At 39.7% G+C, this 72,089-nt stretch overlaps 2 long non-coding RNA genes and 1 other non-coding gene across 3 annotated transcripts; 1 reads left to right on the top strand and 2 right to left on the bottom strand.

Annotated features, from left to right (window-relative positions):
• Window positions 1-10,456: 10,456 nt before the first annotated feature.
• On the bottom strand, window positions 10,457-10,588 carry LOC125175863 (small nucleolar RNA SNORA71). Its single transcript, XR_007156026.1, has one exon. It is a non-coding gene; the product is annotated as a small nucleolar RNA SNORA71 (small nucleolar RNA).
• A 5,996-nt stretch (window positions 10,589-16,584) lies between these two features.
• Window positions 16,585-59,136, bottom strand: LOC125175772 (uncharacterized). The gene is made up of 3 exons (XR_007155958.1): window positions 58,896-59,136; window positions 18,691-18,818; window positions 16,585-16,708 (listed from the first exon to the last, which is right to left on the bottom strand). It is a non-coding gene; the product is annotated as an uncharacterized LOC125175772 (long non-coding RNA).
• LOC125175773 (uncharacterized) lies at window positions 41,781-58,881 on the top strand. Its single transcript, XR_007155959.1, has 3 exons — window positions 41,781-41,886; window positions 42,580-42,671; window positions 58,040-58,881. It is a non-coding gene; the product is annotated as an uncharacterized LOC125175773 (long non-coding RNA).
• Window positions 59,137-72,089: the final 12,953 nt, after the last annotated feature.

The raw sequence follows: 72,089 nt of genomic DNA, 5'->3' as shown, positions 1-72,089 counted from the left end.
TCCAATCAGAACAGGCTAGAGAACCGAAGCGGAAATAGAAGCTCGCGGAGGGGCAGGTGGAGAAGCAGGAGAGGGGAAGAAGATGAGCACCCCCTTTCCCTAAAGGCAGTAGTGGGCTGCTTGGGGTGCTCAGAAACCTCACCTTTGAGGGAAGCTTTGTTTTGTTAAAATGTGACTTGATATCCTACATTTGAATCTCTGAGCTAAGATTCTTGGTGACTTAATCGGACTGCAGGACTTTGTGCTAACTAAGATTGGACAGAAAAGTCACAGGCTGCCTTACTTTGCGTCCAGAGGTGGAAAAGGACAGTTCCCACGGAGCAAGACTGAGAGAGACTAAAAACCAAGTTTTCGAAATATAAACCATGAGTGCCACAAGTTCAGCCTGCTAGCTAAACAGGTAAATGTGAAACAGGGAGGGATTCCGAGGGTCCTGTTTGCTGGCCTCCCACCCACTCAGCTGTCTCCCAGCCCCCAGGAGCTTCCTGGGAAAGCGGGGGGTTTCAGTACATAGTTTGCCAACCGCCGCAGGGCATCTACCCCTCCCTCAATTTGGAGATTCTGAAGAAAACAACCTCAAACTTCCTAAACGTGTGATGACACCAATTAACTACTTCCTGGCATTACCTTGGGATGTGCCACAAACTGATATAAGAGCATATCCTGACATGATGCTGTGTTTCAGGGGTCAGCAAACTTTTCCTCTAAAGGGCCAGGTAGTAAATATTTTTGGTTTGCCAACCGTACGGTATCTGGGGCAGCTGCTCAGCCCTGCTATTCTAGCTTAAAAGCAGCATAGACAATACCTAAACGCAGGTGTATGGCTGTGTTCCAATAAAAGTCTGTTTAAACACACAGGCAGTTAGTTGGCTTGTGGACCCGAGTTTGCGGATCCCTGCTACACAGTGTTAAAGCATTCATTCCCTGCTTTTCCGAAAGAGCCAGAACCATCCCTCCCACCAGCTCTGTTCTCCATCCACGTGGTTGGGCAGGTTTCGGGCCTTACTTTTGATCCAGGGGTGTTCATGGGACCCAGGTCTGGCCAAACATCATGCATAGCCTGTGCCCACTATGATTGACTTAGGGGTGAGTACCTGAGTCAAGTCAGTCAAAGTCAAATCAAATCGAATTAAGGGACTTTTGCTTGGACAGCTGTGGATTTCAGGTGAGAAAGATGTATGCCCAGAATGTTTGGACCAGCGTGTACAAAGATTCCTCCTGTCTTTGGCAGGATTCCCCTAATACAAGGATTCTGTTTCTAGGATAAACCTGAGGGGAAGGATGGAAGTCGGATGGGGAAGGTTGGGCAGCCAAGCAAAGTACAGAATCAGGCAAAGTTCTGTGGCTCTGGCTAAGTTCTGCGGGAGGTGAGGTGGCTCTGGAGACAAGGTCAACTGCAAAGTCTTTCCCCTCACGGGGGAGGGAGTTGGGGTATTTATATCTCTGCTCCCGTGAGCCACGGTTAGGGTCTGCCCCTGGGAAGTTTACAATCCCAGGAATGTCTGGCTCTTAGGGCAGCAGCCGGCAATGCTAGCTTCAAAGCCAGGTGACAAGGAAGCACTGGAAGGAAGCAAAAGGGCACCAGGTGAGGGTGTATGAGAGCCGTGTGTAGGAAGCCAACAGTTTCTGCTACATTTGCTGGAGACAGAAGTGGACACAGAAAGAAGCAAAGGGAAGAGATGGGGAAAACATGACGTCTAAGGATAGTTTTTGAACCTGTGTCCAGTATTCCTAAAACTCTAAATTACCCCTGGATTTTGCACTTATATGGTGGAGGTTGAGGAACGCTTTCAGTTTTCTATTACCTCCAAGCAAAGTGTCTGAATTGATGGAGACCAACAATTCATTAGCTTTCGCCATAACCCAGAAGGGAAAGGAAAGAAACCTTAACAGAAGGTATCCTGGCCTTTGGATCTCCAGTCTTGGAAATACCTTCTCTCAGCTGAGCTTTTGTGTCTCCATTTCCGTTCTTAAGAACAGGCTGATTGTAGAATTGCAGGGGTAGGAGTCTTTCACACCCTTATAAAAATCTAGCTCCTGAGAATGAGGGAGGGTCTGAAGAGTCTGACCCCAGCTGGGGATGAACCCCAGGTACACTCAAGACCTTAATAAATAATGGAGCACAAGTAGAAAGAGAAGCAAGAAATGTGGGAAATGTGATATCTCAGTTCTGGGGCCCGGTGGACCAACTTGGCAGTCTTGGATAGAAACAGATTAAGTGTGAGAAATCACTCATCCCTAATACATAGTCGTTTCTTAGACTTTGCTATCGTGAGAGGCATTCAGCCTCAGTAAGTCACAGACAACAAAATGTGCATTTTTTCACTTCAGAGGATTTAGCCAGTTGATTAACTATAAAAAGAGGGAGGCTGGTAGGTAAAAGACTAAGCGTTCACTTCAGGGAATTCTGGTTGAGCCCTCCAAGAAACGGAGTTCACATGTCGCTCTGGAACTCTCCTGGATAATAGCTCACATCAGAAAACCACCGTAAAGGATTTGGCAAGCAGGGACTAGGGCCGGGGGTATGGTGGGCAGGGAATTATGGGAAGTCTCTCCTCCCATCCTCACGGTTAGGGAAATTCTTAAAGACATGGCGGAAAACGTGAAAATCCAGCATCGGGTCTGATCTGAAGTCACCTCATCTTTTTGGGGAAACGACAAACGTGTAGCGCCTACAAAGAAAGATGACGGTCACGGAAATATACTTCCTCGCTAACCCACTATGTTCATTCTCCTTTTTCTTACTTTTAAGTGACTCTGCTTGTCACCAGGGTAGGTAATCAGGAAGGCATTCCGAGATTTACAAATGTCAGTGTCAATCCGGGCTGGATTTACCAACAGGCAGTGGATTGGATTACGTGTAACCTGGTTACATAGCTGGTGTGAATGCTGCAGGTCGTTGTGTTTCTAATGTTACTATTCCAATAAAAGACCTCAACTTTACCACTCCGTAGCCGTGGGACTTAGGTAAGTGCGTCCTTCGACCTTTAAGCCCTTTAGAGCTTTACTCCCATCTATCATAAAATAATAAAAGAATATATCCCAGAGGGCTCATTTTGAGAATTAAATGAGATAATCCTTGTAAGGTATCTTCACATGCTAAGCACCAAGTAAATGTTGGTTAGGATAATACAAATGATTATAGTTATTATTGTTATAGCATTGTTACAAAAGCAGGTATGAAACTGAAAAATGTGAAGCCTATTTTCCATTTTCAGTCAGCCTTCCAAGTTCACCTTTCTGAGCATTCGCCCTCAACATTGGCAGCAAGGAGAGAACCTGAACCTGAAGTTAAAGATCTGGGATGCGGCCTCTGCATGGCCACTTCTCAGCTGTGTGAGCCTACACAGGTTACTTGAAGGTCTCTGAGCCTTCATTTCCTTATCTGTAAAGGTAGGAACGCCCATGTGATGGCTGGAAGTAGAGACTGAGCCCAAAACATCCACCACTGTGCCTGGTGAAACAGCAGGGGCAGATTAACATCCTGCGTCATGACTGCAACTTCCTGGGTGTTTAATGACTCCATCTTTTTGGAAGGGCCTAAGCCTCCCCCTCCCCGAGTCAAAACCTCAGTTCTCCAGATTCCAGTTTGTTTTCTTTTGAAATTTTAAAAATATTTTATTTTATAAGGTTTTTAAAAAAATATTTATTTATTTTGAGAGAGAGAGAGCATGAGCAAGGGAGGGGCAGAGATAGAGAGAGAGAGAGAGAGAGAGAGAGAGAGAGAGACAGAGACAGAGAAACAGAGAGAGAGAAACAGAGAGACAGAAAGAGAGAGAATCCCAAACAGGCTCTGCACTATCAGCCGAAACCTGACATAGGGCTCAATCCCACAAATAGCAAGATCATGACCTGAACCAAAATCAAGAGCCAGAAGCTCAACTCCCTGAGCTGCCCAGGCACTCCTATTTTATGTTTGTTTGTTTGTTTGCTTGTTTGTTTTAAGTAAGCTCTAGGCCCAATGTGGGGCTTGAACTCATGACCCTGAGATCAAGAGTCACATGCTCTACTGAGCCAGCCAGGTGACCCTCCAGATTCTGTTCATCTCCTTCTCAATTTGATGGAGCAAAGCAGTAGAGGCACTAATATCACTCATTCATTCATTCATTCATTCATTCAAGAATCATTTTTGATCACCTACGAGGTGCCAGGCACTGGGGGTACAGCAGAGAATAAAACAGATGAATGTCTCTGCCCTCTGAGAACAGATTTTGACCTGATTTGTCTGTCACCATCAGAAAGTTAAGTAAATAGAATGCACAGCATGTGAGATGGGGGTGATTCTTAAGGGTAAAAAATAAAAGGGAGAAGAGGGATAGGAAATCTGTGTGTGTATGTGTAGGGGTGTGTGTGTGTGTGTGTGTGTGTGTGTGTGTGTGAATTTTAAAGAGAATGCTCAGGAAGGGCTGACTGAGAATTGAACTTGGAGTGCACACTTGAAGAAAGACACGGGTAAACCATGGAGGAGACAGGTGGAGAGAGGTAGGTGCCCTCCAATTCTACAATCCTTTTATATAACAGGTAACCTATGTGACAGGATTTTTATAGCAAATTCAGCATTACTACCTTTTACTCTTAAATCAAAGTTTATTCACCTTCGGCCATACTTCTAACACTACAGATGGGATTCAAAACTGCTACTGGGGAAACCAAGCTAATACCTGCTTCTAACACAATAGTGCTGGCAGAAATCTCCACTTCCCCACTTTGCTCTAGCTGAAAGCATCCTGATTTTCAATGCTTTCCTTTGTCCTCCAACCTGCAGTCAAAAATTTTCCCCCTCGGAATGATTAGGTGGCTCAGTCAGTTAAACATCTGACTCTTGACTTTGGCTCAGGCCATGATTTCATGGTCATGAGACTGAGCCCCACATAGGCTCAATGTGGAGCCTGCTTAAGATTCTCTCTCTCTCTCTCTCTCTCTCTCTCTCTCTCTCTCTCTCTCTCCACCCCCTCCGCCCCTTTTCCCTGCTCTCTCTCTCAAAATAAACATTAAAAAAAAAAATCTTTCCTCTCAAAAATGTCCTTAGTTGTATCCAACCCAGTTTGATACTCTGAAAGACTATGGTCCATTACAACCAGTACTTAGAACTCCTTAATGATAGTTGCCAACACTTACACAATACTTAGAATGCTCCAGGCTCTTTAAGTGCTCTATATTGCTACTTTGTCTTATCCTCTCCACAACACTGAGGTAGGTTCCTTTACTATCATCCTTTTGCAGACGAGGAAACAGAGCAACAGAAAGATGAAGTAAATTGCCCAAAGTCGTGCACCTTGAAAAGTCATAGAGATGGGATTTTGAATCCAGTAATAGGTTTAACCAATCAGTGATTGTCAAGCTCCAATATGCAGTCGAGTCACCTGAAAAGTGTGTTAAACTCAAATTGCTGGGCTCCACCCCGGGAGATTCTGATTCAGTAGGTCTGGGATGGGACCTGATAATTTGCATTTCTGACACGTTCCCAAGTGGTCCACCACTTGAGAATCACTGTGCTACACCAATATCACTTCCAGTTGGAGGGGATCTAACTTTTCAGGAGCTACGGAAAAAGAAAGAAAAGTGCCGTCCTTAAAAAAAAACAAAACACCTTCCTTCTGTGTATTGATTACAAACTGGGGAACCAGAGTGCTTACATTAAATTCATTTGAATTGGTACTTAGCCCCTTTTAGTAGCTCCCAACTCAGTTTATGTATAAGACAATGGCATCAATAATTTTAAAGGAAAGCAGGGTCTGATCAGATGAATCAGAGTTTTGAAGGTCCACAGAAATAGATACATAGAAAGTAGTTAAAATAATAGTCCCCAATAAGTCACGCCTCTCTGTGTCTGTCCCTTTGGGATGTGATACTCCACTCCTTCCAGTAAGAAGTGGAATCTATTTTCCTTCCCCATCGAACTTGAGCTAGTCTATTGCTTTGATAAATGGGATGTGGCAGATATAATGTTCAATTCTGGGGCCTAGGTTTTAAAAAGTCTTGAAGCTTTTGCTCTTAACCATCCTGGACACTAAGCTATGTAGAAATCACTAGGCTATGTAGAAGCCCGGTCTAGTTTACTGGAGGAGGCGAGGCTACATGGTGTATTGAGATGCCCCAGCCCAGAGGCAGGAGGAGGAGCCAGGAGAAGTGATTGAGGATGTTTCCTGGATTTTCTTTCCCTTTGCTGCCCCTGCTTGCTCCGGCCCCACTCGCCAGCAACTACTGAGATATTTCAGTTACAGATTCCGAACTCAACCGTTTACCTGTCATTGGCATGCCCCATCTTTACCTGCAGGTGGTTCTGGTATCAGGCTATATCTAAGTCTGAGAGTTGTGTTTCCCGGTGTGTACGAATAGCCATGAATTTAGGGTCATGACCTCGGCTATCAGTATCACATAGAGTTACTCCTTTTTTTTAGGTCTGCTGTGTCCCTTCAGGTAAGGTCAAGAATAATTACACTTGCTAAGTGAGCTTTCGATTAGCACGAAGAGTTCTTTAGACAAAGAACTTTGCCAGCCAACTTACCTAACTAGGATTTAAAAGCATTGTTTTGCTTTCTGTGGTTTTTTACGGGGTGTGCGTGCGTATGTGCACGCCACCTATTTATATGTAATGGTCCTGCTTTTCCATTTGTGTTTGTCATATAGAATTTTATTTTCAAGTAAACGGAATAATTTCAAAACCATATTCAGTTACAGAAAAAAGTAACAACACATGTAGCTCAGAAAGCAAATACATGTGGCAAAAGCTGTGATGAAAAAAACGAGATGTTCAGATGTGTGCCTCCAGGGTCTGCCGACCTCCCAGACCTCCAGCCTCCACTCTGCAGAGCATGGGCACGGACGGTCAGGGGACCACTGTCCTGGCTCCCAGCTTGCCTTTCCTGTTCTTGCTTCCATCCTCATCCCAGGCTCCCTGGAGAGGGGGTCTTGAAGGCTTTAGAACATGTTGGAGAAAAGCACTACTTCCTATGGAAACACCCGCCCTGTCCTGTCTTCTTCCCCAGTTAGCACGAGGACCTGACTGTAGAGTCTCCAGTGAAAAGGCTCCTCGGAGACCCTTCAGACCCTTACTCTTCCCGTTTTGAAACATGTAGGTGCTGTTTAGGGCTGAGTGTACCTTACTGTCAGGAAACTCCTAAGACCCTGCAGGGCTGAGAAGGCTGGATGAATTGCAGCTCCTTTTAGGCCCTGGGCTGTGAGAAGCAGAACTGTCAGGGCCCTTGGAGTTTCTTTTGATAGTGTTAACTCCACTCACCAGTCTAGGAAGGCACTAGCCCAGGGCTAGAGAGGGAGAATTTTCAAGAAACTATCTTTGAGTATCTGAGAAGGGCATAAATCCAGCAGAAAAGCAGAGGAGGCAGGAACTCTCAATAGTCAAGCAGTTTACATTAGTACTGGGGATAGAGAAGTCAACAAAACGGACAGGGACCCTGTTCTCGTGGTGATGACATCCTAGTAGCAGAGACACAGAGTAAACAAATCTGTAAAATTACATACAGAATAATACCAGATAGTGATAACAGATATGAAGAAAAATTAAGCAGCCTGAAGGGATTAAAAATGAGCATCTATGAGTGTCTACAGGGTGTGTGTGTGTGTGTGTGTGTGTGTGTGTGTGTACAGACTGCTAGTTTTGTTAGAGTGGTCATAAAAGTCTTTTTCATGGGAAGACACTTGAGTAGAGACAGGCTGAAGTATTTCCTAGTTAGAGATTGTTAACTGGCTGAATACGGGCCAACTTCAGACCACAGATGTGATTTGCCTGGATGACATGCTTGGCCGGCATTTCACACAAAATCTGGATTTGGGACTTCCTTAAAATCGTTCTAGAAGCAACACTGGTCCCACCGGACAGCACTTTACTGGGGTGAGTGACAGCTGCCAGCCTTGGATGAGCCACGTGCTTGCTGACTGGCCTGCTTCTCTCATGTACTTTACGTGTCTGGCCCTACATACACTTGAGTTTGCTGACGTTGGTAGTTAGGTCAGAAAGCAAAACAAAAATAGCCTCCAAATATTATTAGCAAAACAGGCTCTACTATGTTTTAACAGACACATTTGGAAGACTGTGCTATGGCCTACTTGCAAAATGCATCATTCAGTCAATAAACATTTTTGACGTAGAGACAAAAATAACCAGGATGATGAAAGCAATGTCCCCTGCCCTCAAGGGACTCACAGTCAAGTGGGCAAGACAAATATTTGAAGAAAGAATCGCAATGCTACGAATGACAGAGTGCTAAAGGAGCACTGGGTTAAGAATTTAACTTGGCTGAGTGGAATGGTGGTTATGGGGGTGGGGGAAGCATTCTAGAAGAAAAAAGCATGAACAGATGATGGAGATGAAAGAGAACAGGGGACTACCCCCTGTGACTGGAATTCCCCCCACTCCATCCTCACCCATTGCGCTACCCTCTTCAGTGCCTTCTTTCTCTAGAATTTTGATATTTCCTTTCTTACAAGCTCACCTTTGTTGAAGGTAAAGCCAAGAGGCAGGCAGCTTCCCCCCCCCCCCCTGTTCTTGGAGAGTTTGGGGCAATGCTGAAGAAGAGGGTGGGAGCCTGCTTTGAATTTTCCACTTGTCTCCTGTGAAATGCCTCAAAAAGTCTGCTAACCAGTGGTCCCCAGTACTCTCCATGTATCAGTGTGAAGTGGCACCAGCAAGGTTCCTGGTATTTAGTGCTGCGTAACAAGCCACCACAACATGTAACGTCCTGAAACAATTTATGAAAATCTCTAGGCTCTATGTGTTGACTGGACTCACTTGGGCGGTTCTTCTTGGGGTCTTTTATGTAACTGCAGTCTGAAAGGGCTGGGACTGGAGTTATCCGAAGGCTCAGCTAGGGCTGGATGTCCAGCATGGCTCCTTCATTCATACATGTGGTGCTCTGATGCCTCTCCTTGTGGCTCTTGGTCAAAGCAGTCATGGGACAGATCAAAGTCAAAGGGATGGAAGGATAGACCCCATCTTCCATGTGGAATGTCACGTATGTACTAAGAGAAGGAACTGGTGGCAACTGTAGAGACATACTACCTCAGTCAACATGGGGGGACATCTTCCCAGTTCTCAGATAATTTCTGGCAATGTCAGGTCACTGAAGGGAGTCCCTGGGCTGAACTTCTTAGGGTTATTCCTTCTGAAGGATTGTAGGGGTTGTTACCTGTGAGATGTCACTAGTAGACATCATTAAAATCAGAAGTCAGCAGCGATATTTGGTTAGCCTTCCTGTTCCTCGGTATGCTCCTCGCTCCTCAAAAGGAAAATTAAACTCTACTTGCCAGTTGGAAGTATTCTAAAAGTTCTCTGAGATGACCATGCAATATGGAGGAAAGAATATGGCCAATGAGACACAGACTCATTTTTAGGTTTGGCCACACGAGGTAGCCTGGCCAATTTTTACTCTTTCTGAGAAACATTTTGTTTTTCATTTGCAAAAAAGGGGATAATAATATATCATTTGTTCTCAGGACTGAAGGGATTGATGTACGTCAAATGCCCATCATAGTCATTAAGTAAATGGCTGTTGAGGCATTGCTGGAAATGCCAGAATATGATGTTCCTCAAATGAAACTTATATCATTCATTCCTTCATTCATTCGTTCATTTTTTTCAGCAAGCCTGTAAGGTGTTTTGAATGGGTAGGCAGAGGGGAAAGTGATGAGCAGCTGCAATCCAAGAGAAAAACTCTTGGTCATTAAAGTTATTCCAGGCATAGCAATGGGACCTGGGGCTGGCCTTCCCTGTCAATGGCTTCTCAGGGCACCATTATTTAAGACTCAGAGCCAGCTGAAGTGGACCCCGGCCCCAGCCCCAGTGCTTTCCCTCTGACCTCCTGTGTGGAGTGAAGAGCTGATCCATGATGCTCTGAGTGTATGGCGGGAAGTGCTCTCAGGATGTTTCATGTGGGGGCTCCCTTTCCACTCTCTGCCCCTCTGGTGACCACTAACACCACCAAGAGAAACTTGGGGAGAAATATCAGCAAACCCGGACCCCAAGTCGTCCCAAGGGTCACTGACTCACGGTCTTAGGACTTACTTCAACAGCCTCAGGATCTAAGGCTGACTTCAGTGCCCCGGGGCCTGGCATCATGGAGCCTCTACATACGCAGACCCACCATGTGGTGCCTTGGTCTCCTCCATCTTGTTTTGTTTTGTCTAAGGCTACATGCCAGGCACCAAGATGGAGGCACTGCCCTCAAGATCACAGCATAGGGGGCATGACAAGCAAATCACCAACGTCTAGTGTAATCAGGGTTGAGAGATGGGGCTGAGGGTGTGGGAAGGGGTGTGATGGGGAGGCAAAGAAAGCTTCCCAGGGAGAGCCCTGGGAGAAAAGGGCTCCTATCATGGTTCCACCACTGGCCCATGAACAGAAACACCCTGAGGCCGGGCCCTACTCTGCAAAGGGCACTCAGTAAGCCACACAGCACCAGGTACCAGGAAGTAACACAAATCAGTGGAAAGAAAGATGTGTATGAAAGCTCCAGAGTTTGGAAAGGACAGGATGAGCTCTTCCAACATGGGGAAATGCTTTCAGCGGTTCCTCTCCCTATACTATCAATGACCAGGGCGCTGGCAGCCCAGAGCACTTTTGAATGAAAGAGTCAAATGAAACTTTTAGAGCCTTCTCTTCCTCTTCGTAGGATTCTATTGAATTTACATGACAGAAAACTCAAAATATCTGTGACAAAAGCCAGATAGGACTCAACTTCTCTAATCACATGAAAGAAATGTGAAGTAGACAATACCAACCAATATTGCCTTTCCATGAGAATCAGGGGCTCAAGTACCTGTTACTGCGGTGTTCTAATGATGATTTCCTATTTCCCTTATTCCCTGCATGCTTATTAATTGGAATGTTGTGAAGAACAGTTGCCTTTTCTTTCTTATTTATTTAATCTTTTCACAGGTCTTTTTCTTTCTTCTTTTCTTTGAATAACACTTCCTTTGAGGCACCACAAAAGGCTCCCAGGAGACTTTTTATTTTCTTTGTTCCAACACTGGAATCAACCACTTGTCCAAGAAACCCTGGTTTCTTTTATCATAGAACGGTATTTCAAAACCAAGATCTAGGTACTAGGTTGCTACTGGGATTTCATTGCTTCTGGGACTTATAAGTAGTCTTGGCTCGGAGAGATAGATAAATCGATAGCCATATTTGTCTATTTGTCTATTTATCTATTATAACTCATGCAGACACAAATCTATATTTATTTCTGTTTCTATTCCTCTGTGTGCATGTTTAAAAAATCATGAGTTTACCGTGAGACTTTCTTCTTCAACACAGCACAATAGGGTTCTTCTTACCATTACCTTTTGTTTATTTGCAACTTCTGTTCCTTCTCTGACAACAAGAAATGTGGCCCTCCTTACCACATGCATTGTAAGATTCTCCTAAAATTTTCTCAAAATGGCTGTAACTTTTTGCATTCTGATCAGAGTGTTAGTTGCTCTTGAATACACATCAGCATGTGCTATTGCAGCGTTTAAAATTTTAGCCATTTCAGTAGATATGTAGTAGTATCTCCTTGGGATTTTAATCTGCATTTCTTAGATGGCTGATGATGTCGAACATCTTTTTTTTTTTTCCTTAGACAGAAAGAGTGAGAGAGGGAGTGCATGTGCAAGCTGGGGAGATTGGCAGAGGGAGAGAGAGACAGAATCTTCAGCAGTCTCCATGCTCAGCACAGAGCCCAACACAGGGCTCAGTCCCACAATCCTGGGATCATGACCTGAGCCAAAATCAAAAGTTGGATGCTCAACTGCCTGAGCCACCCAGGAGCCCCTGTTGAGTATCTCTCATACTTATTCGCCATCTATATATCTTCTTGGTGAAGTGTCCATATCGCTTGTTTGCTCATTTTTTAAAAATTGATGTGTTTGTTTTCTTTGTTTTTCATTGTTGAATTGTGACAGTTATTTACATATTCTAGACAAAAGTTTTTTATTGGATATATGATTTGCAAATATTTCCTCCCAGTGTGTGGCTCTTTCTGTTTTCTTAATAGTGCTCTTCATAGAGCAAATATTTTTAATTTTGATAAATTCCATTTTCTTTCATGTCATATGTTCTTGGATTCATGTTCAAAAATTTGGCCAAACCCAAGTTGTGCAGATTTCCTCTCATCTTTTTCCCCCTAGAACAGCTATAGCTTTATATTTTACATTCTGTCTACGATTAATTTTTGGTTAGTTTTTTATAAAGTATGAGGTATTTGTTGAGGTTTTTTTTTTGTCTAAACAACTGAAAAAAAAAACAACAATTCCATTTATTAGGATAGGAGATTCTGCGAAAGGAGTTGAGATTATGCAAAATTTTCAATAGACTACCCCCTTTACAGTCTTGTACCTCCCTGTCACCCTCTTCTGTATTTGGTGCTTCTGAATACAAGCCTTCCCTTTCACTTTCACTGGAGAATAGAACCTGGCTGTCAGTCGTGGGCAATGGAGCATTTGGCTGCTGGCACGTCTGCATGGGGATAGAGGGAGGTGGGATATGAACACACATCTGGGATTTCAAGCCGTCCAGGCACCTTTTTTGCATAGCCTTACCCCTGGCCATGGGTCCCTGTGTTTTCTGCTGAGTTCTCCAGGGCACATAAGTGTACTTCTCCTTGGTGTCCCCTTGGGTATGAATTGTAGGTTTAAGCTTCTTCTTCTATCATATCAGCCACCACTCCGCCACCTGCTTTACATCTTCCAAAAATGTGAACAAGTCTCTCCTTTTCCTTTTTTACTCCTTTACCACTATTTTGTTGGAGGAGATAAGGGAATGTGTTCCATCCGTCATTTGTAGCTGTCCAGGCAATGTTTGGAAAAAGGAGGAAGATAGGGTGGGGTGTTAAGAGTGGATAATATGTGATTTGGGGAAAAAATGTCAAAATATATTTTTATATTTGGAAAACAAAATGCCTTTGTCACATAATAATTCGAAAACTTAACCACCATAGTTTTTTTTCTTGTCTGACGTGATATGCAGGAAATAGAATTTATTTTCTGAACACACAAAACCCACTGGTCAGGGTAGGAGTCAGAGGTGGAGGGAAGGTGTCATGAGATTTTCAGGTTTATCCAAAGAGGCCGTGGGTTTAAAAAGGTTGCAAAGCACTGCAATAGTGAGATGGACTGGTTTCTGAGGAAAGGTGAGAAAAGAAAACCATTAACTCCAACTGTCACTCTTCCAACTGAATATTGAAACCACTAGGGAAAAAATTTTGAGTGAGGTTAACAGTCATAAGCAATGTTGGTGTTTTTGAGGTTTGCCTGTGAATCGCCATTTAGCTGTACCACATGCTTCCTAGAGATGTAATTAATTGTCATATTGTAAAGCTTTCAAACGTGTTAAGTTGTGTGTTACACGGGGCTAACTTATGGCAAGGTTTCTGTTTGTTTAGATTAGTGGATTTATTTGTTGCATTTTGGGTTAGTGGACAGAAGATTCAGGAGACCAGACTTTTTATTCTACTTTCACAGTGATGGTTTATAAACTAAGTATTTTATTGTTAAGTCTTTGTATAAAATACACTGCATGCAAGGGTGATTTGGCTCGAAATTTGTTACCCATGGACTGCCAAGGTTCGTTTGGCTGATTGACCGACTTGACCAACTAGGTAAGTGTCTTTCTCCTCCTTCCTTCTCTATATCGAAGATAAATGAGGGCATGAAATCCCAGGTGATAGTTACTTGTTGTAGTGTTAGTAGTCATGACATTAATGGTAGTGGTAGTCTTACTACATAGATCACTCCTTAATGTAAGAGGGGAGATGAATTAAGGAGACCGGAGCATTAAAAGCAGTGGGTCTAGAGGCAAGAAAGCTGATTTTGAGCCTTAATTCTGCCAGCTCTGTGGGCTTGGTCAGGATGGCTTAAGCTCTCTGATCTTCAGGTTCCTTGTTAATAAAATTGAGATCACAATGGCTACCTGACAGCATTGCTTAGAGCACTAAGGGAAATAATTTTAAGAACTAAGACTGTGCCTGGCATTCTATCCCAAAGATGATGGGAGCCACTGTAAATTTTTAAGTAAAGAATAATACAATTAGGTGTACGTTTTAGTAAAAGTGAAGGGTAAGGCACAAAAGACGGGACAATGAGCTTTGAAGCAGGGAAACCGGTGAGAAGATGATACTATAGCTGAAAAATTACAGAGCTTAAATCAAACAGAAGAAGCAGTGGAGAGAATGAGATCTACTTGGGTGAGACAGAGGGGCTCACTCTCATGCATCTTTGTGCCCCAGCATTGAGCACCATGCTGGCCTACAGTAGGGGCTGAGCAAATATTTCCCTTGATCATAGAATTACCTCAATTTGATTGCACGTCATCAAAAAAGGTAATAAGGTGAGAAATTGTGTGATTCTCACTGATAGGTCTTTCTCATGTTTCCTATTCTCTCCAACTCTCTCCTTCCTTTTGTGTACTTGCACTTGGGGACATGAGGCATTTTGCCTTCCTGTCCTTGGGAAAGTGGCAGCATAGGAGAAGGTAGACTTTTAAAATGCTGTGAAATTAACAAGTGACCATTTTTCAAAAAAGCCTCTTCCCATTTGGAAGAATACATGATGAATCAGAGCCAGTGTCTCCCTCACAGAGGTAAACGAAGATCTCCTATCCTGAGTGATGGAGAGCTGCAGAGGGTGCATGACGAGACCTGGTGGCTTTCTCGAGCAATTGTGGGGTTGGAGGGAGGGGGGGGTGAGCTGAGGATTGAGAAAATGGGATAAGTTTGGAGGTAGGAGAGCAGAGGAGACCCAGGCTTCTGTCCCTGGGTGGTGCCTGGGGGTGTGACGGGGGAGATGCGAGCCCCGGGCCTGGCCACCAGCCTGATGAGGAAGCTTAACTGTGCTTCCTCACAGTTGGTGTAAGCCTCCAAGAGTTCCTTGTGTCAGAGAATAGCATTGCAACAGCACATGAGTCTAGGACTGGAAAATGCAAACTTTCCCCAGATCAGAGCAATGCCCTACAGTGGAATTTTCCCACACAGAAGTGTGACTCAGAGGAGAGTCAGGATCTTAAAGAGGCTTTAATGATGAGAATGGCAGGGTAGGGCCGGAGGGTGCCATACTGGCAGCAATGACAAATGACTGAGGTCTAGAAGGGAACCAGAACCTCTGAGTGGATGATAGCGTAGATACGCACTGACAACCAGATATTCTCTCCCTTTCCATCCTGACACCTTGACTCGATGAGTTCTGTGAACCTTGCGGCCCCCAGAATTCTGATGTAAACTTGGGGCAAGCCAGGGAGTCTGAATTTGAATTAACTCAAATTAAGTCTTTACCATCCAGGAGTGTGGGGACTCACCATATAAATTGAATTCAGTTATAAAAACACAAAAAAGAGCTCTTGGACACATTTTGTCAATGGACATTCCTGCTCCTTAGATGAATAACTTTTTGTACATATTCATAGAAGTGCAGTAGGCATTGATCTTAAGTTGCTGCATGAATACATTCTACATGGCAGAGATATAGGTTCAATCCAGGAACCCAATTTCCAAGAGTATTGCCAAATTGGAGCCTGATAAGGATGGGCAGAGAATAAAAATCAGACAATATGAGAAATCCTACTAAGACCTGGGATCCTTAGTCGGGACTCTCGCAGTTTTCTAGCATTCAAAGAGAGCGGTGAAGACCAAGGCTGGACTTCCTGCCACCTTTCTGTAGCACTGGCTGTTTCCCAGGCACTGTCTCAAGCCCTTCATAAAATTTAGCTTTCAATTTTTACAACAACCAGAGCAATAAGTACTATTACTATCCCCATTTGCCAGGTGAGAAAATGGAGATGCAGAGAGGGTACATCATTTGCCCGAGTTCCTACAGCTGGTGAGTGACAGAGCCAGGATTCAAACTTACTTCTGCTCCAGAGTTCATGGCCTCACCTCATTCCCTGTCATGTTCTAATTAGTGTGAGAAAGAACTTTATTTACAGTTGGAAAGGAGCATGGGCCACAGAAGCAGTGATTTCACTGAGAGTGGGTTAGGCAGGTGTCATGGTTGGTATTGACAGATTTGAGGTTCTGGTGGAGAGTCTGAGGTCTCTGATTCTGAACTTCTAGGAGGCCAATATTCCCCTGAGATTTCTTGCTGGTTAGTCAACATTTTTAAAAATTTGGTTTGAAATAAGCTTTTCCTCCCTCAAGTGGCATAGGAGACTTGCTTAACAAAAAGCAATAAAAATCTAGCTCAGGTGATGTCATTCTCACTCTGTGTACATAATCACCATTTGAAGTATCCTACTGAAAAACAGCAGGTCTTTTGGAAGTGAAAGTATTTTATTTATATAGCTACAGAGCTCATGGCGGATGACTTTATGAAATTATTTCCGGTTCTTCTATACTTAAAAAAATTTATTTTTTGGTGAGGGGTGACTCTATCTCCTGATTGTTGATTCCAGTGGCTGAATTTCTTGGGGTTAGTTTCTCCTACATATTTTGGAATTTGGGCTTGAGAGCTCATTTTGGGGGGTCCTCCACCCACTCTCCCTTCTTCTATACACATTCACTTGCGTCTCACATACTTGAGATGATCACTGTCAATCTAGTATTCCATCTCATTATAATATTGTGAAGGTCACACTTGGTGATCCATGAAGATCTGTCCTGTAGGAATGTCAAGAGTTTATGGCACTTCCGGAATGCATTCAGAAAGTCCATGAGGATGATGACACGACTCCAGACTCCAACTTGCTTCGTGTATACACTGCCTGCTTCAAGTATGCAACTACCTAAAAATCAAGAAAAGGATTGCATTGTGTTTTTTTTTTTAATTTTTTTTTAACGTTTATTTATTTTTTGAGACAGAGAGAGAGACAGAGCATGAACGGGGGAGGAGCAGAGAGAGAGGGAGACACAGAATTGGAAGCAGGCTCTAGGCTCTGAGCCATCAGCCCAGAGCCCGACGCGGGGCTCGAACTCAGGACCGCGAGATCGCGAGATCGTGACCTGAGCTGAAGTCGGATGCCCAACCGACTGAGCCACCCAGGCGCCCCTGCATTGTGTTTTAGACTGAACGTTATCAACAGAGGTTTACCATTTTGGAAAATCAAATTACTGACGGTCTCTCCACTTAGGCTTTTGAGTTGCCAATACTGCGCACTCCATTCTGCTTTTGTAGTCGTCTTATTCACTGTGATTGCTACACGGAGTGTAAATATCTAACAACTTCCTTACACCTTTCGGTGTGACTGTGACCAAGCATTTACATGTGGAAATGATACATTTCTTTCCTTCTATTTATCCTGTATATTAAAGTTAGACTTCTGTTAATTTTTAAAAATCTGGGTGTAGGTAGGTTAATTTATTACAAATTAAGTTTCATTTGGGCCAGAACAGAGGGCATTACGATGTATTTATTATAAAATGGAGGTTTGAGGATTTAAAGAGCTTTCATTTTGTTTTGAGTTTCTATCATCCCCCAAACCTCAAAATGAAACCAAGCCAAAACCTCTCAATTATAAAACCAGGGCTTCCTTGAATCTTGACTCAGATTTACTAAAAGAATATATGACACTTCGCGAAAGTTGGCGAGAGGTTAAGTTTTCCAGGGAGGGCAGCGTGAAGCCCATATCAGGTGTAGGAAAAACCATTATAAAATAAAATTTTACTCTCACAGAATATTTTCAGAAACTTTCTATTTAGACACCATGTGCTGAAGAGCAAATTCAAGAAGCAAGTGCTGTGGTAAGCCTGCAGTATTCACACACATTGATATTAGAGTATTTACGTATTTTTTCCTTCTCCAATTCTCTTAAGTAGATGAGCTGATATCAGAGGATAAATTCTAGCTTCCAGATCGGTGAGATGAGACAGATGACCTTCCTTTGTCAAACTCAACATTACTTTCCATCTATTTACTGGAAGTTCTTTGTCTTTTGTCCTCCTTGAAATACCTTTTCTCTCTTTATCTCCAATGCTTGCAAGTCCTATATTATACTTTGAAAGAATGAATCGGCAAAAATGTCTTATGAAAAAAGGGAAGCAACACTTAATGAGTGAAGATCCATCTCGCCAAATAATAAAATGCATTATAAAGCTATACTGAATAAAATAGCATGTTAAAGGTATGAGAATAGGTACAAATGAAAGAGATATTACAGAAGCAAACTCTATCAAAAATTGTTATGATAAAAATGACATTGGAAATGAGTAGAGAAAGATTATGAAATGAAGGGTGAGTATACAATAGATAAAATTTTGAGAGCAAATTAGATTCTCACTATATATCATGCATGAAAATAAACCTAACAGAATTAAAAGGTATTTTAATGTAAAAAATAGCAGAAAAATATGGATGATCAGTGTGTGATCTCAGGGAAATAACTATAAGCCAAACCAGAGAGCAAACCAATGGAGGAAATCACAAAGGAATGGATGGATCAGATTAATGACTTTAAATTTTGTTTTTATTTGTAGAAAAGTAATGCCTGCTTGCTTAGTACTTATGCTATGCTGATGAAATGGTCTCCAGACCCTACGAACGTGCGTCTCCAACAGGAGCACATCTGCTGCCTACAGATGTCCAGGTTGTGTCCCATACAAGGGAATGGCAACTAAGACAGTGACATTCACATTGGAGACATATTTAGTATGTTTCTGTATTTCTATTATAACTTCCTTAGGCTTCAAAGAGAGGCTATTTGTGTATTTGTTATAACAGTTCCCTAACTGATCAAGTAAAATATCTTTTCATAATAGAGTACATACATACCATTTTGCTTTGACTCACAAAAAAAGAACAAGTTTAACAAACAGAAGACTCTCTTGATGTAACAATTAACAAGGCTTCTACTACTGGAAGCTGCTTTTCACAAATTTCACGAGCTCATCAGAAAATATCTTAAAATGAAAAAAGGAAAATTTCCAATTGGTAAAATGTAGCTAAATTTCATGTTTCATTTTGTAGTTAACAGTATTGTCATTTGTTTATTTTACTAAAATGACATTGCAGAGTTTCCAATTTAAGCCTATACTTTCAGTGACTCACTACAGAATAAGTAATATTTATTTACTATTAGCACATAATGATCTAACTGTATCACAGTCATTATCATGCTGTGAAAATTTTATCATACAATTTTAATTGCTGTTAAATCTTAAGGGCTCACTACATAAATATAATTTTAAAATATTACACATTCTAAAGGAAATGTATTAAATGATCACATTATCTCTGCCCAGATGCTCAAAACATAAGAAAATAGCTTATCATATCAGAAAAACAGAAAGTGAGAATCCACTATACAATAAAATGAAAAAAAAAAAGTTTGGACCATTGAATGCCAGGGGGAAGAAAGAAAAGGAAATGATTAGCCTCAGAAGATTCTAGCACAGACTTCACAGAGAGGGCAAGAGATGAATTTACCCTCTATTTCCATGTCAAAAGAATGGATGAATTCTTCTTAAAAAAGTGAGAGAAGAAAAAAAACCATGTAGAATCCATTAAATGAAATACACTCTCAGTTGATCTAGTTAAAGTCCATGTATTTGAATATCGAAAGCAAAATCCTCCTGTTGAGCATCAAATAGGACAAATTTATCTCCCAGAAGAAAGCACATGTAGGAAGTCTTTGGAAACTTTGTACATAAGAATTCTGACAAATGTTGAAAATAAAAATCCTAACTCTTGTTACTTTTATTTTAAGCTGAAAGAATTCTTTAAAAAAAAAAAAAGTTATGTAAATCCCTTAAAGAAAAAAAAACAGCTGAATAAAGAGAATGGGGACATAGATTGACATTTTTGTCACTTAATTGTTGTAAAACAGGAATACAGTGAAATGTACCACAAACATTTTATTAAGCGTTCAAAATTAAAAACCGTTTTGAAAAAAGTAGATAATTATTGATGCTACAGGAAATAAACTATTTGAGGATGAAAAAAAATATTAACAGGCTATTAGAAGAGGTATATTATAAATACTTTTGTGTTTAGCAAAACAATTAGGCACTCAGAATAATCTATACAACTGAATGACAATGGGAATTTCCTCATTTGGTAGAAACGATAGTAAAAGTCAATAACGTTATGACTGACATGCATAATATGAACATCAACAACAAATAATAATATTGTACGCTATTTACGGGCTGAAATACAAAACCAAAAATTAAGATTATAGCAGATGGAATGAATAAGATTATTTAATAAGGCGAGTAATGCTAATTATCATTCATTTTAGATACAAGTGGTGTGCTGATAAACTGACCCTTTTAAAAAAGAAAAAAAAAAAAGCCCTGATCTGTGGCATTTGCTAATCCCAATGGTGTAAACACTCCTAATAAGACTGATTTCAAATGTCCAATATTTTAACAATTGGCTTATAAAATTCCTGAATATTTAACGGTAGGCTTTCACCAGCCCATGCAAGCCGGCTCCTACATTGCACATACACATGCAGTCAAAGCCACGTAGAACAGATGATAATTGTTAGATATGAGAATTTAAAAATGCAAGCCTTGTTATTTCTACATGCAACTCTTTTGGGCAACTCTGCCCAGAAGGTGACATAAGTAAAGAAGGATTATACATGTATTTTTAGTAGACCACTTACAAGAGAAAATCTGGAAATCTAAGATTCAATAATAGAATAAATGGGCATGGAAAACATAACAAATTGCAACAGATGATATTCAAAAATGATAGACTATCCCATATTCTGCTTTCTGTGCATTTTTTAAACTGAGAGGAAATGAGACAGCAAAACTCTCTCTGACAACACTCTGAATAGCTTTTTATATTGCACAGACCATACAAGTACTTTTTAGCCTCAATGAAAATTAAGAGTATTGGATACATACTTACCAAATATAAGTATTTAGCCATTGTTGAATTTGTGATAGGAAATGCAGTTGGTAACTTCATGTTAGTAGAAACACAAGTGGAAGGGAGATAGTGGGAGGGGGGTGACTGAAATAGGTGATGGGGATTTAGGGCGCACTTGTGATGAACACCAGGTAATGTATGGAAGTGTGCAATCACCATATTGTATACCTGAAACTTATACAACACTGTACGCTAACAGTACTGAAATTAAAATGAAAATTTAAAAATTTTCAAAATAAAAATAAATAAAATGAAATGAAATGAAATAAAATAAAATAAAATAAAATAAAATAAATAAAACTAAAAACACAAGTAGGGGCAGGTTAAAAACTCTTCTAGAATTTTTTGGTGGCATTAATAAATATGAATAGCCTCGAAAAGAAGCCAAAGAATACATGAAAAAAATATCAACATTTATATGTATTTGTTTAGCTCTAATTTATCATATCTTTGAAAGTATTAATACTGTGAGCAAAATGTTGCAGAAACTGAAAGTCACGACTTAATACCCTTGAAACGTCGGAGATTAAGAAATTTCTTTAAAAAAGAAATTATGGTTATGATATCTATGAAAAATATATTATTGTTGCTGTAGAAATTGCAGTCACTGGACATAGATATGGAACTCAAAAAGTACAAGTGAGAAGACCAAGTTGGACCGCGAATCCTATGGTCACCCCGACTCTGTCCAAAACCCAAATTTCCAAGTGAGGAATTTTGTTTTCTGTGTCAGATACAATAATATTATCATTAAGGAAAATTTTACAATGCCAGGAGAATACTATGCCTGTTCTGGTGTTCTAGATTATACTATTTGATGCAATATGAAGGATATGAAATACTGCAATTACACAGAAAGTTACAGTTGGTATCTATTGATGACTACAACAGCAAATGTGATATTTATGGGTCATGAATATTTTGAGAAACTAAAATCTTTAAGCTGTTTTCTAGAATCTACATAGATTTCCTCTGAAATATTGCAATTTCAATATTGAAATGCTTGCAGCAATAACTTAACTGGATACATTTTCAAATATCCTGATAGCCTCAGAGCTAGTGGCAAATATAGTTTCTACTATATATTGATTTTCCACTATCAGTTGCCAGTGGCAAATATAGTTTCAAAATTAAAATGTACTTAAAACTACTTAAGGTCTGCAGTATCTGAAGAAAACTAGCAAGTCAATTGGAGATGATTTCTCTGGAAAATGAGATACTGGGTCAAGTAAGCATTGAAATCATCATAAAGAATTCATTTCCATAAAACAACCGTTAAAAATGCATGTTCTGGGGCGCCTGGGTGGCTCAGTCGGTTAGGCGTCCGACTTCGGCTCAGGTCATGATCTCACAGTTTGTGTGTTCGAGCCCCGTGTCGGGCTCTGTGCTGACAGCTCAGAACCTGGAGCCTGCTTCGGATTTTGTGCCTCCCTCTCTCTCTGCTCTTCCCCCACTCATGCTGTCTCTATCTCTCAAAAATAAAACAAAACATTAAAATTTTTTTAAATAAAAAAATGCATGTTCTAACTGTGATTTATAACTATTTTGATTAAAGTTTTCATTTTCTATTATTTTACACTCAACAATCTTATTTTTATAATTTATACAGAATGTTTTTTATTTTGTAGAAATAAACAATAACTAATAAAAAAAAGTTTTACTTAAAGAAAGATCCCTATTTCTAATTTGCCCATTGTGTGAGCCAGCAGTATACCTGTATAAACATTTATTTATTTATACATAGTCATATATGACTACATATAAAAATTAAACAAATACACATTTTTAAATGCTGTGATAAAATGAAAATGGAAATTATTGTATTTGCTTTATTATGTTTATTTTTGTATTATTAGTACTAATGTATTTTACTTATACCCTTAAATGGTTATAAATAATATTTTCTTAATAGCACCATGATTAAATCTGCTTCACTAAAATATTGCTTTAGCTATTTTTGAGAGAATGTCCAAAGGACTGTTTCTTATCCTTTTTTTTTTTCTTAAGATTTTATTTTTAAGTTATCTCGACAGCCAACATGGAGCTCAAACTCACAACCCCAAGATCAAGAGTTGTATGCTCTTCTAACTGAGCTAGCCAAGTGCCCCCAAAGAACTGTTTCTTGAGTTTATTTCAATACCAGTTTTTAATGGCCATCACAACTGAAAGTTTTCCCTCAGAAAGATGTTAAGTAAGAAACTTCAGTATAAACGTTAAACTCAGTATATATCATTAAGCTTAGGGGAAAAGATTTAAATAGTGAATAAGTGTCATGTGAATTTTGATATCTGAGAAAAATATAGATATTTGTCTTTACATATTAGATAGTCATGTAGACCATCTTGAGAATCATAGTGACTTCATGCTACCATTAGCTACCCAAATGCAATGTACACATGGGACATAAGTGTGTATCTGTGTGTGAGACAGTCTTCTTACTCATTTTAACTGTTCTGGCCCATCTCTTGGCAAATTTGATGAGTTTTTAAGGTAACAAGAAGTAGAGTGTCAGCCTCACTATTTTCACATTGTTCCCTTATGTTTGCATTGATAAGAGTATATTCAATCCATATTTATTTGCAGGAAACTTTCTAGGCACTTGTCCATATTTGAAGGATAGTTTTTATTTTTAATTAAAAAAATATTTTTAAGTAATCTCTACACCCAACATGAGGCTTGAACTCATGACCTCAAGATCAAGAGTTGCCTGCTTTTCCAATTCATCCAGCCAGGTGCCCATAAAGGATAGTTTAAATAAAGCTGGGTACTATAACCTGTAGATCTTTTTAGTCATATGCGAACGGAAACACATGAAAATCTTCCCAAAAGGAATAAAGGGTAGGACCACCAACCTTCCATGTTTTTGTAGAGTGCCATGTTCTCTCGTTTATCCCCTATACCTGGTGTGTGATCCAAACAAAGGTCCCAGGATTTGTGTCTATGTTAAGTATCAGTAAAGTTTAATTTCTATATATTTTTAAAGATAAAGTAAATAAAAAGAAGTATCTCAGTATTTTCTCTCTGCTCCTAGTGAACCACATGTGTGTACCCCAGGGGTATGTGCCTTGTACAATACCAAACCCAGATCGTTGGAAATTCCCTCAAACTAGGAAAGGCATAAAGATGTTATACTGCCAACAAGATAATGAATAGTCACTATAATTATGTATTTTGTGTATTATCGCTGAATATGTTATCAAGAAAACGAAACATTTTGTTACTTGAAAATAAAAATTTTAGAATGCATTTTGCATTTAAAAACTTAATGCTATATGACAGAGTTTTACAATAAATTTGACAGGAAATTGATTAACATCCTATTTTCTCATAAGCAACAAACATACAAAGACTTAAAAAAATTTTTTTTTAGCGTTTATTTATGTTTGAGAGAGCAAGAGATACAGAATGCAAGCAGGGGAGGGGCAGAGAGAGAGGGGGACAGAATCTGAAGCAGGATCCAGGCTCCAAACTGTCAGTAAAGAGTCCGAATCAGGGTTTGAACCCACCAATCTCAAGATCCTGACCTGAGCCTGACCTGAGCTGAAGTCAGACACTTAACCCACTGAGCTACCCAGGCACCCCTACATACAAAAACATTTATAGAAAATTTAAAAAACTGCTGGAGAAAGTTTTTACAAGTCACAAGGCATAAACATGATTCACAGAACTACAAATGACTGGGAAACATGAAAAAAAAACTCATAAATAATCAAAGAAATGTAAAATAAAGCATAAGACTATCATTATCCCTATATCAAATTATCTATGTAAATGGTCTCTAAAGATAGCCTTCTATAATTCCTCCATCACTGTGCAAACATGTTACACCTCTCATCAAGAGGTGGCATTATTTCTTTTTCGTTACAGCCTGGGCTGGTCTTGTGACATGCCTTGAACAATAGAATGGGGTAGAAGTAATGCTGTGCTTCTAATGTATAAAGATGTACAATTGCCTGATCATATGGTGGCTCTATGTTTAATTTTTTGAGGAAATTCCATACCGGTTTCCATAGTGGCTTCACCATTTTACAATCGCATAAGTAGTATGCCAGAGTTCTGATTTCGTTACACCTTTTTGTTTAAGTTTATTTATTTTGAGAGAGAGAGAGAGAGAGAGAGAGAGAGAGAGAGAATCCCAAGCAGGTTCTGTAGGCAGACATCAAGAGGGGCTCGATTGCACAAACCATGAGATCTTGACCTGAGCTGAAATCAAGAGTCAGACATTTAACCCCCTGAGCCACCCAGGTGCCCCTGATTTCCCTACCTCCTTGCCGATACTTATTTTCTATTTTGTTTTGTTTTTGTAACAGTCAGGTTAATGGGTAAGAGGTGGAATCTCGTTGTTTTGATTTTCATTTATCTTATGATTAGTGATGTTGAGTATTTTTTCATAGGCTTGTGGGCCATTTTTATATCATCATTGGAGAAATTTCTATTCAAGTCCTTTATTCCAAAGAATTGAAAGCAGAGTCTTCAAGAGATATTTGTATGCTCATATTCGTAGTAGTTTTACTCACAATAGCTAACAAATGTAAGCAACCTAAATGTTCATCAATGGATGAGTGGATTAACAAAATTTAGTGTATATATATATATATATATATATATATATATGATATTAATCAGCCTTAAAAAAGAAGGAAATCCTATCACATGCTACAACATAGATGAATCTTGAGGACATTCTGCTAAGTAAAATAAGCCAATCATGAAAAGACAAATACTGCCTGATTCACTTGTATGAGTTATCTAAAATGGTTAAATTGATAGAAACAGAAAGTAGAATGGTGGTTACCAGGGGGTAGGGGGAGAAGGAAATGAGGAGTTGTTTAATGGGTACAAGAGTTTCGGTTTTACAAAATGAAAAAGTTCTGGAAATTTGTTGCACAGCAATGTGAATATATTTAATGCCACTGAACTGTTCACTCAAAAAACTAAAATGGTTAAGATGGTAAGCTTTATGCCATATGTCTTTTGCTGCAATTAAAAATTCTTTAATTTGATAAAGATTTCTCAAACAGTTGGATAATAATATCAATAGTGTTAAAATAAAATTCATAATCTTAGTCCAGGAAGTAATAATATAGGTGGAGAGTCATAAAGATGTTCATTGGAGTGTTCTTTCTGGTAGTAAATTAGTGATTTATTATTGAAATATCCAACAACAGAATTAGGGTTATTCACATGAATTGTGGTATATCTATCTATATGCATAAAAAATTTTTATAGTAAAGTGATGAGTGAATAAGGCATAACAAAACTTTATATAGAGGGGCGCCTGGGTGGCGCAGTCGGTTAAGCGTCCGACTTCAGCCAGGTCACGATCTCGCGGTCCGTGAGTTCGAGCCCCGCGTCGGGCTCTGGGCTGATGGCTCAGAGCCTGGAGCCTGTTTCCGATTCTGTGTGTCCCTCTCTCTCTGCCCCTCCCCCGTTCGTGCTCTGTCTCTCTCTGTCCCAAAAATAAATAAACGTTGAAAAAAAAATTAAAAAAAAAAAAAAAAGAAAACTTTATATAGAGAGTGTAATCCAAATATATGAAAACATACATCCACAAACATATGTATAGCTGTTTGTCATATATGGGATATAATGATACACAGATATATTCTCTGCAGGTGTGTGTACATATATGTTTATATACCATGTCTATTATATACATGCATGTAAACAGCTTATTGAAAGACCCAGTCTTGGCAGGTTCCAAATATAATGTAACTTTATTCTCCCACATACTACCTTTTTCAAAGAAACTCTAGAGACTCATCCTTCCAGTATTCAAGATGACCTTGTGAGGAGGCCTTTTAGCTTGTATAGTCATCTGCAGATATTAAAAAGTCTTGCCTAGGCTAGCATCACATCTTCAGTCTCTTGTTGTTGTTTTTAATGTTTATTTATTTTGGAGAGAAAGAGAGTGAGCGGCGGAGGGGCAGAGAGAGAGGGCACCAGAGGATCCGAAAAGCCGCTCTGCACTGACACTGTGAACTGAGATCATGACCTGAGCTGAAGTCGGATGCTTAACCAACGAAGCCACCCAGGTGCCCCTTCAGGCTCCTGTTTTATGTAAGCTTCTCTCCTGGCCCGGCTTAGGAAACCTGCAGTAGGTAAAGGGGATTGGTTGGTTGCTTCACAATTACCCACTTGGTCCCTTCATCCTCCTTTCTACTCGCTGGCTTCCTCTCTATCCTGCTGGGTTGAAGGAAGGCAGGGAGGAAAGGGAAGATGGGAAGATCATCCCCTTGGGTGTGACAACGGTTTAAATGCTCGTTTTCAGAGGCTGTCTTGATGTTCTCTAAAGACTGTCCCTGGCCCGACAGGATCCTCCTGCCCTTTCGCTCTTTGCAGACCTCCCTCCTAGTTTTTCCACTCAGGAAGATGTATGCTGCCCTTGCCTGGTTTTGTGCTGCTCTCTTCTCAGCCTTCACTCCGCTTCCGGTCTCTTCTTAGAGGGGGCCTCTTGCAGCCATAGTCCTTGAGGCCCAGAAAAACAGGGATCTTTGTTTCACTGAACTTTCCCTCAGCCTCTCCTCTTCAGGGTTTTTCCAGAAGGGAATGAAATACAGATATTCGTGTCTACCAAACTCCAAAGAACCCCGGCCAAATGATCCAAAGAGTTTTCCTGAATCCTCGTACTTGGATCGGGGTGAGAGAGAAGCACAACTCCCGCAGATGTGGGCAGGAGCAGCGCACCTGTTCGAGGACAACCCTCTCTCTGAGGCGGCGTTTCTCAGCGATAGCACCCTTGGCGTTTGGGGCCAGATGAGTATTTGTTGCTGGAGGCCGTCCTGTGCATTGAGGGATGTTAAGCAGCCTCTCTGGCTTTTACTCACTAGATGCTAGCGGCACCCCCCACCCCCCAGTTGTGACAACCAAAAATATCTCCAGACATTGCCAAATGTCCCTTGGGGGTACAAAACTGTCTCCAGTTGAGAGGCACTGACCTAAAGACATTCTAAAGTACAAAACTTTCTACTTCCCGCTGACTTCTTCACCTTAATTTTTTTTTTTTTTAAGGATGAAGTGGGTGGTGGGCAAATGCTGGCAAAAGACCACCCAAAATGCAAATTCTTCATAGATGGTGTGGGACTTTGCTTTAGAATGTGGGGACACTAGGCATGCTGAAACCCCACAATAATTCTATTCTTTTCTATAATTCTATTTAACACCTTGTTGTTCAACATAAAATGAATGAAAATGGTGAAATCACGGTAACTTTTAAAAATTATCACTTCAATATTTTATACGAAGAATTTATAGTTTATGTACAAACCTTTTTTCTTAATTAAAAAAATGTTCGGGGCGCCTGGGTGGCTCAGTCGGTTGAGCGTCCGACTTCGGCTCAGGTCATGATCTCGCGGTCCATGAGTTCGAGCCCCACGATGGGCTCTGTGCTGACAGCTCAGAGCCTGGAGCCTGTTTCGGATTCTGTGTCTCCCTCTCTCTCTGACCCTCTCCAGTTCATGCTCTGTCTCTCTCTGTCTCAAAAATAAATAAACGTTAAAAAAAAATTTTTTTTTAAATGTTCATTTATTTATTTTGAGAGAGAGAGAGAGCATGAGCAGAGAAGGGGCAGAGAGAGAGGAAGAGAGAGAGAGAATCCACACTAGCAGCATAGAGGCCGATGAGGAACTCGATCCTATAACCTGATCATGACCTGAGTTGAAATCAATAGTTGGCGCTTAACCCGATGAGCCGCCCAGGCGTCCCTTTTTTTTTTTTTTTTTTTTTTAAAGAACACCAAACAAATATTACCAGTTTTAAAGACCTAACTCAAATGCTATCTCCTTCATGGTGCCTTTTCAGATTAGCAGCCTAGAGACCCTTTTTTTCTTGAAACAATAATAGCAGTAAGTCTTCTGCTGAGCACCACTCCCTGTACATGCATTCAATCTTCACAGTCACCCCCTTAACTAGGGGTTTTGTTATTCTTGTTTTGTAGATGAGGAAACTAACCCTAGAGAAATGAATAAGTTGCCTAACTGGCCTAATGTCGGAAATTGTCACTCAAACCTGACTATCTCTTCAGTCCATTTTCTGTCCCCCATTGTACAGGTCACTGGGCACCTAGAACTTAGTGGTGTTTTAAGCGAATTTGGACATTCCTAGGACATTTTTTTCTTTGTCTGCATAGTACTCTCCAGTGAAATTATAAACAGCTTCTTTTAGAGAATAGGCTATTGAGCATTTATTAAATATCTTCATGGAGGGCCACAGGGTAGGTAGGTTACTGAAATAGTGCTTAGCTAGAACAAAATGATGGACCCTTATAAGTTACACGTAAACATGAGACTAACCCATAGTTTCTACCCTAACTACTCAACATTGCTTTGTAATGGCAATATCATAAACCACGAACATGATATGAAGATTTACAATTAGGCAGATGATCTGCTGCCTAAATATTAGTGCCATTTATGCTCATGGAAAAGGAGAAACAATATATACTATGATAAAAGACATTGTTAGTCATACTACACAGGTTTTAGGACAAGATTGTTATGTAAATTCAACACATCGATTGTACCAAACTATTTGAAATGCAAACTTAATGTAATAATAATGGCAGAGCCTATGATAATTAAAAAGAGAGGTTACAACCGAGGAGACACGTGGCCCAGGGAGACCCATAGGGACGTGGCCTAGGGAGATCTCTAGGTTTGGAGAAACAGGAGCCAGCTGATCTCCACTTGATGGAGGAGATGAGACACCCCAGATAGAACAAGCATTGGTCCTAGCGGCTCAACAACTGGCAGAGTGAGAGCAAATGGGTTGCAAGTTGTCAATCCTCTACCTGTGTGGGGCTGGTAGAAACAGAAACTGATATGCGTGCCATGGGAAAGGCCTTCATTTCTATTACTGCGGCCAAAATAGGTACAACTAGTCTTCTCTTGGAAAACTAACGAAAACAGTAAGGTTAACGGTAAAACTGAAGGACGCAGACTTTGTACCATGGGTACTCAAAAATGTGGTTTATGGACCAACATCAGCATTATTTCGGGTGTGCAAATGCTTGGTCCCTACACCAGAACCAATTCATCAGAATCGTTGGAGTTAGGACTCAGGAATTTGCATTTTAACCTGTTCTCCAGGTGATTCTCATGGATGCTAAAGTTTAAGAGGCACCGGTCAATACCGCCCCTACCACAGCCACCACCCTCCCAATGAAAGGAAACTCCTAAGAATCCATTTAAAATGGAAGTGTCTGGGGTGCCTGGGTGATTCAGTCGGTTAAACATCTGACTTCTGCTCAGGTCATGATCTCACGGCTTGTGAGTTGGAGCCCCAAGTTGGGCTCTGTGCTGCCAGCTCGGAGCCTGGAGCCTGCTTCGGATTCTGTGTCTCCCTCTCTCTCTGCCCCTCCCCTGCTTGCACTCTCTGTCTCTCTCTGTCTCTCTCTCTCAAAAATAAATAAACATTAAAAAAAAAAAAAAACTTAAAATGGAAGCTTCTAACTGTGCTATCCAAGGCAGTAGACATTAGCTACATGTGGCTACTGAGCACTTGAAATGTGGCTGGTCCAAAGAACCGTGAGATCATGACCTGAGCTGAAGTCGGACGCTTAACTGACTGAGCCACCCAGGTGCCCCTCTTCTGTGGGTTTGAAAGCCAATTGGACCCTGTCCACCAATGGTGTCATCAAGGAGATATATAAATGAACAACAGAATTCCATCAACTGGAACTTCTAGGAGACGTTTGTTGTCCTCACAACATTTATTCCCAGCACTACAACTGCAGACTTTTCAGGTTCTGAGTTAATAGAGAAGACATTAAAAACAAAACAAACCAAAAGTCCACTGCTTTGCTTTGGAGTCCTCAATCCATATAGACTGGTAATACCATCAGTAAAACAGGCCTAATCTCTCCTAGATCAACAGAGGTCAACTCCAAGAATATAATCTTCAAAATTGAGTCATGAATATTTCTTGTTGCAGTAAAGGCTGACAGTCAAGTCTTTTTTTTTTTTTTTTTTTTTTTTTGGAAACTAGTGGTTGGGGCCAGGGTGGGAAATGACAGTAGTTATATGCACATAAAGCATTTTTGCAGTTTATCCTCAGGTGACTTCTTGGAAGCTGATGCCTGTGGACTTTTATAAGCTCTGTTTTTTCATCAAGTCCTTAGGAAAGCCAAATTTCAATTGCCACTTAGAGTTCCCAGAGCTTGAAAGTGCCAGCCCCTATATTTCCATAACTCACTCAGACTCTCATCCAATATGAAATGCAGGGGACTAATGTCTAATGACAGTTTTTTCCACCTGGGAAATACTAGCTTTCACTTGCATGAGAAGTTCAAGATGAAGGGGAAACAAAGCCTTCCTCCTGATAGCAGAAACTCATGGAAATGTGAGTCCCCCAGTCTAGCCAGCGGTGAAAAGCATCAGCATAACTGTAGCCTTAGACCCAAATTAAAACCATCAGCTCAGCCTGACTGTGATGTGGCCATAACATTTCACCACATTAAATGTGTGATAACTGTGCATGAACAGGTAATGTGATCTGACAGTGTTTGTTGTCACCACGGAGCTGTCGTGTCTGAATTGTTTTCTCAATCCCAGAGACTCAGTGTCCATCATGAGTCTTTATTCTAGCCTAAATTTACTGTGACAGTAATAATACATGCAGTGATGGGAGAAGAATCCAAAGCAGAGGAAGCAAATTAATATGTATCGGGTGCGCACTATGTATCTGTGGCAGACAGATCCTACCATGACCCCCACGGATTTCCCACTTCCCAAGTCCACGCCTTCGTGTAATCTCCTTCCCCTGAGTGTGTGCAGGACCTGGGACTTGCTTCCTACTAACAGAATATGTCAAAAGTGATGAGATGTCATGCCCTCGATTAGGTTACATTATATGGCAAAGGTGATAGGCAGTCATTCCTGTGATTCTATTATGTTACATGAGATTCCCTCTTAGCAGTGATTCTCCTTGCTGGCTTGATGAAGTAAACAGTCATCCAGAGGAAGCCCATATGGCAAAAACTTGTGGATGGCTTCTAGGACCTGAGTACAGTCTCCAGCTGACAGCCTGCAAAAAGCCAGAGCCCTGCGTCACATAGCTGCAAGGAGATGAATTCTGCCAAGAGGCTGAATAAGCTTGGAAGTAGGTTGTTTCCACAGGTGAAAATGGAGCCCAGCTGACACCTTGCTCACAGTCCTGTGAGATCCTGAGCAAGGGACCATGCTCAGCTGGGCCTGGACTTCTGACCCAGGGAAACCGTGAGATAGCATAGGCCTGTATTGTTTCCAGCTGCTATATTTGTGCCAATCTGTTACAGCAGCAGTGGAACACTCATTCACTGCCATGAACCGTGTTTCTGTTCTGCATCCTCTGCCTTGTTTCATCACCTTGCTAACCTTAGGAACTCTGATAATGAAGCAGGGCATAAGGTGGAAAAGTTCTTGCCATCATCTTAAGGAAATGGTCTCACAAGTTTTCAGAATTTTGCCTATGAGTGGAGGGAAATCTACCTTGATATCTTGAGTCTAAGATGTCAATAGTCATATATGAATTATGACAGCCAACCCTGTTTGAAGTAGGTTGATACAAATTCTGCCCAGTAGGATATTAGCAGAGGCCATCAATGGCCGGCACATATCCCTCCCCACTCTTGATGCCTATTCACCCCAGGACTTCCTGCTGCCAGCCTCTGTGACCCAAGTAGCTAATGCTCTGTTGTATGCTCAGCTCATGGGTGGGGCAGGTCAAATCCTTCTAGGGAATTAACACCTCTGGGAATGTCCCTTAGGCAATGGTCGATGGAATGGGAAGATAAGGGCCCCAGGTTCTTCTGTCCTCAAGTGCAGCCATTCTAGGGAGTGTTTTGTATCACTTCCCACAAATGTCCAGTGGGACGGAGACCCCGGTGCCCCAAATGATAGCCTACACCTTAACACACTATGTAATGGTTCCTTCCCTTCCTGTCTCACTTCCCAGCTCTTACCGGTGGTTTCTGCAATCTCCTCCTGAAATAAATGGTTGGAACTAATTCCTTTTCTCAGGGTCTGCTTCTGGGTGAACTCAACCAAAGACGTACAAGCATTTTGTGTGAGATGGACATTTGGTAGAAACCAATTAAGGACAAAAATAAGCACAGAGTTTGTCTTGAAGAGTGCCCTGAAATGTTCTAGGAAAAGTGTGTGTAAAAGGAGAAATAAGCTTACCAGAAACTTTACTGATTCTGTTTATTAAACTCAGTATTTACTAGCCAAACTTTGATGAATAATTTGACCCCCAAATACAAATACTAGAAAGGTAGTGTGTTGGATGATAGACATTGATGTTCTCCACTGGACAGTTATCTCCCCTGTTGTGAAGTCATATGCTAGCATTCTGATTTATACATCAGTCTCTTAAGTCTGGTTATTGTGAGTCAGTTTCAAAAGTACTGTTAATTTGGGTAGCAATCACTGTTACTGAACTCATCGTAGTGATCATTTCACAGAATACACGAATATTGAATCATTACGTTATATACTTGAAACTAATAAAACATCTTATGTCAATTATACCTCAATAAAAAAAAAAAGGATCAGACTCTAGAACTGCCACCCCAAAAGTGTCTCTCTGGGCAGGCAAGCAGATTCCTATTATATATTTAGCACTTGCTCCAACCACCCTCATTATGCAATCAAAACCCTACGCAAATCCCAGATAGTCGTATCTTGAGAAATAGAGCATTTTTATTTCTTTTCACCATGAAAGAATACCAGAAGGGGCATCGCTAAAAAAAATAAAGGATATTCCAACATGAGCCAATAAAAATGAGAAAATGCCTGTTTTCACGTCCCTTTCTGCATGTACAACTTCGTAAAGACAGATCCTTACGCACTGTGGCTGTGGGTCCTCACCAACTTCAACACCCAGTCCCACTTTTTTAAACTTTCAAAATAATGCCCCTAACCACACGGACACAACAACTAGAACACCACTGACCAAAAAACCTCAAAAAAACAACAAAAAACCCATTTGCTAGTTCTTCAGGAAACATAAGCGTTTACTGGCATTAAATTCTAAAAGAAATTAGTGGTCTGTTCGTAAGTGGCACTAGATAACATAATTGTCAATCTTCAGTCTGAGGGTGACATCTTCAACAATAGCAGAGTGAAAGTGTTTCCAGTGAGGCAAAGCTAAGGAGGTCATGGAAGCTTGACGTTCTTAAACTAGGAGCAGGGTTTCTCAGCCAGGGTCCAAAGCCCCCATGGGGAACACATCAGCTCTCGTGAGAGTTTCTTCACATGCACTGCCTACAGACTGAATACATACATCTCACACTTATCTGCATAGCTGGTTTTTTATAGGTATAAATGTTTTCAATGATAGTACTTTTGAATTCATGGTGGTGGTTAGTATTTTTGATGATCACTGTATATTTTCTCAATCAGTGGTCACTAAATAAAACTTGTCATATAGAAAGGCCTTGATAAAATGTTTTGGTTAGCAAGGAATCCTCACACACTAAAAGATTAAGAGCCATGATTTAGACAGTCAAATAGATAGGATGGACCTTTGAATATCCTCCTTAAGAATCCATTTTCTTGGGGCACCTGGGTGGCGCAGTCGGTTAAGCGTCCGACTTCAGCCAGGTCACGATCTCGCAGTCCGTGAGTTCGAGCCCCGCGTCAGGCTCTGGGCTGATGGCTCGGAGCCTGGAGACTGTTTCCGATTCTGTGTCTCCCTCTCTCTCTGCCCCTCCCCCGTTCATGCTCTGTCTCTCTCTGTCCCAAAAATAAATAAACGTTGAAAAAAAAACTTTAAAAAAAAAATCCATTTTCTTTTTTTTTTTTAACTAATTAATTTTTTTTTAAGTAACTCTCCCCCCAACATGGGGCTCAAACTCATGACCCTGAGATCAAGAGTTGCATACTCTACTGACTGAGCCAGTCAGGCACCCCAAGAATGCATTTTCTCAACTGATTTTTGAAAGGTGAGAGAGAGGGAGTAGTGGGTTCAATGGTATCTTCTCTGGTAGCCCTGGAATTTAGAGGTTCTGAACTTTTGCCCAAAGGGGATCCCTGTGTTATGGGGTAAGGACGACATTGTGTTATGAAAATTCCCAAGTCTAACTGAAGTTCTTCTCTGGGTGGGGTTATATTATGACCTGTGGTAGTAGTGTTAGGATGCAGGGAAGGAGGAACAATGTCTCTACTTGAGGCTCAGTCCAACATACTGACCAAGACAGAGTAATTCCCCCATAAAATATGGAAGAAGAAAGCTAAACTCTAAACAGCAGCCTTGGTTCCACCCTGGCATCTCCAGAAGCTCTTTCTGGGGTTCTAGAGCTTGTGTATTCAATGAAAACCTTGATCCCTAAGCCCACAGGTGTAAACATATGTCAGGTGTTCACCATACTCTTCAGAATAATGATCTTTCTCATTACTAGAGTGCTTCACCCCTTTGTATGTATCTTCTCTTGATCCTTTCTGCATCCTGGTGAGGTGGGAAGGGGAGAATTATCCCATTTTATAGATAGGATAAACAGTCTCACCTGGGTTGCCTTTCTTTTTTTTAATAAATTTTTTTAATATTTATTTATTTTTGAGAGACAGAGTGACACAAAGTGAGAGTGGGGGAGGGGCAGAGAGAGAGGGAGACACAGGATTGGAAGCAGGCTCCAGGCTCTGAGCTGTCAGCACAGAGCCTGACGCGGGGCTTGAACCCACAGACTGTGAGATCATGACCTGAGCCGAAGTCGGACGCTCAACTGACTGAGCCACCCAGGCGCCCCGTGGGTTGCCTTTCTAAGGGCCACATCACTATCACATGACAGAAGACCTGAACCCTTCTGAAACTAGCCCAGAACACAATTCCAAGTCAAACATTAAAGTAGTTGCCTTTTAAGAATCACAAAAATCTCCCTATAAATCTTTCTCTAAATCAGAATTTATACTCATGTTGTATTCTTATACACCTTTAAAACAGCACACATGCCACACAAAATGTGATATTTAACAAAATATATTTGGGAATCCGGGAGTTCAAAATGGAAAAAGAATGTTTAGAACAAATAACATGTAATATTTAAATCTCACTACTTTGAATATGTTTTTATGCACATTATATTTTGTGTAGATTATTCCATTTCATCATCACCACTATCCTCTAAGGCCTGTCACCTCATTTTTAAGAATGGAAAACTGGCCCAGAGAGTTTAAGTGACTTGTCCACAGTCACACAGCTCAACACTGGCAAGAAGGGAATTTGAAAATTGCCTGGCTGCTATTGTCTCTTATTCCTCACTTCCTCCCTGATGCTTAAATATTTCCCTCAAGGGAACCTACACTTTTCTTAGATCAATATTATCTTTTGCCCCTATCACCTAGAACTTAAGGGTGGTAGACTCTTCGCTTTCAGTTCATTTCCCCACGCACTCCTCGAAACATTGTGCAAATTATCCCAACAGATCGCAGACAAAGGGAATTGGACTTGCTTATCAGGCCCTTCTCTCTCACCCACTAAATATCTCATTACCATTGACCAGCTGGATGTCAGCGTGTCACGCATTATTCTGAGAGCAGAGCAAGAGCCCCTCAGGTCGGCAGATAATCAAGAAACAATGTTATGAGAGTTGACATCTTATGAATAATTATTTTAAAAATCTGTTCATTTCTCTTCCTTCAACTCCAGATAGGCAAGCTGGTCCTACCAAGTTGCTCAGTCTGACTGTGATGAGAACATCACTTAAACAAGGTGGCCTGTTACCCTTATTCATTTATTTTTTAAAGTAAGTTTATTCAAAGGTTACATTGTGAGAGTGGATGGGCAAAAGAGTAGGAGGCAAACAGCTCTGAATGTAAAATAGGCAAGTGCTGGACTCCTCTCAGAATGCCTCTTAGACCTCTCGGGCCCCAGTTCTCCTGATTCACATAACTGTTGGTATCAAGTTTTCTTCACTGGGATGGCAAAGGGCAGAAAGTTGATAATTACGACAGATGTGAACACAATACGTTTTAAGCTCATTATGACTTTGAGGGGACCTGGCTACATTTTGAGATGGACAACCTTGACAGTTGAGCTAACTAATGACTTCCAAAAATACTGTTTGAGCTGCAGTCTCACGTTCTCCAAGAATGTGGGATCCATGCGTGTTAAGTTGCCAAACTGAAGAAGGGCTGTGTGCGCACTCTGTTGCCTTTAGGAAGCTGACATGGGCTCCAGCCCAGGGTGGGGGATGGGGGAGGGGGTTGCACGATGGCTTTAAGGCAACTCTACGTTCTCCAAAAGCTACCTCCAGGGCTGCTGGTTGAATTAAAAGACATAGTTTTGTTTTCTGCATCTAATAACTCCATTAAGTGTATTGATATACCATTAATTCAGGGGCAGTTTGGGGAGGAAAGGAAAATAGCATCACGTATGATGTATCCATTGATCATAATACCCATCTTTGTTTCAGAAACATAAAACATGAAAAATGTCAACAATAAAGCTCTAATACGGCATTTTTCAATGGGTGGCCTGAAAGGAGTGGGGAGGGAACTGGAACCTTCCCTTCAAGAGGCTACTCAGGCATAATCTAAACCCACCTCCAGGAGCTAGAACTTGGGACAAATTAAGCTATCTCCACCAAACACATTTTACAAAGATGACCTTAGTTGCAAATAAGCATAAAAGAGAAATATCCATACAAGCCATATACTGGAGGGAGTGTGTGGAAGGTGGGTGGCTCACTGCTTTGCTCTTAGCCTGAGGTGGTGATTCATTCCCAGCTGGAGAACACCTCCTGAAGGCCCTCCAGGACAGTGGCAGTGGAAGACATTTAGGCCTGAGAGGCAAGGCACACTTCAGTTCAATGACTAAAGCACTGTCATTTAGCCTCCTTGAGCCTCAGTTTCCTCTTCTGTCACATGCACTGTTGTTTGATGCCCACAACATGGCAGCGAGGAGAAAACTCTTATTGTTAAAGAGTTCAGTGACTCCCCCCAGGGTCACAGCTAGGGAATGGCAGAAGAAGGGCTGTATCCAACCTGGGCTTTGGGTGTGTAAACCCAGTGTTGTGTCCAATGCGGAATTACAGAGGGTGCATATGTGACTCAGGCTTTCTTGGGAGGTTGAGAGGAAAGACTTATAGGTCTAAAGTGATCGATTGTCCTGGTTTACCTGGGACTGAGGGCTTCCTGGGACATGAGACTCACAGTATTAAAACCAGGAAAGTCTCAGGCAAATGAACACAAATTGCTCGCTGGAGCTGGCCCATCATTTTTTTTGCAGTGGTTCTCAACCCTGGCTGCAGCACAGAATCACTTGGAGAGCTTAAAAATGCTGATGCCTAGGCACCATGCCAGACCACTGAATATGAATCTCTGGGTATACCTATATTATTTTTTGAAATAAGTCTCCGAAGGCTACTTTGATGTATAGTGAAGATTGGGAAACGCTGGTTTAGAATATATTATCAATGCCTTTCAGCTGACCACACAAAAGGGTTAAGTTTACGTAATTGTCCACAATAAAAGTGGAGACAGTGGCTCAACAAAGTCTTACTAAAAGGCATCTCAGAGAAGTGTTTCCTCAAGGATGTAACAGCTGGGGAGAGCCCTGGTTTGACTAAACCATCCAGTTGTAGGGCAAGGGGACTCCAAGGACCACAGCGCCAGCTACAGCCCCAGGACTTGTGTGGAGAGACAGATGCTGCTCTGGAAAACCATTTTCCATAGGTTGGCATCCAGTCGCCCTGGCTCACCTCAAGGAGGAGGCAGCACATGGCCAGTTAGGTGTGATGAAAACAAATATCTGCAGAGTGTTCTTCTAACTACCAAACAAGATAAACATTTTTTGAGAGGTTTATGGAGGCTTTTGTTTAAAAAGAATGAAAGATTTTGGAAAACCTCAAGACAAAATCTTATGAGAAAAGAAGAATCATTTCTGAACCCAGCTTCAAACGAAACAAAGATCACTTAAGGATTCGGGTACCCGACATGCCTTGTTTTTCCTGATCGTGTGGCATTCTGCATCATTCGCTGTCTTTTGAGAACAGACCGAAGCTGTACTTGTGTGAACAGCACAAAGTTGAGAATAACTTCTCACCTATGTATATAAAAATTACACATCAGAGTTAACTGATGCCCATGCTATGACATGATTTGCCCATAGCCTGTCGCAAAGGCCCAAAGTACCACTTGAAGTAAAATTTCAACCAGGCTGTATATTGTTACTTTCTGATCACTGGTTTTTTTCTTTTAACTTTATTTATTTTGACAGAGAGAGAGAGAGAGAGAGAGAGAGAGAGAGCGCGCCAAGGAGAGGCAGAGGGAGAGGGATTCCCAAACAGGCTTAGCACTGCCAGCACAGAGCCCGACATGGGGCTCAATCCCACAAACCATGAGATCGTGGCCTGAGCCAAAATCAAGAGTCGGATGCTTAACTGACTGAGCCACCCAGGCACCCTTCTAATCACTGTCTTTTTTTAATGGTAAAAACAATGGAGTTGAATACAGTTTTGAGCAAATTTTTTACTAGTCCCCAGCAATTATTTTCATTTGGGTGCTTCCACATTCATCTTCTTTTCCAACAACAGTATCAATAAGAAGACAAGAAGCAACAAGAATTTAATACTTAATAAATGTCTCTGGAGTGGGATGATTTTATAAGTTTGGAAGCAATAGAATACATTACAAAGATAAAGACTGACCGATTTAATTATATAAAATTTAAATCTCTCAGAAAGTACTGTGTGTTTATATGTCTGCAGTAGACAAAGTCAAGTGGCATTTAGGATCTTGTCCGCCCCTTTTTCATGTGCCTTCCTGTACTTCAGAGGTTGGAAGGTAAAAATGACATTTCCCAGGCTCCTTTGCACCTGGGATGGCAGATTCAAATTAGATTTACTCATTAATACATTCCTGCGATAATTTGGAGCCAGAAGTGAGGCAGAGCCTGCATTTGGCTATTTGTTTTTGTTTTTAGGTCTGGCCGTGGAGGTGTGAGGCCTTCTGGAACAGCATTCCAGTGTCTAATCCTTACCTTTGTGGTTGTCGGGAGACATTTGCGTTGCAATAGTGGTGGCTCCCTGACCCTTGCACCCCAGCTGCAGTGGAGTGTTCTTCCTGATGGTGGCAGATGTGGCCAAAACCTTTAAGGACCAGTTCTGTGATGTTGCAAGAGTCATTCACAGAAGCCTGGCCTAGAGGCTGTCCCTACAGAACTTCCAGGGATTTTACAAGCATCCTGTGTTCGATCCCATTCTGTTTACAATATCTAGAATGATTTCTGTTTTCTGCATTGAATTGTGACTGATATAAACTGGAAAAAATGTTTTCAGAAAGCTAAATAGAAAGGTCAATATTTTTATCGACCTGATAGGAAAAAGAAAAGATGCCAAAATGGAAAAATGGAAAAAATTAAGAAGATGAACCAGTTCACACAAGAGGAAATGCAAATCAGCAGAAAGCGTGTGAAGTGGATCTCTTTTCAGGAACTGCCTTGTGGCAGACTCACCCTAACGACGGTGGCAAAGCAGCCATGCCCAAAATGGATCCCACTGTCTTACCACAAGTGGTTGCTGGCCCTATAAATCCCTTCTTAATAAACTTGACTTTGGAAATGGAGTCTCTGTGTTTTCCTGGTGGGTGGAGTGAAGACATGTATAGCTTGTCTGTAGACTCAGACACAGAAAGTTGCTTTGTAGTGGGAAAGAAAAATAAGCAAGGAACAAGAAGGATCTGAAGGAAACTGAGGTAAGAAGGAGGTGGAGAGAGAAAGGTCCTCTGGTTTTAGTTTGTTCCCGAGGCCTGGGAAGAAATATCTGGTTTTGTTTAAGCTAATGTGGGTTGGCTACTTGCAAATAACAATAACAATAATTCTAATAAATATGGTCACACTATTAGAAAATACATGAAAGATCATTCATTCAACTAGTAAGTATTGGGTATCTTGCACACAGGAATTGAGGAATAGGGCTTTGGATAAGACTAAGCCTTTGTCTTCATAGAGCACATAGTAAAGTAAGGAGAGAGATACTGATCAACTAATTATGAGATACAGCAGGTTTCCCAAAGAGTGTACACCAGGATTGATGTATCCTTCGTTAGGTCATTTAGAATAGAATAGAAGATTAGCCCAAGATAATCACTTATTCATTTGTGGTTGAAGAAGTGTCTTCCAAGTGTTTGTGATGCTTTTATCCTCTCTTCAGGCAGAGCACCCTTTTATTACTATCATCACACATCCAAAGGCAAAACCTTGCATGATGGAAGGGTAGAAAATCTAACTGTAGAATCTGAGACTTAAAGCATGACTGGCCAACTCACAGATTTCCTACTTACTCCATCAAAAGTTGCATTTTGTCCCTGGTCCTAGATAAGTGTCTTTCCTCCCAATGACAAACACTGAGTGATTCAAAAGGCCGAACCCAGAAATATGTGGACACTGAAGAAATTACAGTTCTTACGCAGACACCCATGATTTCTCCTGAATGGTCTTGCTTTGATTCCAAAATCTGCATGTGAAGATATTTATCATCATTTTCTTCCATGATATCTCACACCAAAGGGGTTTTGGAAAGGGTTAAAAACATCTTTTGGGGTATTTTTTAAAGTCCATTTTTTTTAAGATGCTAGAGAACTTTCTGTGATTCTTGGATCTAGCTATCAGCTGGCTAACAGTTTGACCTGTTATAAGCTGAGGACTCTAGCGCTGGGGCAATGTTTGTCCAGGAGAAATGCATCTGGAACCAGAAAGCCTGGTTTCTGATGACATCCTGACTGATATTTCCAAGTTGCATGAGCTTCTAGGTTTTATTTTACTTCTCTGTGAAATATTGTGTTTCAGCTCTGTAATTCTCCTTTGACCGAGAGCTGACAAAAGGAGAATAAAAATGCAAGGCACAAACAGAAGATGGAAGGAGAGCACTTTGTGTAGTTGCTGCACTGCCTGCAGACTACAAGTTGGTGTGAAACCCTGAACTAGAGGGAGCGGAAGATGAGCCAGACTCAGCTCACACCAACGAACATGTTATAGCCAGAGGATGCATCACCCTGGTTAAATACCAGATGAATTAAAGGCTGTTGCCAGCAGCTGTGAAGAATGTCACTGGGATGCCATCTGATTGCCCAATGAATGCTATGAGTGAAGGGTGTCGGATCCTAAGGGAAGGTCAGTGCATTTCTGATGGTTCAACTGTGGGGTTTGGCTGGAGGCACCCAATGACACACAGGTGCCAGGAAATGTCTCTTTCTTGCATTGTGCACTGGGACAGGCCAACTCCACGCTGTCAGATGAAGTGTAGCATAGACAGCCTGGGTCACAATGGGAAAAGACAGAAAATCTGGGGCAGGCAATGGGCTCTGGGGAGCAGAGGAGTATGTCTATGTTGGGACCTCTTTATTTTTTTTTCATCTCTCCTTTATTTGTTCCTTCCTTCCTTCCTTCCTTCCTTCCTTCCTTCCTTCCTTCTCTTCTTCTCTTCCTTCTCTTTCTCCTACAAGAGAGGACTAATTGTCTTGTCAGTTTGCCTACAAGTTGTTATTATAAACTTTACTTGAGAGAGAGAGAGAGAGAGATTGAGAGAGAGAGAGAGATCTGACCCACTTGTGTTGGAATCCTAGGGCAGAGGGGTTGGGGGTTTCCTATCAGGTGGGGGCAAGCAGGTGGGCTGAGGGTTCCTAGACTCTCTTCAACCAGAGAGGCTCAATTTTCATTTGTTCATACATCAAGCTTCAATATAAGATGTTGATTAAGAAATTATTTCATTGATCAAAATAAAATGATAAGTAAAATGTAAGACCACTAAATCAGAGCTTCTTATTTCACTGGGTATTTGAATCACTTGACTCTGTTAAAATACAGATGCTGAGTCAGCAGGTGGGGCCTGAGATTCTGCCCTTCTAACAAGTTCCCAGATCATGCCCAAGCTGCTGGACCATACTTGGAGAAGCAAGGTACTAGATGCACTTTCTAGATGAATGTCTCATAGCACCCATATCACTCTTGGGATACTGCCCTTTCTTGTATTTATTTTTATTTTTAATTTTTGAAAAATTTACAAAATTTACAATTTTTTATGTATTGTATTTATTTTTAAATCACTTTAATGAGATTTAATTTACATATTATTCAATTTATTCTTTCAAAGTGCACAGTTCAGTGGGTTTTATAATATTAGTGTATATATTTAGTATAGTATATTTCATACATATTTAGCAGGTTTAGTATATTTAGAGTTGTATAACTATCACCACTATCTAATTTTAGAACATTTTTATCACACCAAAAAACAAACTTGTGATGGTTAATTATATGCGTTAACTTGACTGGGCCAATTTTTGTTTGTTTTTTGTTTAGGGAGAGAAAGCACACATGCATGAGAGGGGTGGCAGATAGAGGGAGAATGAGAGAGAGGGAGAATCTTAAGCAGGCTCAATGCTCAGCACAGAGCCTGACCCAGGACTTGATTCCAAGACTCTGGGATCATGACCTGAACCAAAATCAGGAGTCTGACACTCAATTGACTGAGCCACACAGGTGAGCCACATAGGGTCAGTTAAATAATCTCTACACCCAACATGTGGCTATTACTCATGACCCTGAGATCAAGAGTCAGATGCTCTACCAACTGAACCAGCGAGGTGCCCCAATTGGACCCATTTTTCGTCAAAATTATTGGTCAAAAATCATTCTAGGTGTTTCTGTGAAGGTGATTTTGGATGTGATAAACATTTAAATTGGGAGACTGAGTAAAGTAGATTGTTCTCTCTAATGTGAGTGAGCCACGTCCAATCAGTTGAAGAAGTCAAACTGATCATCAGGTCTTCATGAATCTTGATCCCGATAGCTTTCAGACTAGAGCTACACCATCAGCTCTCCTGGGGGTCCAGCTAAGAACTCAACCTAAAAACCTTGGGACTTTCCAAGCTCCATAATTATGTGAACTAAATCTCATGCTAAATCTCTTATAAATCCTCATACTAAATCTCTTATAATAAATACATATACCCATCCTTATTGGTTCTGTTTCGTTGGAGAACTGTGACTAATACAAATAGCCATAGCCATTACTCCCCTCAGCCCCTAATTAGCAACCACTCATCTACTTTCTGCCTCCATGGATTTGCCAATTCTGGGCATTTCATATAAATGGCATCATAAACTATATGGCCTCTTGTGAACAGGCATTATCAATCGCTAGACCATCAGCACCAAGAACAGTGCCTGGAATATGACAAGGGTAAAATGAATGGTTGTTCAATGGATGCATGAAAGAAAAATGCCTGCTGAGCTAGAGGTACTAGAGAGCAATTTCAAGGGATATAGACAGAGAAAGTGGCCAAGAGGTTTCAGTGTATATACAGGGAGTGTTGAGGGTGAGGTGACTGTGGTTGTTTTAACAGCTATAGAATTGCTCTCAAGTGGGGGTAGGAAGCATGACTAAGGGGCTTTCCAGTGAACACATAAACCCAGTTTTCATCTAACCTTTTCCTTGAGCTAGATTTTCAGAGCAACTGGCTGAGCTTCAAAGCTGTTATAAGAAGGTCAATTTAATTTATATATTGATTATGGGAGTCCATTTAAGCTTTAAGGACCTACCATGAGAGTCTTAGGAAATGTGGAATGAATGGCATAAAAATAATTCTGAAACACGAGTCACTTTCTTCTGAATTAAGTTCAGTTATATGCAGGAAATATGAATCATACATGTACCATGCATAAAGTACTGTATATATAAGGATGAACAAGACAGATTCTTTACAAAGTCCGCAATCTAATATGTGGTCATTACTTCTTGAAAATAATCTTTGAAAACTTAAGACAGCATTGAAAAGGAACCGTTTACCTCATGCCTGGTAGACCGTCTCTTGAACTATGGTGTAAGACCCTCCTTTCTCACCATTTTTCTTCCAGAGGCTGTGGACATCTAAATGATATCATTTCCCTTTAAAAAAAATTTTTTTTAAAGAGATTTTTATGTTTAAGTAATCTCTACACCCAACACGGGGCTTGAACGCACAACTCCAAGATCAAGAGTTGCACACTCCACTGACTGAGCATGCCAGGCACCCCTATCATTTCATTTTTAGATAAATACTAAAATGGGGCCAGAGCACTAAAATTTTAAGCTAGAAACCTAAGTCCAAATTCCACCTGCCTTCAATCGCATTCCTTTCCATTTTCTTCTCTATCTCTAGAAAGGGAATGCAATTTTTTATATGTAAATCCAATAATACTATTCATCTGCTTAAAATCCCTCTCAGTCCGATTGCCTGTAGCACAGACAACTCCTCACTTATGGAGTGGTGACAAATTCAACCAGTTATATGTTACTCACAAGAGATGCTCCAGAAATGAAGTGATACAAAAAGGCTCAGAATAAGTGGAACAGAAACATATTCTGAAATACTAATAAGTGACATAGTTATGCGACATTAAAAACAGACTGGATAGAATCTAAGTCACAGAATTTAACAAAAAAAGAGGTTTTTATATTGGTAAAGAGGTAAAGAAACTTTTTAACTCCTACTGGCACATCAAGAAAAGAAAAGAATTTTAGGGACAAATTAATAAACCGATATGCATAAGGGAAGGCTAATAAATTACCCCTGTCAAAATGCGACAGATGAAGTAGGTGAGACGTAAGGGTATAATGAGCATGAATAGCATAATTAACATAATATGCAATTAACTTTAGATAAAATATGGATATACGGTAAATTCGGAGCAATTTCAAATATTCATGAGACAATGGAAAATTTGGCAATGCACAAACAACAAAGAAAAATCACAATAAATCAATCCTTAAAGCAGAAATCACATAGATCATATTCTCTGACTGCATTCTAATAAAACTAAAAATTAGCAAGAAAATGAAAGCCAAACAAATCGATTCATTTTAAAATTGAAAATAATCACAGAATAGTTTAGTAACTGTTCCTATAAGTGAGTTTTTAGAAATAATAATGAGAAAACCTCATGCAAAAAGCTGGGTTTTGTGCCCTATGTTGCTCATAGCACAATTTTAGCCTTCGGTTGCATTTATTAGAAAACCAGAGGGGCCCTGGGTGGTGCAGTCGGTTAAGCATCCGACTTCAGCCAGGTCACGATCTCGCGGCCCGTGAGTTCGAGCCCCGCGTCAGGCTCTGGGCTGATAGCTCGGAGCCTGGAGCCTGTTTCCGATTCTGTGTCTCCCTCTCTCTCTGCCCCTCCCCCGTTCATGCTCTGTCTCTCTCTGTCCCAAAAATAAATAAATGTTGGAAAAAAAAATTAAAAAAAAAAGAAAACCAGAAAAGTGACTACATGGCATTTGATCACAGGTATTTATACTTTCTCTTTCCCCAAACCATATTAGAATGCCAGTAAAGATATCAACATGCTCTCGATTGACAAAGAGGGAGAGGAGAAAACTTTAGCTGAGGAGTTTCAATTATTTGGCAAGTCCAAAAGCACTTGATTTAACTGAATAGTTAAAATTGTTACCCAAATTTCTGCAGACAATGATATCAACAAATAGCATGCAATTCGTCTCAGTACCTCTGTCAAGCTTGGCTCCAAATGATACCAGGGAGCATGGAAGGTGCAACGGGGTCATGGGGCTGACATGAGAGGCCATTTGGAGTTCCCTCCACAGAGCAGCCAGACACTTAGGTCCTTCTCCGCTACGCAGCCAAGCACCTGGCCACGTCCCCACACTGCCCATGTGGCACTGAAGGTGATGTTCTAAAGGACTTGAGACGTTGAGGCCTAAACCTTGAGGACCTCAGGAGTAGTATGAAACAAGGGAGCAGGGGAAAGAAGTAGGGCTGGGAACAGGAAGATAAATTTCCTGACACTGCTCATCAGAATGCCAGCAGTCAGAAGGGTGGCTGACGCCCGTCTGAAGTGAGTGAACTAGAAACGCTAACATTTGAGGATACTTCAACAAACATGGCGTTTTGGAGTCCCTCCGCTATGCAACTAACTTACCTGTGTACAAGATTCCTATCAGCATTTTGGTGCCTAAATCAATCTTAAATATGATGGGACAGTCAACAATCTTTAAACATTTTGAGAAATCTACCTAAATGAAAAGGAAAACCACCAAAAAACAGGGAAAAGGAATCCCAAAATAATTTGGGGCTGGGGATAGCAGAAGGAAGTTTCAAAATAACTACTATGACCTGAGAGAGAAAAGAAAACAACACGCTGACAAATGATAAAAAGGCATACTCGGCAGGTAAGAAAGATGTCTTGGCAATAGAGAATGTGCTGTTAGAAATTTTAAATTCTGTAGAAGAAGTCAAAGATAAAGGTAAGGAAATTTCACAGAAGCTAAAATAAATCAAAGAATTAATAAATAAGCAAATAAGTGGAATATGGGAAAGACCACATGAGGACATTGGAGGATCAAGCCAAGAATGTGGCATCCCACTGTCAGTAGCTACACAGAGAAAACTGGGGATATAGAAAGGAGAAAATTATTGAGAAAACTTACAAGAAAACTTGCAAACCCAAAGGGTACATCTATAGATTGAGAGGGCCCATCAAATGGAGTGAAAAAGACACCTACCAACATGCATCAGTATAAAAATTTCAAAATCCTGTAGGTGGAAAGAAGATGTAAAAATAGGTCATAAACAACGACATGGGAATGAGAATCACTACATTTCTTAATCTTGAATACTAGATGCTGAAAGTTAGTGGAACAATGCCTTCAGAACCAAGAGAAAATGATTTTTAAACCAGAGTTCCATATCTAGCCAAACCATCAATTAAACATGAGCCTAAAATTGAGGTAAATTGGACTTACAAGCATCTCCCATTCATCGTTCTTATGGAAAATCTTGGAGGATGTACTTCAGTAAACTGAGAATAAAATGAAAACTGAGGGGTGCCTGGGTGGCTCAGTGGGTTGAGTGTGGGACTCGATTTCGTAAGCCCCACGTCGGGGCCTGCACTAAGCATGGTACTTGCTTGAGATTCTTTCTCTCTCTCTCTCTCTTGCCCTCTATCCCTCCCCCACTCATGCACATGTAAGCTCTCTATCTCACTCTCTCTCAGAAAGAAAGAAAGAAAGAAAGAAAGAAAGAAAGAAAGAAAGAAAGAGAAAGAATGAAAGAAAGAAAGAAAAGGAAAGAAAGAAAGAAAAGAAAGAAAAGAAAAGAAAGAAAGAAAGAAAGAAAGAGAAAGAAAGAAAGAAAGAAAGAAAGAAAGAAAGAAAGAAAGAAAGAAAGAAAGAAAGAAAAGCAAAAACATGAGATCCAGGAAATACAGGATTTTAGATCAGAGAAGAATGGAAGGAAGTGTCTGGGCAGCATCTCTACAACTCTTCTAGAGGCCAGCCAGTCCAGATGGAGTTGGAGGCTGTGGAGCTGGGGTGAGCAAGTAACCAGGACAGAAATGTGCTGAAAAGATTATTTTCTATGCTTTACTGTTTGGGAAAAAAGTGATAGGTTTCTCTTGGAACATTTGGAAAATCATTGCCTTACATACATAGACTACTAAACAAAAGAAAAGGTATGATAAATATTAACTCCAGAGAAAAAGAAAAAGTACACAAGAAAGAAAAGACTATATGGCTCGATAGCAAACTGTATTTTTACACAATCATAATATTGTAAATACTGACTATAACTTAAGCCAAATTGTAGTATAAGAGGATGTTGGGTTTTATGGAATTTCTGTAACAAAGCAAAGCATAACAGAAGTATATAGATAATAAGTTATGGATAATATCTAAAACTGACAAATCGATAAATAACAAAAGAAGTAATTTTTAATGGTCGGATAGTAAGTAAGGACCAAATACAATAGTAAAAGATTTATCTGTGGTTTCCTCTAAGAAACAGAACTGGAATATATAAAGGAGTGGTGCAGGGGACAGTTGCTTTTCTGGGGGGTTGATGGTTATCCACTTTGTAGTAGTAATTGATTTTATAATCTTTGTGCTTACATTTACTGTGTTAAGATTTTGCATTAATTTTAAAAAGGAAAATAAGTGTATAAGCACTAAATTTAGAAAACTAAAAAGAAGACTGGTAAAACTAAAGAAAGTGGATGGAATTAGTAATGATAAAACTGTGATAAAATTAAAATAAAATAAAATAAAATAAAATAAAATAATAAAAGGAGACTTAATAAAATTAAAACTTGTTCTCCTAAAAGTCCAATGCAATAGTAAAACTTTGGGCACATCTATTCAAGAAAAGGAGAAAATAAGTCACTAAGCAATATTAGTGATAAGAAAAAAGTCATAACCACAAAAATGGGAAATGAAAACAAGAAGAAAATGGTAGAAGGATGACTTATACATCTTGATACCAAAAAAAGTATGTACAAGTCCAGAAGAAATAGATGATCTTTCAGCAAAATCAAGGATAGACACATGAGTAGATCTGTAACCACAGAAGAGACTGCGCGGTTAACAATACGATATGTACAAAGTCCAGACAATTTTCAAGGCTGTTCATTTAAGGTCCAAGGGAGAGAATTCCTATTATTATCCAAAAAAAGAAAATTATAGACCATATAAAAGAACAAAATAGCATAATTATTGCAACAGATGATTGCTAAAAGCTTATCATTTTAACATCTGGTTCTGACTCAAATTTCATTAAATTGATAAAAGTAGTCTATTGAAAACCTTGAACAAACATCATAATTAAAGGTAAAATAGTTTGAAACATCCCATTTATATCAGGAAAAAAGCATAGATGCCAGTTAATACATGTAGTATTCAATGGTATTTTTGAAGTTTTAGTTGATACTTGAGATAAGTAAATAAAAGAGACAAAGACATGAAAATAATAGAACCACTTACATTTTTAGTTATAGTGGTTGTCTACAGACAACCATATAATTTGTTTATAATTTGTTTACAAATTGAAAAACTGCAACCAATAAAAGAGTTGAGTCCAATACATGGAGGATAGAAGATGTAGAAGCAAAATCAATACTTCTATGCACTAGAAATAAAAAATTATAAAATATAAAAGTTCCATTTCCACAAATAGCAAGAGTAAAAATCATACATTATTTAGAAATATACCTAACTGAAAATGTGGAAGACCCCATCAATACCCAAGATATACAAAGATATAAATTATTTTCTGGAGGAATTAAAGGAAGTCCTAAATAAATGGAAAGACACACTTGATTCTTGGATAAGAAGAATCCATAATATATCAACTCTCCCCAAATGATTTTATAAACACCAATCCCAATCAATAATTCTCATTATCCACATGGTTAACTCCTTCACCTTCTTCAATTTTTGCCCAAATATCCCTTCCTCATTGAAATCTTTCCCTATCAGCCAATTCAAAACTTCAACACTTTTTCCATCCAGGGAACTCTGACTCTTTTACCAGACTCCTCTACTCTGTATCTTTTTTTTCATAGCATATGTACCTACTAATTAGCCAATAATTATTTATTGTGTTCCTTGTTTATTGTTGGCTTTACCCTGTTAGAGTGTTAATTCCACACAGGAATTATCACCTGAGTTATTCATTGAGAAATGCCCAGCACCTTATGCCTGACATATAAAGTTGCTCAACTACTTTGCAAATATTTTTTATGACAGACTGTCAACTGTCTTCTAACTCTGTTTATGATATATTTACCATATGGAAGTTAATTTTTTGTTGGTTTTTTTCAAGTAGTAAAATCCACTTTCTTAATCAATCCAGAATTACATATGAACTATTTATATTTTAGTCTAGTGGTTTAATCATTTTTAAAATAAAAACTGAACTGAAGTAAACTAGAAAACTCAATGGCATTTTTAAAAAAACCATTTGAGGAATGCCTGGGTGGGTCAGTTGGTTAATCGTCCGACTCTTGATTTCTGCTCAGGTCACGATCTCATGGTTCCTGAGATCAATCCCTGTGTCGGGTTCTTGCAGAGACTGCTTGGGATTCTCTCTCTCTTCTTTCTCTCTGCCCTTCCTCCCACTCATTGTTGTGTCTCTCTCTCTCTAAAAAATAAATAAATAAACTTACAAAATATATACCATTTGAATAACTGAAATATTATTCTGGAAGAGTAAATGTGCTAGAAAGTTCAAGATAATTTCAGAAAGACACAGAACTTGCCTCATTAAATATCAAAACATAATAAGAATTTGCAGAAATTAAGTAGTGTGATAATGGTATAAGAACAGGAAAAAAAGAATTAATGGTGAAAAATAGAATAGAGAACCTGGTTCATATACAGTGGGAATTGAGTATGATTAAGGTATAGAAAAGATAGATGATTTAATAAAATTTTTGCTGAAATTGGATTATACAGTCAAAAAATAAAATAAAGTTATGTTCCTTCTTTCATCACAAACACAAAAATTCCTGGTGAATTTGAAAGTGAAATATGTTTTTCAAAACCTGGGTGGCTCAGTCTGTTGATACTGAGATTTCAGCTCAGGTCAAGATCTCACAGTTCATGGGTTCAAGTCTGGTGTCGGGCTGTGTGCTGACAGCTCAGAACCCAGATCCTGCTTCTGATTCTGTGTCTCCTTCTCTCTCTGCCCCTCCCCCGCTATGCTCTGTCTCTCAAAAATAAATAAATGTTAAAAAAAATTTAAAAAACATTTAAAAACAAGGCCAAAATTTAAATAATTATTACATAATCTTGGCAAGCAAGTCACAGAATTCAGAAACAGTAAAGGCAATATTTGATAGATTTTACTATGAAAAACAAAATACAATCTTCACTTGGATATGGCAAATACACCATAAAAAGATAGCTGAAAATCTGTCAAAAAATATTTGCAATCAACATAAGACAAGGGGTAAACGTCAATACTAACTAATGAGCTTGGGGAAATTAATAAGTAAGAAGTCCAACAATCCACTGGAAATGAAATTGCCAATGGATATTACAAGAAAATAAATGTGTGAACACAGGATTTGGATGAAATTCAGCACTGAAACAAGTCCAGGAAAAAGCCATAATGATAATCAGTTCATGATTATCAGCTGAGGAAACTTATCTAAACCATAGAACATGACTCATTTGTGGGAGGCCATCACCATCATTTGATAAACATTGTGCCTGGAAAGACACTAGAGATACATAAAATGTTGACGATGCCAAAAATGTCAACCCTCATTGGAGCCATGTTACTCTAGTTAATCCTATGGAAAAGGAAGCCAGCTCCAGAAAAAAGAACTAAGATTCTTAGTACTTTAACTCTTTAGTCTCAGGACACTGTTCTCTTATTCTTCTATTTCTCATCAAAAGCTGCTATTCAAAATTGTGATATATTAAGAGTGTAGTTGAAATGCTATTGGATAACAGGTCAAGTAATTTTGGTTCCATTTTTAAGGTCACAACTTAATATATATGATTTTGGAAATGTTATTAGCTTCCTTAATCCCTTAATCTCCTTGTATACTGATGTCCTCATCTGCAAAGTGGCAAGAGAGTATTTGTTCTCCAAGGGGCATCCTGGAGCTATTATGAACGTTGAGTCAGGGGACAGCAACCTGGAAATGGCCACACTGTAATAAAAACCACAGGGAAATGAATACATATGAGATTTTGAAGATGACAAAATAATTTTTTTTTTTAGAGAGTGAGCACATGAGCAGGGAGAGGGACAGGAGAGAGAGAGAGAGAGAGAGAGAGAGAGAGAGAGAGAATCTTAAGCAGGATCCATACTCAGTGCGGAGTCTCAATCCCACGATCCTGGGATCGTGACCTGAGCTGAAATCAGGAGTCAGACACTCGATAGACTGAGCCACCCAGGTGCCCTGACAAAATCATTTTTAAAGATTGAAATTTTTGACCAGTTAGAAAAGTTCAGAGAGGAAAGGGAATACATTTGTTTTCTGATTTATACACAGAAAAATTGAAATATGGAGAATTAAGGCAATTTACCTAAATCCATGCCAACAGGTCACTTTTCATTTGTACATACTGTAATAGTATTTCTATTTATTTAAACCACAGAAGGAAGGAGTCACTACATCCTTACTCTTGAAATTACAGCATTTTATTTGGTTAGTGTTATAGATTGAAATGTGTCCCTCCAAAATTCCTGTTTTAGTCTTAACCTTCAGCATCTCAGAATGTGACTGTATAAAGCCATAGGATCTTTAAAGACATAATTAGGTATAAATGGGGTCATTCAGGTGGGCTCTAATCCAATAGGACTAGTGTCCTTGTAAAAATAGGAAGTTTGGAAACAAAAAAGTTCAGTGGGGAGATCATGTGAATATAGGAAGAAGAAGGCCATCTAATCAACATGCAAAAGAATGAAATTGGACCCTTATCTTCCACCACACACACAAAATTAACTCCAATTAGGTTAAAAACTTAAATATAAGGCCTGAAACTATAAAAGTTCTAGAAGAAAACGGGAAAATCTTCATAATATTGATCTTGACAATGATTTCTTGCCTATGACATCAAAAGCACAAGCAACAAAAGCAAAAATAGATAAGTGGAACTATAACAAATTAAAAAGCTTTTACACAGCAAAGGAAACAATCAACAGAGTGAAGAAAATATTTGCAAACCATCTAACAGATAAGGGGTTACTATCCAAAACACATAAGAAACTCTTACAACTCAATAGCAAGAAGTCCAAATAACCTGTTTTTAAAAATGGACAAAAGACTTAAATAGACATCTCTCCAAAAAAGGTAAAAAATACTCAACAAGTTATGAAAAGATACTCAACATTGCTAATCATTAGGGAAATGCAAATAAGAAACCTATGAAATATCACCTCATACCTGTTAGGATAGTTACTATCCAAAACACAAAAGATATGTGTTGGCAAGGATGTGGAGAGATAGAAACCCTTGTACACTGTTGGTGGCGATGTAAAATGGTGAAGTTATCACTGCCAATAGTATGGAAGAGCCTCAAATAATTAAAAATAGAATTATCATATGATCCAGCAATGCCACTTCTGGGTATATCTCCCAAAGAATTGAAATCAGGATCTCAGATATTTTCACTCCCATGTTCACTGAAGTATTGTTTACAATAGTCAAGACATGGAAACAACCTAAATATTCAGCAACAGATGAATGGATAAAGAAAATGTGGTATACACATACAATGGAATTAATATTCCTTAGCCTTAAAACAAAAGAACATCGGGGTGCCTGGGTGGCTCAGTTGGTTAAGCATCTGACTCTTGGTTTTGGCTCAGGTCATAATCTCACAGTTCATGGATTTGAGCCCCAAGTTGGGCTCCACGCTGACCTGACAGTTCAGAGCCTGCTTGGAATTCTCTCTCCCTTTCTCTCTGCCCTTCCCCTGCTCATGCACTTTCTCTCCCAAAATAAATAAACAAACTAAAAAAATAGCGAGAGAGAAGGAAATCTTGCCATATACAACAACATGCTGAATCTGGAGGACGTTATGCTAAGTAAAATAAGCCAGTCACAGAAGGGCTAATGCTGTATGCGTCCACCTATATGAAGTCTCTAAAACTGTCAAATTCATAAAAACAAAGTAGAATGGCGGTTGGCAAGGGCTGAGGGGAAGGAAAAGAGGGAAGCTGCTGTACAATGGGTACATAGTTTCAGTTACACAAGATGAGTAAGTTCTAGTGAGCTGCTGTATCACATTGTACCTATAGTTAACAACACTGAATTGTGCACTTAAAATTTTTTCAGAAGGGTAGATCTCAGGTGAAGTGTACCTACCACAATTAAAAAAAAGTGTTTTAACTATAAAAGAGAACATGTTAAAAGATGGCCATCTCTAAGCTAACAAAAGAGGCCTCGGAAGAAATGAACTCGGCTCACTCTCGAACTCAGAACTCTACCCACTAGAGCTGTGTGAAAACAAACCTCTGTTGTGTAAGCTGCCCGGTCTGTGGTACTTGGTCGACAGTGTTTCTTGCCAATGGATATAGACCAGTCCTTCTTGGGTTTGTTAGTCTGTATTTTAAGGGGATATTTTACGAAGCTTAAGCTGCATGAACAGGGTCAGTGATATCAGTCTGTTTGACCGAATTAGGAAAATCGTTCTGTCTTTATTGAGAACTAGATTCACACCTTGAAGTGGACTTTTGGAGCCCAAGGTGTGTAGTTTCTAACTGAAGGTGACAAATAGAGAATGCATTACCCTGTTGATGGTAACATTTTCCATATTTACTTGTCATGGTTAAGCACGCTCACAAGCTTAGTACATTTTCTTAAATCATCAATCGCATCAATTGCATATATACTGCATCAATTGCAGTATATATAATAATCATGCAATTGATTAAGTATATATAATTATATACTTATAAATAAGTAATAAACAAGTAGAGAGGTGACAGTGGTACAAGTTACGCATAGGCTGTCTAGGCCCTGGGGGTAGAGGAGAAAAAAAGGCATGAGGCTTCGATAAGTCAAACCAGAGTGGTGACAGTAACAACTCCACGGCCAAGCATGGGTTCTTCCACTACTGCCTCAGTCCATTTTCAGAGAGACGGTCTCTGATGGAGCCAGCGTGACCATATTATGACTCACTGGTGGCACAACACGGCTGCCCTTAGAGCAGGCGCTCCTCCCTTGCCCCATGACCGGGAGGGCAGTAGGTTTCCTGTGTCCTCATCAGGGCTACTGATGTGCTGTTTCATATAAAGGGGATGTAAATGGAGTAGACTCCATGACTGACATTTCTAATGTAGATCCTTTCTCCAGACCCGCCCCTTGTTTGGAGATCCAGGCTCAACATCTAACGATAAACGAGATTTGCTTATTAGTAATCCTCCAGCCTTCTGTGGTATGTCATTTCTCATCTTTCTGTTTGTGGATACAGAGCCCTCCTAGACTGCCCCTAGCGTGCACACCGTTTTACATTCAAGCATTAAATAGCCGCTCCGAGAGCTTTTATATAGGTGGAATCAAAAGCCTCAGGAGGTCTCTGGCCATCTTACCTGGGCTGGCCTAGGATCTGTTTTCATTTGACTCCTTTGCACAGCCCGTTCCACTCAGAGACCACAGACAGAATGAGAAGGGTATTATTTTTCCGTTCACTAAAAGATTTACAAATGCAGACAGGATCACACCCCAGAGGCTGAGAAACAACACTCCTGTGAATTCCTAAGAGAAAAACAAATTGTTGAGATTTTTTTTTCCATCTGCAGTTCTTTATAACTCACTAGCCTAGCAAATACTGAAACTAAGGAAACAGGGTTTTACAGCTAAATGTTTCTCAATACTGCATTTGAACAAAACAATTTATAGGGTTCTTCACCTGCCTCCTTCAATGCTCCATTTAGCATATATATTCCTGAGTCCAAAGTAACTGTACACACTAGGCATAATTCTTTCTGATGTACAGACCCTCACCTGATTCTCTGCAGAGAATAGGATTGGGAGCCCAGGAGTCTGTAGAATCCGCTGCCCAGAGCAGCATCTCTACCTTCTACTTTATCTAGAAAAAAAAAAGATGGGGTGCCTTGAGTGGCACAGTTAGTTGAGCCTCCGACTCCAGCTCCTGTTATGATCTCATGGTACATGAGTTCCGTGAGTTCAAGCCCCGCATGGGGCTCACTGCTGTCAGTGCAGAGCCCTGCACTTCGGATCCTCTGTGTCCCTCTCTCCCTGCCCCTCTCCCGCTTGCATGCAGGTACATGCCTGCATTCTTACAAAAAGAAAGAAAACATTAAAAAAAAAAGAAAACCAAACATAAAAACTTTGGAGAAAAGTGATGCCTGGTCTATGTTCATGCCGGTTGGCATTTCTGCCATCGTGCTCCATAGCACTTGTTCAATGTCCTCAAATAATGAGAGGTTGTCAATGGATGAAGACTTTCACTACCTCCATAACTATCTGGGTGAGGCTCTCCTGTTAATACATTTCTTTTAGTCCTAATGCTACCAACTCTCTTCCGGGGCAACCTTTCTCTCCTTCCTAGGTGGCTTTAAATTTTATTTTTTTAAATAAAATACTAGTGTTTAGATAGGTGCCAACACAAAACGCAGCCTAGGATCCAAATTCATTTTTAACCAAAGCTAGGTAGGGGTTCAACTGAGCTTTGAAATACTAGTTATATCCGCGTCCCTGTAGGCAGGAAAGAGGGGATTGTAGCATGGGCTGCTAACAGATAGCCAGTCTCAGGGGTAGAAAATCCCAGAGACAGGTGGCACAGAATGAAGACCTCACGGGGAAACCAAGCCTATTCTCTAAGAAAAAGGCCAGCCTGTCAGTCTTTTTTTTCCACTGTTGCATGTCCCTGAGAACCAGTTACTTAGCCAGGCATGCCGTCTGCAAAGTAAAATCCTGTGACCAGAGTATAGTCACCTCTCCTTCTGTCCAACATTCTAAACATGGAGAAATCTAGATATGGATGCTAGAAAATCCCATCAGATCCCACTGTCCAAAATAAAGCCCAGAAGTTCTAGAGTTAATACAAATAGTATAATGACTAAAGATTTCAATAAGGTCTGACCAAGATAGAGTAATCTATGTCCCCGTGAATTGAAATGTTGGTGCTTTTTTCCAAATTTCTAAGAAGGAGCTGGATTTTTTAAAATAATCATTATAACAACAAGAACAACAATAAATCACAAGTCCTTTTCCTCTCTCCTTCCCTAGTCTTCCATTTTTATCTTTCATTGCCATTGTTGTTGTTATTCTTGTTTTTAGCTTTTTCTCATCTTGGTGATTCTTTTTCTTTTTCTCTAAATTTCTCAGAAGAGAGATAGATAGTATTGACTGAAACCGAGGGCAGTGCTGGGGACACAGTGGGCTTTCTGAGAGGAGAATCAATAGTGATGACAGAGTCTGATCTGGCTGGGATTTTGTTAATGAAATGTTCCCCTCCCCACAGCTACAGGAAGAAGATGAATTGGAAATGGTAGCTCACAGCAGGCTATTCTGACCTAAGCGCCCTTTCTCATTCAACCTTTGGAAGGAAAGGATGACCATTTACTTGAATGGAACCCTTTTGCGTTCCCATCCCATTGAAGGCTCAGAGTACTTGGACATATTAAGCTCTCTGAGGCCCAAGGGCATTGAATTGAGCCCAATAATAATTTTCTGAGAATCTCATTTGCGTTTAACTTTCAGATTCAGGGGCACACCAAAAAAAGAGTTCCAAGCTGCGACTTGGGTGGGCGAGAAGAATATGTCTTATGGTAGAGATATCATTAATTTTATTCCTGTGGGTGGGCGGTGGTAGTAGAGAAATAAGCATTAGTGGTTGCGGAAAAGTGATGAATAAAAGGCCCCATCCTTGGTGTTAGGAAGACTGTGTTTTAGAGCCATCTTGTTGCTAGCTAAGTGCTTTCATTTAACATAAAATCATGTAACAACTGGAAAATACCCAAGAATATCTTTGAATTCCCTTCTCACTTTGTTATTCTATGTCGCACCAATCCAGGAGGCCAAGGATCCTCAAAGAATGGAGCTACAGGGTTATTACGTGAGACAAGATGACTGAAAACAGTTCTCTCCAACTCAGAGCTTTGCAGACCCGCAGATGGCATTGAGCATTTCACATGAGACTCCATGTTGATGGTGATGCTCTCCTTTCGTATATTTCAGTCAATTTGTTAGTTTGGGGATATTTTTTAAAAACCTCTCTTCTCTTCTTTTTTCCATCTCCTACACAGCTACCACGTCAATTGTTTTTTCTCACCAAATATGCCCTCATGTGATACCCCACACACAAGTGTGAAAATGACTTGGTCTGAATAGGCATTTACACAGCAGGTAAATTCCATCATGGTTGGATGGGAGATTTGGTACCTTATTTCTTCTTGAATGTTCTATTAATAATGACCCAAACTAATTGTTTTTCCCAGTATTTTCTCTTCCTTAAGCTTTTAGAAGTAGTTGTCACTAACAAGAAGCCAAAGGAAAATATAGTCACAGTGTCTGCTTTTAAGATTTAGGTTTTTCTGTACGTTTTTAAATCATTAATGGTGGGTGTCTTGGGGAAAAAATTCTTTAAGTAGTCCTCTGAAAAGATTAAAATCTACTTATTTGGTGAATACTTATTGAAGATTTATTATGTGCATAGCACTGTAATAGGCACTTTGGAGAAATATGAAAAAAATATGTACAAAGCAGTGGTAGAGTCTTCTAGTTTTCTATTCAATATCCCTTTAATCATTTTCATCATACCCCAACCATTAGCAAGTTATGCCATCCCTATCTTCAAAAGAGATTCAAAGTCTGATCCTCCAGTCATCATTATCTTTTAACTAGATTATTCCAATAGCTTCCTAACTGACCTCTCAGTTTCTCCTGGATCTTCCCACTGTCTATTCTCTATGAAGAACCAGAGTGATTCTTTGAAATCTCACCAATGGCTTTGCATCTGACTCACTGGAAAAACACTGTTCTAGAGTTCCTACTACCTGACCTCTCCCTGCTACTATGACCTCATCTCCTACTGCTCCTGTCTTTCTCCTCCATTCCATCCCATCAGCCCTCTCTTTACTCAAACATGTCAAACACCTTCCTTCATCAGGGCCTTTGCACTCCCTCTTCTCTTGCCTAAAGTGTTCTTCCCTCAGATATCTGCATATCTTGCTTTGACACTTCTTTCAGGTCTCCACAAAAAAATTATCTTATAAGTGAAGACTTTCCTGACTACAAGTTTACTGGATTATTTGCCTATTTACTTTGTCCATGAACTATTGTTTTTAAATTTTTTAATCTTCATTTATTTTTTGAGAGAGATGCAGTGTGAGCAGGGGAGGAACAGAGAGAGAGGGGGACACAGAATCCGAAGCAGGCTCCAGGCTCTGAGCCACCCGCACAGAGCCCGACGCGGGGATCGAACTCATGAACCATGCGATAGTGACCTGAGCCAAAGTTGGACACTCAATCGAGAGAGCCACCCAGGCGCCCCTGTCCATGCACTATAAATGTGAGGTCCACGAAGGTAGAATCTTTATGCATTTTGTTCATTGTTTTATTCCTAGGAACTAGAACAGGGTCTGGCACATAAAATATGATCAATACATATTTGTGGAACCAATTTTCTCCTTTCTTACTAACAAAACATGAAGTTTATTCAAAATGGTAATGTAACCTAAAACACTGCATTTTCACAGCCTGTCTTGACTGGATTTAAGCCTAAGTCATTGGGTGGGTAGGGAGCTTTTGGAGAGCCCAATGAAAGGGAATGACTCATCTGGGAAACATTATTTTGTTGTTCCCTATTTCCTCTTCATTCCTGCCTGAATGTAGACTTGATGGCTGAAACTCCAACAGCTATACCGTGTTAATGAAGACACTCTAATGTTGATAGCCACAGTTTAACGAAGACAAAGCATAAGGATAGAGTCTGAGTCTCTCTGATGAACACCAGTCCTAGGCTGCTTGTCATATTATTTCTTTATAAATTCAACCATGATTAATTCACTGTTATTTCAGGTCTCTGTAACTAGCAAACAAGCAGAATTCCTAATGGATGCAATGGCCATTTTACTTCAGAAGCATATATTCATTTAAGAAGAGAAAGTATAGGGGCACCTGGGTGGCTCAGTTAGTTGAGCACCCAACTTTGGCTCAGGTCATGATCTCGCATTCATGGATTTGAGCCCGCGTCGGGCTCTGTGCTGACAGCTCAGAGCCTGGAGCCTGCTACGCATTCTGTTTCTCCCTCTCTCTCTGCTCCTCCCGCACTCATGCTCTGTCTCTCTCAAAAATAAATAAAACATTAAAAATTAAAATAAATAAAAAGAAAGAAAGAAAGAAAGAAAGAAAGAAAGAAAGAAAGAAAACAATGGGAATGAGAAAAGCTACAAAGAATCTGGTCTTGGGAAACACAGAGTAAGTGTGGCCAAACAGACTATTGAGAGAGGTGAGAGCCAAACATCAGGCTTAGTTTCTCAGGGAAGGTGAAGGGTCTGGCTTCAGACATACTTAATTTAGTCTGTCAGACTACTACCCAAATGCAGCTGTCTGGTAGATGACTGGAGATGCAGAGGTGGCCCTTGGAAAAGAAGTCAGAATTGGAGAATTAGGTGGGGCAGACCCCAAAGGGTATGTTAATAATGGGTTAGGCAGCTGTAGACAGCGGCAACTGGTAGTCCGTAGGAGAGGATTCTGAAAGCATCAGACTGGACCAATGAACAAGCAGATTGGAAACTAGAAGCTTAAGGGGCCAACAGAGAGTGGTTCAAGGGTTAGAAGGTAGACAATTGTGTTCAAAACAAAATACAACAACTTTAGAAAAAAAACAAACACCAAAAGCAAAAGCAAAAGGAAAATGAGAAAAAGAGGACTAGATTGGGTGATTGGTTGCCTCGGGAGCTTTGTGAGTGCAGCTTCTGAGGTGAGGAAAGGCCACTGGGAGTAAGGAAGCCAATGACAGGGAGAGAGGCAGCCCGAGGTGAGCCCAACTCGAAGAGTTTGGTGGCAGGGAGCCCCTAGCTTGAGAGGCAGCAGGGTCTGAAAGCAGTTTTATTCTGTGCCTTTAAAAGAGATCTTTATGTTTGAAGGTAAAGGCAAAGAAATCAGTACAAGAAAGATTGATGCTGTGGGGGAGGAAAGAGATAAATGCAGAAGAAGTTTACAAAGAAGATCTCCCCCTTTGAGGCCAGAGAGAATGTTAAGGGCTCAGAGATATTTTCACGGTGGAAAATGAGGGATCACCTTTGGAAGGAGATGGCTTTATCCATTCAATAAGAGAGCTGCTGAGAACTGAATTAAAGAGAAATGGAATGAGATTAAGAAGAGTGAAGTTTTCCGTGGCTCCTGGGGAGGGCGTCTTGGCAAACCCGTTAGTGTCGTAGTTACTAAGTAGTTTGTGGTGGTGATGATGTACGCAGAAAGGTGAGAAGAGTAATTTCAAATTGGAATAGGAAATCCAATCGCCGCTCAAAGCCAGCATTAAAATTAATCCTAAACTTTAACTTTCATCAATTCAGAATCAATTAGAATTCTTTTAAGGGGTCAGGAAAATGTGGCCTCAGAGCAAGAACTAGAATAATCTCAGGCCAAAATTAGAGGAAGTAACTTTCAGAGGGGAGGCGATTCATGTTCATCTGCATTCTCAGTAGTGACGGAACTAAAATATAAGCTCCATGAAAGTACGCACTTTGCTTTACTACTGTATTTCCAGCACTTAGACTAGCAAGGCACACAGAAAACACTCAATGAGTATTTACTGACTGATTGTTGAATGGATACATGCACAAGGGTTGTAATCATGTATTCTCTCTGCTCCAAACCACTGTTACTTTGAGTTACTGTTTACACACGTGCACACACACGCGTATACACTCTTTTGCATATTTTATAAAGTTTCTCTTTTTTATAAACTTTATTTATTTATTTTGAGAGACAGAGTATGTGTGAGCACTTGCATGTGCGAGTGGGTAGGTGCAGAGAGAGAGAGAGAATCCCAAGCAGGCTCTGAGCTGGCAGCACAGAGCCTGATGGGACTGATCTCATGAACCATGAGATCATGACCTGACCTGAAATCAAGAGTCAGATGCTTAACCGACAGAGCCACCCAGGCACCCCTATTTTATAAAGTTTCTTAAAGGACCCAAGTGCTCCCTTCTTGAATTGAGTATCCTAGGCACCCCTCTGTGGTTCTGCCTACGTGGTTCCAGGTGAGGATGGTTGATGGGACTCCTGAATTTCACCTGTGCTCACAAGCACACGAGCTTAAAGACTCAGTTCAATGCCAAGATGAAGGCTCAAAGATAACAAAAGCAACATAAAGATCACCTACCTCTCCATCTATTGTAACTTTTATAGAACAATGGAATCATATGATAGACATTGTTTTATAACTTTTCTTTTGTTAACTTAATAGCATCCTGGCCATATTTTCAGATCCGTAAATGTGGATCTACCTCGTGATTTCCTATTGGGGTTGCACTCTCATGAGTGTACCATAATTTACTTAGACATTCTGTTACTGATGGGCATTTTCACAGTTTCTGTTACAACCTCTGGTCCAGTGAGCATGTTTGTACACATATCTTTTTAGGCTTGTGACACTTGAGACATGATGAAATCCTAAAGTTAGCTTTGTCGCTGACAACTTTTTCATCAAACATTATACCCAATAAGTCCTTAGCAACCTGCAAATGCTTCTTTTCCAGAACTTTTGCCCACATTGGCTCTTGTTAATCTTTTAAATTTTAGCCACAGAGAAGCAAAATGACTTCTATTTTAAAATTTGTGTTTCCTAAACATAAAATTAAATTAAAATTAAATTAAATTAAATTTGTGTTTCCTTAGTTACAGCTAATGTTTACCATCTTTTTCTATGTTTGTTGTCATTTGTGTTTATTTTTGTGTAAACTTCCTGTTTATACCTATTGCTCAATTTCCTATTAGATTGGCTTTTCCATGTTTATATCTGTACCATATCTATATTTATATGTACTTGTATATCCCATGTTTATATAAATGCATTTTGTATTTTAACTAATCCTTTATGTGTCATATATTACTATTGTTTTCTCCTAGTCTGCCATTTTCATTTTTGTTTATGTACTCTTTGCTTTAATAATGTTTTTAACACTCATATAATTATATTTATTATTAAGTTTTTGCTGAGAGATTTTGGATTTTAAGTTTTCCCAATACCAAACTTAAAAAAATTATTTCCTGTACATTTTCTTCTAATACTTCTATCATTTTTTTATATTTAGATCTCTAATCCAGATGAAATTTATTTATTTATTTATTTTTACAATTCAAGCTATCATCTATTTCCTTAAATACAGATATCCAGTTGCTTTAACACAAGTTGCATCAATCCATTTTCCCCCAGGATATAAACTACTATTGTTAGTACATGTTAAATTTCCAACTGTTTTTGAGTTTCTCCAGATTCTGCTCCTGTAATTGGTTTATCTGATAGTGCTAACCTTTCATTATAATTCATTTTCTTTTTTTTTTTTTAAATTTTTTTTTCAACGTTTATTTATTTTTGGGACAGAGAGAGACAGAGCATGAACGGGGGAAGGGCAGAGAGAGAGGGAGACACAGAATCGGAAACAGGCTCCAGGCTCCGAGCCATCAGCCCAGAGCCCGACGCGGGGCTCGAACTCACGGACCGCGAGATCGTGACCTGGCTGAAGTCGGACGTTTAACCGACTGCGCCACCCAGGCGCCCCTATAATTCATTTTCTAAACTATATTGGCTATTCTCACTCACTTATTCAAGGGATTCCATAATCAGTTTGTCAAGTTAAAAATTAAACACATATATGAAATAATTGGGATTGGTACAGAATCATCTTAAATTTATATATTTAGTGTTTCCATTTAAGCATATGACATATCTCCCTATTTATGCAAACATTATTTCATGTCTTCAGTACAATTTTGGTATTTTTATTGTCCTTTTTGGCACCACTTTATACTAAGGAACTAACACTGTGTTAATAGGTTTTTTTTTTTTTTAAGTGTGTGAGTCATCCTTAAAAATAGTGTCTTATTGTTTTAATTATTTTCTGCATTTGATTTGCTGATGTTTTGTTTAGAAATTTTTGTATATATATAAGTGCTAACCTACCAGCCTATTTCTTCCAGTGTTAATATTTTTGGCTTTGAGGTTTCTGTTGGCTTTCTCATCTGAATAACGTGGAAATTACCTGTTTCTGGAGGGTTAGGTTTACTCTGATCCTGGCACACTTTCAAAGAGTAGATCTTTGACAAACCTCAGTTTCCTGTTTGGATTTTAGACAATTTAGCTTATATATCTTTTCCTGAGTGTTTTCCCCATTTTATTTTGACTATTTTCATTCAGTCTTGACCTTCAAATTTTTGGTGAAAGGAACACAAAATAATTACTTAAAATTTTGGAACTTATTTAATAACTGTTGTAGTTCTTTCCTATTTCATTCCTAATATTGTCTTTTTTCCCCCTTCTTTTATAGTTTTCCTTAGTATATTATTTATCCATTAAATTCAGTTATTTGAAGAAACTTATCTTAGTTTCATGTCTAAATTTTATTTTTTAATTTTTAGAAATATTTTTATATTTTTATATTTCTTTTTAATTTTAGCTTTAAATGAATTATTTCCTTCTATTTCCTTTTGGTTTATTTTATATTTTCTTCCTTCTATTCCTAGTTTGTGGAGAGTTGTTTTGTTTTTTTTTTACCATAATTGCATGTTAGATTTTATCAAAACTTTTTCTGTACCTATTTTGAGGTGATCATACGATGTTTATTTTTTTATCTGTTAATATGGGGTGACCGATTCTTAGATGTTAAGCCAACGTGGCCCAAGAATGCCCTTAATGGGTTATCCTTTTCTATATTGTTGAATTTAATTTGCTAATTTTTTTGTTCAGTTTCCTAATGTGTTCATGTGGGATGTTGGTGTGTAGTTTTCTTACGTCTTGGATTTAGTATTAGAGTAATGCTGGCTTCTTAGAATGTTTTCTTCTCTTATAACTTCCGTAAAGACTTTGTGTAGAATTGATGTTATTTCTTCCTTAAATATTTGAGAGAATTCACTAACGAAGTCATTTGACCTGAGTTTTCTTTGTAGGAAGTTTGTTAACTACAAATGAAATTTTTTTTTGTCAATAATGGTGACCACAATAATGCCTCATCTGTTTTATTGCTTATTATGTGCTGGACATTGTGCAATTTGTATGAAAATGTCAGTGCTTACAACATTCTTTTGAAGTTTGTGGTATCATTCTTCTCATTTTTAGACTAAGTAACTATGTCTTAGGGGAGCTCAGTAAGTTGCCAAAACACACAGTAAATAATAAAGCAAGGCTTAAAATTTATGTCTTTCCTACAGAACCCATTAAGCACATATTGATTATAAATTTTTCATTTTAGTAGTAGGCAGTGAGTAGGAAGTATAGTCTCTAATTCCTTTGTTTACTCATTCATCTACTCATTTCTTGCTGTCATTCAACAAGCATGCTTACCGTGGGGTTTTACTACATAGCAGTCTCTAGGTGCAGGGCATGCTTATTAGAGACCCAAGAAAAGAGGGAGGGATAAAGGGCGAGTTACTGAGGATGAGTGTAAATGTCTTCTATACACATTCAGTGAAAGATTTTCTGCATAGATCCTCAGGAATGCTTACCTCTGCCCGTATTACAGTATTTTGATTAACTTCTTTCCTATCTAACTCTTTCCTGAACTCTTTCTAACCTCAGTCACATGATTCAATATTTCCTCATGCTTAAGAAACTTTTTCACCTGGATGCCAGTTCAGTTTATTACCACCAATAAAATCACGCCATTGCTTGACAAATAAAGACAGAAAGTAAACAATGTTAGACCCTATATACCAGCTGCCATGCTAGGGCAAACCAAAATTCTCTGATGTGGAAATTTTCAAGAAGCAATTGAAACTAAGTCTACATAATTTCCTTAGCAATCAAAAAGACAGACACCCCCCAAACCCTGGCCCCACCCAATAGTTTTTGGTTTCTCACCAACAGTCCTGAAGTATTATAGACTGACAGATGTCTAACATTTATCATCTTGCTAGGTACAGTAGAGATAGAATAAAATCATCTGTGTAGCTCCTAGGAGATTCTCAACTATTTTTTTCTCTTGCTTGACACCAGTTGTTTCTTTCCTTTAAATATTTTTCAGTTGGGTTAAAGGAAGCTAGAAGATGTTCTTACACTTAAAAAATAGTTGTTGCCAGGAGGGTTTTTCCCAGTTTGAAAAATAATGCAGTGTGCCTCCAAACAAATTCATCACAAGAACTGGAAGCCAAGAGGCTAAAAACAAACAAACCAAAAACAAAACAAAAAAATGCTCAGCCCTAACATCTGCTTGGGTATATGTTCATGCTTGGTAGAAAAAATTAGGCCCACATCTGTTATCGCTGTCTAGGGTCATATTATGCGATCTATGCTTTGATAGGTCTGATTGGAAAGCTGGGCCCAGGAAGAGACAGCATTACACTTGTACCCAATGACTCCTTGGATTGTCAGAAATTTGGCTTTAAGTTACAGACTCTGGGGGCACTTGGGTGGCTCAGTCAGGTAAGTGTCCGACTCTTGATTTTGGCTCAGATCATTATCTCACGGTTATGGGATCGAGCCCCACATCAGGCTCCACACTGAGCATGGAGCCTGCTTAAGATTCTCTCTCTCTCTCTCTCTCTCTCTCTCTCTCTCTCTCTGCCCGTCTCCCCTGCTAGCACTCCCTCTCTCTCAAAATAAATAATAAACATTAAAAAAAGGGAACTTTAAGTTATGAACTCTGCTCTCAAATCTCCTGACGAACTACTATAGACCATCAGATGGTGATATACACAATTTTCAAGCATAAAGCATTCTTAAAAAAAACTTTAGTCTATGACATCATGTTTTAAGTGAGGGAACTGAGGCAAAAGAAGCCTAATTAATTCAGCCCAAATCCAACTTCTACGTAGCAGTAGAACTCAGACTAGAGCTGAGTAGATCTCATGACTGAGAACTAGATCTCATGACTGAGACAATATATATTTTCCTCTACACCACACAACCTTTATACAGGTAAGAAATGTGGAAGGGTAAGAATAACACTGGAAAAAAGTCAAGCCTCTTCGCTTCTCTGTGTACCTGAGGATTCCAGAACGTGCTTGACTCCAACTCAGATAGAACTTCTTTTTTAATTTTCTTTTTCTTTCTTTGTTTCTTTCTTTCCTTCTTTCTTTTTAGAGACGGAGAGAGAGATAGAGGGAGTATGTGCGTGTGTGAGCAGGGGAGGGGCAGAGGGGGAGAGAGAGAAAATTTTAAGCAGGCTTCACACCCAGCACAGAGTCCAACTTGGGGCTCAATCTCATTACCATGACATCACGACCTGAGTGGAAATCAAGTCAGACACTCGACTGACTGAGCCATCCAGGCGCCCGTATCTGTGTCTCCCTCTCTCTCTGCCTCTCCCCTGCTTGTGCTGTCTCACTCTCTCTCTCAACAATAAATAAACATTAAAAAAATTTTATTTGACATAATTGTAGACTCATGCAGTTTTAAGAATTATAGATTCAGGTGTACCTGGGTGGCTCAGTCGGTTAAGCATCTGACTTTGATCTCGCAGTTCATGTGTTCAAGCCCCGCATTGGGCTCCATGCTAACAGCTCAGAGCCTGAAGCCTGCTTCAGATTCTGTGACTCCCTCTCTCTGCCCCTCCCCTGCTCACACTCTGTCTCTCTCTCATAAATAAACATTAAAAAATTATAGATTCATATGCAGTTGTCAGAAATAGTACAGAGAGAGCTCACGTAGCCTTTATCCAGTTTCTCTCAATGGTAACAACTTGCAAAGCTATAGTATAACATTACAACCAGGATATTGACATTCATGTAGTCAAGATACAGAACAGTTCCATTACCACAAGGATGCCTGGGGTTATCTTTTTATAGTCACCCTCTTGCCTTCTGTCCCCATTCTCTCCTTAGCCCCTGATCCGATTTCTGTAATTTTACTATTTCAAAATGTTATACATGTGGGAACATACAATGGAAATGAGGTAACCTCTTGTGATTGGCTTATTTACTCAGCCCAGTTCTTTGGGTTTGCAACCAAGTTGTTGGGTAAATCGATAGTTCATTGCTATTTATTGCCAAGCAGCCTTCCATGGTACAGATGTACCACAGATTGTTTACCCATTCACCAGTTGAAGGACATCTGAGTTGTTTCTAGTTTGGAGATACGATGAATAAAACTGCTATAAATATTCTCATACAGATTTATGTAAACACAAATCTTCATTTCTCTAGATGAATGTTCAGGTATGCAATTGCTGGCTTATATGGTGGTTACATGTTTAATTTTTTTAAAGACCACCAAACTGTTTTCCAGAGCGCCCAAACAATTTTACATCCCCATCAGCAATGTATGAGTCATCCAGTTTCTCCACATCCTGCCAGCATTTGGCATTGTCACTATTTTTTATTTTAACCATTCTGATAAGCGTGTAGCGATATTTCATTGCGGTTTTAATTTGCATTCCCTAATGGCTAATAATGTGGAGCACCTTTTCATGTGCTTATTTGCCATCTGTATATCTTTGGTGAAATGTCTCTTCATATCCTTTCCCAATGTTCTAATTGGATTGTTTACTTTTTTACTGTGGAGTTCGAGTTTTGAAAGCAATTTATATATTCCAGATGCTAGCCTTTGTCAGATACATGGTTTGCAAATATATTCTCCCACACCATCGTTTGCATTTGCATTTTCTTAGCAGAATCTTTTGCTGGGCAAAGTTTTTAATTTTGATGGGGTAAAATTTATAAATTTTTCCTTTTGTGGATGATGCTTCTGGTGTCAAGTCAAAGAACTCTGCCTGGTCCCAGCTCCCAGAGTTTCTCTCTTGTTTGTTCCTTAAAATTTTATAGTTTCACTTTAAAGCCCACAGTGAATTTTGAGATACTTTTTATAAGGTGTGAAGTTTAAGTAAATGTTTGGGTCTTTTTGTCTCTTTTTTACACCCCATTTGTTAACATTCATTTATTTATTTTGAGAAGGAGGGAGAGAGAGAGAGAGAAAGAGAGAGAGTGCGTGCACAAGTGGGGGAGGGGCAGAGAGAGAGAATCCCAAGGAGGCTCCATGCTGTCAGCACAGAGCCCCATGCGGAGCTCGATCCCACAAACCGTGACATCATGACCTGAGCTGGTATCAAGAGTGGGGTGCTTAACTGACAGCCACCCAGGCACCCCGGGGTCTTTTTATTATTTTTTTTTTAAACTATGGATTGCCTTAGTGCTACTTGCTGAGAAGGCTAAGCTTCCTTCATTAAATTGTGCTTGCACCTTTGGAAAAAACCCAGTTTGGCGTATTTGTGTGGGTTGTATTCTTTCTCTGAATTCTCTACACTGTTTCATTGGTTCATGTCCATTTACGTCTGTCAATATTGCACAGTCTCAATCACTGTAGCTATAACAAGTCTTAATAACGGATAGATTGCTTCAACCCACTTTATTTCTCTATGTCAAGATTGTTTAGCTATTGTACGGTATGTGCTTTCCCATATAAATTTTAGAATAAGCTTTTCTATATGTACAAAAAATCCTGCAAAAATATTAATAGGAATTACATTAAATCTGCGTATCAGTTTGGGGAGAATTGACATCCTTATTATGTTACTTTTTCAATCAATGAATAGAATACATTCTCCATTTATTTAGGTTCTTAAAAAATTTCTTTCATCACAATTGTATAGTTTTCGACATATAGATCCTATACATGTTTTGTTAAGTTTCTAAGTATTTAATTTCTTTTGAAGTTGTTAGAAATGGTATTGTGTTTTTAGTTTTGCTTTCCACATGTTTGCTGTGAGTACATAAAAATGAAATCAATTTTTGCATGTTGATCTTATAAACTGACATTTTAAGAAAGCAATTTTATTTCACAATATTTGTTAGTATTCTATCCTGTGGAAATAACATCATATCATGGGGGGTATTAAAGTGTAGTTAATTACCACCTATATTTTGATGGTGTTCATTCCATTCAATTTACCCCAGCAGAGGTTCAAAGTGAAAACCATGAGAAAAAATAACTTGAATCCACAGATTATACAGCATACTTGAAGAACTGATGAGAAGTTTGGCAAAGGGAAAAAACTGTTGGATGAAAGGAGTCTGAACAGTGTATCAGGGTGCACGGCACCCAGGCCTTGTGTTTGAAATACCTGAGCTGTTTGGCACTCCTGATTTTCTCTGTGGCTCAAGCAAGTCTCTGAATGATTTCCTCCTCCATCAATGGTTCGCATAAGTCCTTTCTGCCCCAGAAACATATTTTAGAATCCAAAGAAATCATACTTGTGGACAGGCTCTGGAAACACAGAAATACTACACTAACATAAGCTTTGAAAGCATTCTTTCCTCCAGTGATTTAAATCATTAAGAGACATTTTCCACTTGGAAAATGATTTTTAAGTTTTATCATAAAGGTGAGATGTGTCTGATCAAGGTAGTCTGCCTACAAACAGCCATGTTTCTGGGGAACAGGAGTTAATTACATCACACCATGTATGAGTGAGTGCCCCTTCCATCCAGGCCAACTGGGCATTATTACAAGTGAGTAATTGCACTGCTTTTCATCACTCGCCTAAATCATTAGAACACAAGATTATTAAACCAAGACCCTACCAATTTAGCTGCTCAAGGATGGAGTCTATTAGACCATCTGCTACCTTATCAACACCAGACACAGCAAGTCCAGGCAACTTTATACCCAACGTGTAGCATCTTACCATTTCCAACTGATCCATATACTATTTTTTAAGTGATGGTTATTTAATTGCTAGAGCTAACAAGCAATAACAACTGCTTCTCGGCTGTTAGTAAGATTTGCCAAAAGTGGACTGTTTGGTTCAGAAAGAACCATCGCACAAAGTAAGGGTATTTCAAATCATGTTGTTCAGGGTAGTGCCTGGAAAGACTACTTCAGGAAGCACACGTGTTAGAACACAGATTTGTGACCTCATTCTCCTCTCTGCTATAGTGCTTTCGATAGTGCTTTCACTATGTGGAGGCTCAGTTATTTTAAAAGGTGAACAGGAAAAGAGAAATGTGGACTCTAGAAATATTTGCATTTATTTTTACCTTTTCTTTTCTAGTCCCTCCTCTCTACCTCATGTCTCATCTCTCTATGAATGCGGAAGTCATTTCTATATTGTTCTCTATCATTTACATCACCTTGTAAGTGCTTAACAAGTATTTCATGAACAGATGAGTGTTGTTAAATGAATATATAGGTGTACACACATATCTAGGAAATGAGGCAAGGGATGATATACACACAGCTTGGTAGGAGGAGAACAGGTTCACAGGAAGCAAACAGGCCACTTTCACCACTTCCACTTCCACTTCCATGACTTTCGAGGATCAGAAAGTCTGGGAGAAATTACCTAGGTGTGTTGGAGAACTGACTGGCCGGCAGAGCATCGTAGAAGAAAAACAAGAATGGTTTGGGTAAAAATGGAATGGAGAACTTGCCATCCTCTCCCAAATAAATCCTACCTTGCCATTCTTCAACCATGCAGCACCTCCATGAACCTCAAATTTCTGGAGTAATGAGATCTACCCTACTCACCAGTACTCAACCACTCATTGCTTAATAATGTATTTCACTTTTTGTCTAAGTATGTTTATAAGCATTATAAGTTCTTCAAATGCAAAGCCATGATTGCATTTATATTTCTCAAGGGCATCTGGCTAAGTATGGAGTGCATATTGACCACTGAAGACTGACTGATGGAAAGACCTTTGTTTTACCACCTCAGGAGTTGGGAGGAAGGAACCTGTGTGTCTTTATAACTGTCCACTAGGTTCTTCAGAGTTCAAGGAGCTAAATCACTCGACTTTTCAAAGATTCCCTTCTGATCCCCTTTAAAAAATTAATGGATAACAGGGCCATTGCTTTAAAAGTATTATTTTAGTTAGATTGCTCAACATGAAAATTTTATTTGAAACATTAAGAGTGAATCAAAACCACACTCAGATATCACCTCACGCCAGTCAGAGTGACCAAA

This window comes from Prionailurus viverrinus, chromosome C2 (assembly GCF_022837055.1).
Source record: "Prionailurus viverrinus isolate Anna chromosome C2, UM_Priviv_1.0, whole genome shotgun sequence".
NCBI lineage: Eukaryota > Metazoa > Chordata > Mammalia > Carnivora > Felidae > Prionailurus > Prionailurus viverrinus.
Note: the sequence above shows the minus strand (reverse complement) of the source record. Positions and strands in the feature narration are given on the sequence as shown.